The sequence below is a fragment of the Eublepharis macularius genome, chromosome 2, assembly GCF_028583425.1.
Source record: "Eublepharis macularius isolate TG4126 chromosome 2, MPM_Emac_v1.0, whole genome shotgun sequence".
Classification (NCBI taxonomy): domain Eukaryota; kingdom Metazoa; phylum Chordata; class Lepidosauria; order Squamata; family Eublepharidae; genus Eublepharis; species Eublepharis macularius.
In genome coordinates this window covers 148,102,594-148,157,307 of record NC_072791.1, presented here as the reverse complement: position 1 = coordinate 148,157,307, position 54,714 = coordinate 148,102,594, and the positions used below count along the sequence as shown (strand labels likewise).

The 54,714-nt window shown below is 40.1% G+C and overlaps 1 protein-coding gene and 1 pseudogene across 1 annotated transcript; both read left to right on the top strand.

The window, feature by feature from the left end:
• The first annotated feature begins 26,569 nt into the window (after window positions 1-26,569).
• LOC129323488 (olfactory receptor 10V1-like) lies at window positions 26,570-27,502 on the top strand (annotated as a pseudogene).
• Window positions 27,503-30,737: 3,235 nt separating this feature from the next.
• On the top strand, window positions 30,738-48,573 carry LOC129323487 (olfactory receptor 10V1-like). The gene is made up of 2 exons (XM_054970026.1): window positions 30,738-31,150; window positions 47,610-48,573. The coding sequence occupies exons 1-2, from the start codon at window positions 30,738-30,740 to the stop codon at window positions 48,571-48,573; spliced, it is 1,377 nt and encodes a 458-aa protein (XP_054826001.1).
• Window positions 48,574-54,714: the final 6,141 nt, after the last annotated feature.

Below are 54,714 nucleotides of genomic sequence, written 5' to 3'. Positions count from 1 at the left end.
AATTAGCCATTTTCTCCAGGTGAACTGATTTCTGTGGCCTGGAGACCAGTTGTAATTCCGGGAGATCTCCAGCCACTACCTGGAGGCTCAAAATGAAAAGCATTCAATGAGCACACAATGAAGCCACAGAAACAGAAATATATCAAAAGTGTGAATGTAATAAATATCACAATTGGTGTGTACTAATTAAACGTCAAATTGTATATACATAAACTACAACCATGCCAATAAATACAAGTCCAATGAACACCAAGGTGCTCACAGGCACCAAAAGGGGTAATACCAATATAAGGGTGCACGCAGGCACTTCCTCACAAGTAATCCAATCTCAAAAGTCTGCCTCAGTGAAAATGCTCATAATGGTTTTCATTGAGGCAGACTTTTGAGATTGGTTTGGTTGCAACATTGTATACAAGAAATATGTTCCTGTTGAAGAAGTGAAGTAATCACGAAACGGGGTGAGATCTTATATGCTGGCAAATCCCGTAGGCTGACTGCACGTCGGACATCTGATTTCCATCATCCTCTGCATTCTTCATACTGCACTTACTTTTGGACGTTATAGCTGCTTCTGGTTTTGGGTGGTTCCCTCCAACCACCCTTACTGTCTCTTATTTATGTGAGTGCCTGTGTGCACCCTGCTACTGTTTTTGTCATTGTATTTTTTTGCTTTACTTGTGAGGAAGTGCCTGCGTGCACCCTTATACTGGTATTACCCCTTTTGGTGCCTGTGAGCACCTTGGTGTTCATTGGACTTGTATTTATTGGCATGGTTGTAGTTTATGTATATACAATTTGATGTTTAATTAGTACACACCAATTGTGATATTTATTATATTCACACTTTTGATATATTTCTGTTTCTGTGGCTTCATTGTGTGCTCATTGTATGCTTTTCATTTTGAGGCTTCGGTTTTCTTTTTTCCTTCCGCTTGTGTTTGCACCGGGGCTGCCCCTCCTTTGTTTCCACTACCTGGAGGCTGGCAACCCTAACTTGCTCCCAAACGAATGTGGATAGAACAGCATTTTTAGATCAAGGAATCATAGCTGAGAAGGAGTATGTTATTTGTGGCAAAGGATCAACATTATCACTTCACCTAAAAAACCTTCTATATGACATTCTGTCAATGGTTATCTTGTCCAAAGCAGCAGAAACTAATAAAACAACCTTTGAATATCAAATCCTTCTTGACTCATTGGTCATATTATTAGCATACTTTCATCCCATCAAAACCTCATATATTGCCTGGCAACCTATGGGTGTGTTGGAGAAAAGTAGGGTAAAAGTAATTTAAACAAAAAAAAATTATTTCAACCAGAAATATAATGAACATGACTGAAAGATGACAAGCATTCCCTCTATTTCGAGTGTGGATTGTTAAATGGTAGTTTGTAAGGAAAGGAGCTGCTTTGAACTCCTTTGAATGAGAAACTGAACATGATGGATAATGAATGAATAAATGTTTTGCTTTTTAAAAAGGAATCTACGTGTAGTTGTTGAAACTCATGGAAATTCCATCCAAATCTCTATGTACATGGAATTTTAAAAAAATATTAAAATTATTTTTGAATTGTTAAAATGTATATTTTAAAAAAACAGAGGACAGGAAAATGTGAGAAGGATTTTGACCAATTACCATTGCTGAGTTTGTCATTACTTCAAGGCTCCAGTTTGAAAAGACAATTAACGGATTATGAAGAAATCAAGCAAGAAAAAGCAGTAGCTCACCTGAGTGTTCCTGAAGGGTTGTAAAGCAAAAGTGGACTGCAAGTGCTGTTGCTCTCCTGGTCTTCAAGCAGAAAGGAAAAAAGAAATCATGATGAAGAAATAAAGGAGGCAAAGCTCACAATTAGCTTCCTATATTGGGTGGTGATAATGGGACACTGCACTTTAGCAAGAATACCGAATTTCCTGTTTCCCGAATGCCTTGGTATATAACTCGCCTAGTAATCCCTTAGGGAAGTGACAGAAGATCATTTTCTTTCCTCCTCTGAAATCTAGGAGGCTTGTACTGAGGTGCATATGTTATAGGAAAAAGAATTATCTTGGGCTATAGTGAAGAATGGAGAGGGAGGCCCCTTGAAGTACTGGGTGATAAAAAGTAAAGTCCAAAAAATACAAACTCAGTCCACAAATATATTTCTTGTTTCCTAGCCTAAAAAAATAGCAAATTGCATGCTTACAATCAGCGGGAAAAGAAAGAGGCTCAGGGGTGCTAATCAGAAACTGCAATTCCTAATTAGAATCTTCAGGCTAATTGCCATCTTAGAAGGGAGAAAGAACATAATTCTTGTCAGAAAGTTGAAGGCAGTGTACAATCTGTGTGTACAAATATTGTGGTGTGTACATGTCCAGAGGCTTGCTTCCCTCCCAAATATTTTCTATCAAATTGGTACAATAACCTTTGCTTCCCTTGCCAAACTGAAATAAGTGGGAAGTCTACCTGATGCTACATATGTATACTATCATTGTGAAAACAAGCCTCATACCATTAAAAGCATCTTTGAACTCCTCTAACAATTTTAAATTTTATATAGATGCTTCGCTAATGAGTTAAGGACCATAGACTTCACCACTATGTTGCCTTACATACTACCTGTTGTCTTAAATATGTGCTCCTATGAGCTACTTGGGCTTCATGTGGTCTAATGTCAGCCCTAGAATTGCTTATGTTCTGTTTCAGCATTTCTTCAGCTCTGTATTGGATTCTTACTAATGCTATGTCTTTGCAAAATTGTGTTTATTTACCCTATGGCATTGTTTATGGAAATGTCCTTGAAATTGACTGTACTAATCTCACACTGTGTAATCCGCCTTGAGTCTCAGTGAGATAGGCAGACTATAAATGACATAAATAAAAACAAATAAAAATATGCACATCTGGATGTAATTGATGCAAGACAGAATGTGGAAGAAAGCCATCTAAAAATCAAGTTCATATTTCTATTTCTCACAAGGATGCAGGAACTTCTAGATTATTATTCCCAAAAACTACAGTTACCAATGCTATACTCAAAACAGCATCACCTGTTTCAGTTCTAGTGTTGTGAGAATCTGTTTGAATACTTTTTCAATGCACAAATGTTTTATGGCTGTGAAGAAGAGGCAGCAGAATTAGGACTGGCAACTTTGGCCTGGGACATTCCTGGAGAGTTGGGGACAGTGCCAGTGGAGGGGGGAATTGGAGGGGGGAATTTCACTTAGAATCTATGGTATACCCTAGAACAGGAGTCCCCAGTGTGGTGCCCGTGGGCACCATTGTGTTACCAACACCTTTCCTGGTGCCTGCCAAGTGTTTTTAGAAAGTGGGTGGAGTAGGCTTCACAGTTGCCTACCAGTGGCAGGCAGTCTTCTGGGGGTTTGCTCACAACCAGCAGGCAATCTAGGAAACTGTGCAACAGGCGCGCTCCCAATGGGGCCCATTTTGGCCCCAAATGGGCTGAATTTGCCCCAACAAAGCACAGGAGTATGCCTATGCTCAGCATGATGATGTCACTTCCCAGAAGTGACATCATCACACAAGTGCTAGGAGTGCGCACACACTTCATGCACATGCAAGGAAAGGACTCCCAGGAGGTGTGAGATAAGTGCTAGGTGTCCCCCCACCCTGCTGCTGGAAGAGTATAGGGACCTGGTTGTCATTTTGTACATGCGCATATACAGGGTTCACAAGTCCCTATACCCCCCAGTGGGAGGCAAGGGACCCAGAACTTACCTGTTGGTTCTTCCTCATGCATGCATGTTATGTATGCGCACTCCTGCAGATGCACGGTGATGTCATTTCAGGAAGTGATGTCATTGTGCCCTGCTGGGAGCACACCTTGTGCATGCTTACCTGGGTTGCCTGCCACTGGCAGATGATTGCCAGGGGATTTGCTACCTCCCGCCAATTGCCAGTGATCGGCAGCAACCGGACAAATCCCCACTGGTGGGCAACTGGTAAGCCTATGTGTATAGGAAGCTGCCTTATACTGAATCATACCATTGATCCATCAAGGTCAGTATTGTCTATTCAGACTGGCAGCAGCTCTCCAGGGTCTCAGGTAGAGGTCTTTCATATCACCTAATACCAGATCCTTTTAGCCAGTGTGGTGTAGTGGTTAGAGTGCTGGACTAGGATCTGGGAGACTCAAGTTCAATTCCACACTCCGCTGTGGAAGCTTGCTGGATGACCTTGGGCCAATCATACCTCTCAGCCTCACCTCCCTCACAGGGTTGTTGTGAGGATAAAATAGAAGAGAGGAGTACAGGATTGCCAGGGGTTCTGGGGGCCTAAGCGTGCAGGGGGCTGGGGAGCAGGGGACAGCTGAGTATTTACCTCCTGTGCTTGCACGTGCATGCTCCCATTCTCCCCCTTCCCAGGGGAATCCCAGTGCACACTAAAACAGAACTGAGTGAAAACTACCCCTTGGGAGGCAGTTTTCACTTTCAGAGCCCACACATCATGATTCTGCATAGGAAAATAAGCTTGATGGAGGAGGGATAGCGTCCCTCTCATTTTCCAACAGGATGAAGGAAGGAGTTGCAGTGCGTGTATGCAGAAAGTGAAAAGGGGCAGTGCATACCTGTGCTTTTGCCCACCCCCATGCCTTCCCCCTGTCGGTCAGGTGAGCGGGACCAGGGGTGGCAGGTGAGAGCAAGGGAATGATGGAAACTGCTTTGGGTTCCTGTTGGGGAGAGAAAGCAGGATGTAAATAAAGTCAATATATAAATATATAAAGTAAATAAATAAAGATTCTAACATCAATTAAACCACCATATAAGCAATGATCACAAAGTTTAAAATCTCAGAAATAACAAAAGAAAAAAATATGTGCCAGATAGTAACTGAGCCCACAATGAAAGGCCATCTGATCAATCAGGTCTTACTATATCCTTGGAAGGACAGGAAAAGTAATATAAATGTGGATTATTTAGGGAGAAAGCCAAAGCAGGTCTACTCTGAAGTAATCCTCATATTATTCATTAGGCATTACTGCCAGCAAAATGCCCTTAGGAACTTCATGTTTTACAGCTGTATGTGGCTTGGATAAGGCCTTATATTAATTTACTTGGTGATCCGCTCTTTTGTAAAATAAAAAGGATTAGGCACTGGATTATTTATTGTGTGTCTGAAAAGGACAATATTAATAATAAAAATGAACGACAGGGACAGCTATAGCAATGGAACTTAATTCTCACTGCTGGGCTCCTGTAGCAAATTGGTAGCTGCAAAACCTGTTATTTGTATATAAGGCTGGTGTGTCGTGGTGTTCAAGCTACAACATATGTCGACAAAGATAAACTGAATCACCATCTTGGCAAATGACCAGCCTCAGGAGGGGGTGTTTTTCTATTTTTTGGCTGATGTTGTGAGTAATTTCTCAAGACAGGAGAAAATGGCTTCTGCTCTAGGGACTGTGTCACGATTTGATCCATGGCAACAAACTTGGGAGAAATACTATGAAATTATCACATGTGCTTTCACTGCAAATGATGTCTCAATCACGAATTCAATTTGTCATGTTTTTTGTGGATTGGGTTCACTGTATTCTGAGTTATATTTGCTTGATGACTTTAAGATCAGTTCACAGGTTGATAGGTAGCTCTTTAAAAGATTTTGAATTGTGGGGTGGGGTACTCCCCAGCCGTCGCTTCTGACTTGGTGAATGTAGCTTAAGGTTTACTAAGATACTATCAAAGAATGTACAGGTATGTTTGGATATTTGTAATTGAAAATATTTATTCCTTGCATTGTCCTAGGATTTACACTGCCATAGGAGTTTAAATGTTATGATATTTATTAACAGTATTTCACTGGAATCATTATTGCCCCAGAAGAGGTTGTAGGACGAAACAACAGGCTACAGACACTGGCCCTGATTGTTGGGCGAGGGATGCCCTTCCAGGCGTCCGGAGTGTCTTCTTTATCATCTGAAAAAGAATAGAAAAGTATCATTAACAAATAAGCAACTTTGGATACTTACCTGGGAGACTTACCGTCGGATGTTCTCCAGTTGGACTTTTACTATTTACCCTCAGAATAAGGTCCTGTGTTAATAGAATGTATAGCAGTGGGGAGAGAGTGCACTGCTTGTACATCGGTTATTTACTGTTTGTATAATTGATACATGATATGGATTTGTTTGTACACTGATTATGACCATTTTTGTGGGAGTTTGAATTTTTTGATGAGTTACATTGAAACACGTATTTATTAAGTTGTTTTGATTGTGGAAATTGATTTCTTTCTAGCATTTTTGCCAGAATTGTGTTTATGTAAATCCCTCTAGTTCCCTTCACACGTAGAGTTCTACTTGTGTGTATAGTTGTTATTGGTGAAGGTGCCTCTTATATATTTTGAGCACTAGGAATTATACAGCCATCTGTTAGTCCATGAGCATCACCAATGGTACTAGTGCCTAAGCCAGATCACACCATTCACTTCGGTATAGACCATAGGAAGTTGAATGTGATCACAAAGCCTATCCGATGCCTAGAATGGATACATTATTGGAAACCTTAGGAGCAGCTAAGATTATATCTATCATAGATTGATGTAAAGGGTTTTGGCAATTAGGAATGGCGAAAGGGTCTCAGTGGAAAACAGCCTTCATAACACCTGATGGGTTATATGAGTTTAATGTTTGCCTTTTGGGTTGAAGAATTCTCTAGCTTCATTCCAAAGACTAATTGTATGTGTTATGTACCATCAAGTTGCTTTCGACCTATGGCGACCCTATCAATGAAAGACCTCCAAAACTTCCTATCATTAACAAAACATCCTATCATTAACAAAGACTAATTAATTCACTGTTAAACAAAGACTAATTAATTCACTGTTAAACAGAATTAATGAGTTTGCAGTAGCATACATTGATGATATTGCTATTTTTAGCCAGGCCCTGGAAGAATATTTAAAACATTTGGAAGTAGTGCTTAATAGAATGAAAGAGGCAGGGTTTACCATTAAGGCCAACAAATGCCAGTTTGGGTTGCCAGAAATTACTTATTTGGGTCACAGAGTGGGGAATGGAAAAATACCACCATTGTGGGATAAAGTGGAAGCTATCCAGAACTAAGATATTCCTCAGACAAAGAAACAAGTTTTCTCAGAATGATGAACTATTATAGAAAGTTTATTTCTAATTTTGGGAGGATAGCAATACCCTTACATGAGCTGACCAAGAAACAGAACCCAGACACAACAGTTTGTAATGAAAAATGCCATGAACCATTTACCACTCTGTAACAAGCTCTCACATCAAAGCCTATATTAAGAGCACCAAAATACAGAAAAAAGGTTTTACATCGCCACAGACTGTTTAGAACTAGTAGGTGCAGTGTTATTACAGGAAGAAGGTAATATCAAACATCCAGTAGCTTATTTAAGCAGGAAATTGACAGACAGAGAGAGGAACTATTCCTCAGTGTAGAAAGAATGTCTAGGAATAGTGTGGGCTTTAAACAAGTTGAGAAGTTACATATGGGAACAAGAATTCTTTCTATTAACAGACAATCATTCTTCAACTTGGCTTCAATCAATGAAAAATACCAATACCCAGTTAATAGAATTCTTTCTATTAACAGTTAATAGAATTCTTTCTATTAACAGACAGTCATTCTTCAACTTGGCTTCAATCAATGAAAAATACCAATACCCAGTTACAAACGTGGTCTTGGTACATTCAGGAATTTAATATCAACATCCAATACACCAAAGGCAAAGATAACATAGTAGTAGATGCCTTATCTAGATGTGAAACCAGGCTGGAACAGAATACTGATAGAGGAATGTCCAGTAGAAGCAAACAACAACTTAGCAGAAAAGGCCAAAGCCAAGATGACCTCAGCCCAGCAGTGGAACATCCCAGAGAGGAAAATGACACCCCAGCAGAGGAGAAATGCAAGTTAAAGAAACCAAAGATCTTCAAGTAAAAACTACAGAAGAGTGAGAAATGGACTTAACAGAAACTGCAGAGACTATAAAATATTCACTAAGCCTGAGGAAGCTGCACACAACTTTCTGGAAAAGAGATGTGTTCCGCATAAGGACAAGGAGAGATTTGTAATGATTTTAAATGTGCGTTTCTTTAAATGATTGGTGTGATACAGAAGAAGAATGGGGGTGAAAGACAGGGATCAGTGAATGAGGTGACTGGTTGATGACTGAGAGTATGGGTGGAGTTGAGAAGTGTGACTGGAATGGAATCTGATAGGACAGTGGCAGTGCTCTAGGGGCGGAGTGAACTGCAGTTTTTTTAGTTACTGAGTGGAGAGAAAAAGATGCATTCTGGTTTAGACAGGCAAGCTGTGTGCAGCCTGAGAGTGTCTGTGTATTTCTGAGAGAAAACATTGAGTCTGGGCAAAGCAGGCAACCTGTGTGAAAGCCTGAACTATGTGTGTCTGAGAGATAACACTTTTTCTGGGCAAAGCAGGCAATGTGTGTGGAAGCCTGAACTGTGTGTGTTTGTGAGACAACATTCATTCTGTCTAAAGCAGGCAAACTGTGCGCCTGAGAAAGTCTATGTATATCTGAGTGAGAGATGAATATATCTAAATCAGGCAAGCTGTGTGGAAAGGCTTGAATGAATCTTTCTGTGTGGAGTTTATTCTCATAAAGAAGACCTGTGTGGAAAATTACTTTGTGTGACTGAACCTATGTAAAGAAACTTTAAGAACAGATAACTATCTTTGAAACCACCAAGCTTAAGTAATTGTGTGAAATCAATACTGTAATGTGGGCGGAGTGAATGCAGTTTAGACTGAGAGTGGAGAGCAAAAGTTTCAGTCAGAAGAAAGCAGGCTAGCTGTGTGCTGCCTGAGTATGTTGAAGTATTTATGAGAGAAATATAACCTGTATGGAACCTGAACTGATCATGTTTGTGAAAGAACACTGTGCTGCCTGAGTAACTTTAAGCACATCTGTGAGAAATATTGAGTTAGAGAAAGAGGCTAACTGTGTGTGAAGCCTTAGAAGAGATCTGTGTGACTGAGTTTAAATGAAGTAACTTTAAGAATCGAGAACTACTTTTATGAAACTGATACGCTTCTTGAAAAAATAAAAGTTTATTTGTTTTTATTATATCCCAGAGTAGCTGTCATTGCTATATCCCATTCCTATCCTCAGGGCCATATAGAACTACAAAGGAGCCTGACGCTTAGGCACGTTACAAAAGAGAAAACTTAAATAAAATATCTTGAAATATAATATTCCTGGTGGCAGCAAACTACCCAGAGGGTGTTAAGAGAAAGATAAAAGGCAAAATCTACCCAAGAGAAGTAAAGGGTCATAATAAATACGCTTCATGTAATAATAAATGTTTATTTTGTTTTTTTCACCCCAGAGTGTATGTGAGTTCTATCTATCCTATTCCTATCCTCAGAGCCACATAGTCCCACGAAGGAAACTGATGCTTGGGCATGTTATTCAGGCCAAATTTAAATTAACTAGTTTGGAATATAATTCCTGGTGGCAGCATTATCTACCCAGGGGGGGAAGAAGAGGGTTAAAGGAAAAGTTTAACCACATGACAGAAAGTGAGCCGTAACAAGATGTTAAGGGATTGGTTAGTCTATGGAGTAAATGAAAAAATCCAGAGGCAAATACTGTTTGAATCCACCAGGACCTTTGATGTTGGCCCTAGCTATGGAATCTGTGACTAAAAATGTACAGGACTTGCAGGGACCACCCCTATACCAGGAAGAGAGGAATCCCATGCCAGGGATGCCTGAATGTGTTTTGAAAGATATCAAAGAACCAGAAAAGAGAAAGAAAGGTCGGTACAGTTGTTGTCATTGTACTAGACTCCATGCCTCCACAGCTTGTAGATTTAAAAATGCAAAATGTTACAATTGTGGTCTCATTGGCCATATTAGAAGAGTCTGAAGAGCTATGACCCAGAGTAATGTGAAACATCAGTACCATAACACTATTACATTCAAAGCCCTCATATCTGTTTTTTTTTTAATTTGGAGGTCTGCACTGTGTAAAACCTTCCTTTTTTTGTTTTAAAAAGTTTTCTTCTCTCTTTCAGCAGAGAATACACGGTGTGTGTGTGTGTGTGTGTCATGTGTGCACACACCCATGCCATTGATGTATTCCCTGAACTGATATATTGATCTGATCTACTTTATGATTATATGCCATGCTCACTTTGTGTTTTGTACGGTAGTCACATGTTATGCCATTCCTGGCTTGCCTGAAAGTGAAAGTACTAATGCTGATTTCACAAAGAAAGTAACCAGCCTGTTATGTGGCGCTGGCCTTGAAGCTGGAACCAACAATGTAACTGTTTTCCCAAGGGAGAGAGAAAGACTTTGTTTCTTTGTAATCTTCTGCCATTTCTACCCAGACAAAGCCATTGTGTTCTCATGGAACTTTTTAGGATTTTCGCGCCTAAATGCTAACTGCTCAAGAGGAGGGGGGAATAATGCTCCTTATATCAATACTGTATATGCTTGTATACTCATTCCTGCCAACCTATCCTATCTATGGATGTACCCATGAATTTAATGGGTCTCTGAATAAAGACCTTTTCAACCAATGCACTGGAGTGCTTGCTGTGAGGGGACTGGGGGTCTATCTGCCATGGACTGCCATCCCTAGAACTGACATTGTGTGTGAGGGAGGAATGGTCTCCAGCCGCATCTTGCTGGACTTTAGAAATGCTAGTGGCTGGGAGATGACACCTAGCAAGGAACAGAGATTTGGGTGCTGAAAAATGCTAAATGGTATCTTCCTAGAGATTTCAGGAATGGCTTCATTAACCCATAGGGGGATGGGAAAAAAAAGATAATAAAATCCCTTGGTATGGAAGGTTGATTCCATCTAGGCAGAGGGAGCTCTCACACCTGGGCTCTTGCTGAAAGTGGCCATTATCGGAACAAAGACTCTAAGGTAATGGATAGGGGTGTGCAATTCGGTATTCTGATTAGGTTAAAAATACCGAATCAGGGCCATTTCTGTTTTTTTCAGTATTACCAAAACTTTTTCTGAATACCGAAAAATTTTGGTAATACTGAAACAGAGATTGCCAAAACGATTCGGCCACTGTTTTCAATGAGAAAACCTTCTCCCAGCTTTCCGGGAGTCTGGGGGGGGGCATTTTCTGTCCGAATCACACCAAACTTGGTGCAGACCTTCTCCTAACTCTCCTTGAACTACCCCCCAAGTTTCAGAAATATTGGATTTTGGGGGGCCATGTTATGCCCCCCCAAATAAGGTGCCCCCATCCTCCTACACTCTCCATGGTTCTCTATGGGGAAAAACAAGTCATCTTTCTAGGTGGCTTGGGGTGGCATTTTGCAAGCAAAATGCAACTAACTTTCAGGGGACCTTCTCCCACCTGTCCTCCCACCCTCCACCAAGTTTCAGGCAGATTCCACTTTGGGGGGCCATTTTATGGCCTCCCAAAGAAGGTGCCCCATCCACCTCCACTCCATTATTTCCTATGGGGGAAATAAGACAGGCTTGTCTGGCTAGGGGTGGCATTTTGCATGCAAAATGCCCCCAACCTTCAGGGGCCCATCTCCTACTTGTCCTCCCACCCTCCACCAAGGCCCAAGCTGATCCCACTATGGGGGGCCATTTTATGCCCCGCCAAAGGTGGTTCTCCTGCCACACCACTTTGTCTTTCTACTGTGGGGAAGACTTCCACACCGCAGAAACACATGGGATTGGGGCTGCCAATGGCCACAGCCACAGTCCACCTGCACCCAAACTGCCAAATACCACACACCCTCCCCAAAACCTAACCTCCCCTGTCTTGTGGCCAGCCACTTTCTATTGATTTCTGTTATGGGAAAATCTCCCACAGCAGGAACCCACAGAATGTGGCATCTATGGCCACAGAAACAGCCCCCCTTTTAAATTCACCCCCCACAGCCCCACACTGAACCAACGACATCTTCCCCAACATTCCCACACCATCCACAACCCCTGGAGCAGGCTGGCCAGCTGTCCCCCATTGTTCCCTGTGATGGGAACTTTTAAACTCTCTTTCCCAGGGCAATTATGGACAGCCCAAGGGTGCCACAATGGTGGGCACACTCCTGAGTGTGAGCTTGTCCCTGTGAAAGAGCACCTGAACCACAGACACCCTCCCCCAAATTCCCCCACCACCTACAGAGATGGCTGGCCAGCCAGCCCCATTGTTCCCTATGATGGGAACCAACTGCACAACAAACAAACAAAGAATAAAACAAACACACTGAATAAAGTTTTTCTCACTTTCAAAGTACAAGTAGGCAAAGCATTGCGACACATTACACCAGCAGTCCCCCACACAGAAAAATAACACAACTCACTTAACATCAGAGAATCACAAAAACACAATTCCTGTCAAAAACACTTTATTTCTTTAACAGCTATAGGTTACACAGCAAGAGGGCACACCAAAGGGCATCCCAGCATTCCCCTACACAAAAATAACAACTCACTTCACATTAAAGAATCACAAAAACACAATTCCTGTCAAAAACACTTTATTTCTTGAACAGCTTTACGTTACACAGCAGGGGGGCACACCAAAGGGCATGCCAGCAGTATCTTACAAAAAAAATAACACAACTCACTTCACATCAGAGAATCACCCAAACACAATTGCTGTCAAAAACGGTGATGTGAGTTGTGTTATTTTGTGTAGTAGACTGCTTTCATGCCCTGTTGTGCCCTCCTACTGTGTAACCTAAGGCAGTTAAAGAAATAAAGTGTTTTTGACAGCAATTGTGTTTTGACTGAAACTTAGTCAATGAGCCAGTTTGGTTTAGTGGTTAAGGGACTCTAATCTGGAGAGCTGGGTTTGATTCCCCACTCCTCCATGAAGCCAGCTGGGTGACCTTGGGTCAGTCACAGTTCTCTGGAGCTCTCTCAGCCCCACCCACCTCACAGGGTGATTGTTGTGGGGAAATAATAACACTTTGTAAACCGCTCTGAGTGGGCATTAAGTTGTCCTGAACGGCGGTATATAAATCGAATGTTATTGTTGTTGTTGTTGTTGTTGTTATTGGAATCGTGGAGTGGAGGTGGATAGGGGCGCCTTGTTTGGGAGGCCATAAAATGTCCCCCCAAAGTGGAATCTGCCTGAAACTTGGTGGAGGGTGGGAGGACAGGGGCGAGCAAGTCCCCTGAAAGTTGGTTGCATTTTGCTTGCAAAATGTCACCCCAAGCCACCTAGAAAGATGACTTGTTTTTCCCCATAGAGAACCATGGAGAGTGTAGGAGGATGGGGTCACCTTGTTTGGGGGGGCATAACATGGCCTCCCAAAGTCCAATCTTTCTGAAACTTGGGGGGTAGTTCAAGGAGAGTTAGAAGAAGGGCTCCACCAAGTTTGGTGTGATATGGACAGAAAATGCCCCCCCCCAGACTCCTGGAAAGCCGGGAGAAGGTTTTCTCATGGAAAACAATGGCCGAATCAAGCCGAAACGCGAATACCGAATCGGCTTGCTGTTTCGGTATTCCCTGAATACTGAAACGGTTTCCTGATTCGTTTAAAACCGAATCAGGTTTAACGAAACAGGCAGGCCTTGCACACCCCTAGTAATGGGAAGCCTGTAGAACACTGTAACTTTTAAGTTAAAGAGCCTGCCTTAGAATAAGAGCCCCTAGGGGCATGTACAGAGTGAGGGACAGAGGAACTGTGTTTTTATACCTTTTTTGGAATCCCTTGCTCAGTCTGTTGCTGTGCTGAGTGTATACGTATTCACATTTTCTTTTTATATTGAATTTTTTATATTTATATTGGTGTTTCTCTTGCATTGTGTAATTTGCCTTAGATCTCAGTGAGAAAGGTAGATTATAAATACATAATTTTAATAAATTCTTTCTAATTGCTGGTAGCTTTTTTGCATACCATCTAGACTTCCACCGTTCTAACATGTTATTTAAATCGGTTCCAAGAGAAGAGGGGTGGTATATTGGCACATTCCAGTGGTATGCAAGTGCAGTAAGCAGTAGGAGCATATATCTAAAAAATTTTCATTGTGTTTTCATATCTTGGGCTATTAGGTGAAATATTTATTGTGATTGGGTCGTTTTCCAGTGGGCATTAGCGTGATTGGAGTTGAAATTTGTTACTTTTTTCATTCTCATGATTTTGTGGCCTTCTTTTCAATGCGGAAGGGGAAGAGGACCAATTGGAGGCTCTTGGGCAGCTGTTTTTGCACTCAGCAGTACCAAAGTCACACAGACTACAGTCTTCTCTTTGTACTATGTTTGGGAGATCAGAACAGAAAAACAAGATGCCTGCTTGCACTCCATGTTACTGCCCTAGAGCTGTGTTGATTGGTTGGCACATCTCTGTACTCATTGATCCAATTGGAAGGGAGAAATGCAGCCAGTGGCCCAGGAAATATGAACAGGAAAAGGTTTGCCTTGCTGTGGTGATTGGCCGGCACTAAGGATCCCATTCCCCAAGTGGAGCCAGGGTATCCCTCCACTCCTAGCCTGTTCACCCCACCACCAGTCACCTGGCCGGTGGGGGGGGGGGGAAGGCACAGGCCCAGGCACACACTTGCTGTAATTAGAGAGGCAATTGACTCTGCTGGAGCTCAGATAGCCGCAGGCAAAAGTGTAGCATGGCAGACAATAGAGGAAAGATGGCTGACCCCTGGGGAGCACAGCAGGGGCTCTATGTTGACAGACTCAGTGACGAGAATTACCAGATATGGTCTGAAAGGATCAAAGCTCGGCTCATGGAGCTGGAAGTGTGGGATGCAATGGAAAATCCCAAACCTACGGGGGATGCTCAGAAGGAAGCCGCTTGGGTACAGAACAACAATAAAGCCAGGAGTATTATTATTAATGCTTTAAGTGATAAACAGTTGTTAAGAGTCATTCATATGCAAACTTCTGGTGATATGTGGCAGGAGCTTTCGAAAATGCATATCAAAGGATCATTTAAAACAAAAGTGTTGCTTATTAAACAATTATACAGAATTCAGATGCAGCCTGATAAGGACTTAAGAGAGCATATTCATCATTTTATGGAATTCTCACAAAAATTGAGAGGTCTTGGAAAGCCATTACAAGATGATTTGTCAATAATTTTGCAGACTAGCCTTCCTCAATCATATGCAAATGTTGTGCATGCTTTAGAAATGCAGGAAAACTTAAGCCTGAATCATGTGTTTGCAAAATTGGAGAAGGAAAGACTTAGTAAACAGTTTAATAAGGATCAGTCCAATGAACATGCCCTGAAAGTTAGCTCAAGAAATGATTTCCGCTGCAGCTTCTGTGGGAAACAGGGTCACGTTAAAAGAAATTGCAGGGTGTTTGAATCACAAAGGACCAGCGTTTTTCAGCCACGAGGGAGAGAGACAAAGGAATTTAGGAATGCAGATAAAGTCAATGGCTCACCTAATACTAATAGCTGACTTAATGACAGCAGATCAAACAAGAACTGTTTAATTGTTGCCTCAAAGGATGAAAGTGTATTTCAATGGACCATCGATTCTGGATCCAGGAATCACTTATACAAAGATAAAGAGTTATTTGATGAATTGAATCCACATTATGAGAGGCTCTTTGTAGCGGACGGTCAGAGAAGAGGCCATGTAACTGTGTATTGTGCGCTACCCAGTGGCCAAGTTAGAGAAGTGCAGATTGTTAACTGCCTGTATGTACCTCAGTTGAAAAGCAATCTTTTATCCATCCCAGCAATGGCTCAGAAGGGGATAGATACTGTGTTCAAAGGAGAGAAATGTTTTATTAGCAATGAAAATGAATTGATTGCACAAGGCACATTAAAGGATGAACTGTATATGCTTGATTGCTTTGAAAGGGGAGTGAATCTAGTTAAAGGATGCAACCATAAGAACTGTTCTAAGCTTTTACATAAATGCCTTGCACATGCCAACATGGATTATATATATCAACTTGAAAGGCAGAATCTGACTAATGATTTGCAAATGAGAAAATGTCCTGATACAGAGAAATGTGTTTGCTGTATTCAAGCCAAAGGCACCCGACCTTCTTTCACCAAGCAGAGTGAGAAGCAAACCACAAGAGCTGACTCACAGTGATGTCTGTGGACCAATGGGTACAGCAACACCCAGTGGAAGTAAGTACATTCTGACATTTACTGATGATTTTTCAAGATTTACTGTAACTTATCTGCTCAGAGAGAAGAGCCAAGTACTGGAAAAATTCAAGCTGTACCTAGCACTGGTGCAGAACAGATTCCGGAGAAAACCAATGGCTATCCGCACAGACAATGGAGGCGAGTACATGGAGAAGGAGATGACAAGGTTCCCAGCAGCTGAAGGAATAGAGCATCACCTGACTGTGCCCTGCATGCCCGAACTCAATGGGATAGCGGAGAGAAAGAATCGCTCTCTCACAGAAATGTGCAGAAGTATGCTCCAAGAAGCAGAGCTACCTCAAAAATATTGGGGAGAAGTTGTCAACCCTGCTACCTATCTGCAGAACATGCTACCTACAAAGGGTGCAAGCAGCACACCATTTGAACTGTGGTACAACCGCAAGCCCAGTGTAAGGCACCTAAGAGTGTTTGGATCCAAGGCCTACACTTACATTCCAAAAGAAAAGAGATCCAAGATGGCTCTCATAACAGAAGAAGGCATATTTGTTGGATATGCACAGGGATGCAAAGGATACTGAATCCTCAACCCAGAGACAGACATGGTGAAGATTCACAACGTGGTATATATTGACGAAAGAGAGAAGGCAAGCAAGCCAAACACCACAGGATCTACACCAAGAGAAGCTGATGCAGCACAGCAGCCAGAGATGGTGCAACTGTGTGACCTGACTGAGACACATAAGACATCAGCAGAGCCCGCAGAAAGAGAAGGGGAAGCAGAGCCAAGTGTCAGACGCTCAGCCAGAACAAACAAAGGAGTTCCAGCAGGGAAATTTTCCTACCTGGCAAAAACAGAAGCTGTACCAGAACCTTCTAGCTGGGAAGACATAGAAGGAATGCCAGCAAGAGAAGCAGAGAAATGGAGAAAAGCTGCAAAAGAAGAAATTGACTCCCACCTGGAAAGAGGACGGTAGGATGCAAATGGATCTTCAAAACCAAACTACTCTTGCTTTGTACTTCTGTACTTCTCCATCTGCATCGCTGCAAAGGGATATTCCCAGAAGTATGGAGAAGACTATGATGAAACCTTTGCACCAGTAGTGAAACACACTTCAGTAAGAACACTACTGACCTGACATAGCAGCAGCAGTTGGAATACTGTGCAGGAAAAGTGCATCACCAAGTGTGAATGACTGGAATACAGCCAAAAGACTGGCAAGATACCTAAGAGGCACTGCACAACTGAAACTCAAGTTACCAGCAAGCGACAATCCCAGACTAGTGGGATTCATGGATGCTGACTGGGCAGAAGACACTACAGACAGAAAGTCTACCAGTGGACGAGTGTTCTACGGTGGAGGAACAATCAGCTGGACAAGCAGAAAACAAGACGTAGCAGCATCAACTACAGAAGCTGAATACATATCAGCAATAGAAGCATGCCAAGAACTCAAGTGGATTCTACAACTGTTAGAAGACTTCGGGATAGATGAACCCAAACCTATACAACTCTTTGAAGATAATCAATCATGCATAAAAATTGCAAAGACTGAAAGAATTGGATCAAGAACCAAACATATTGATATAAAAAGTCACATTGTGAGGAACATGCAAGAAGAGCTTGTTGAGCTACAGTATTGTCCTACAGAAGAAATGATTGCAGACGTTCTCACCGAGCCACTTACCAAAGAGAAGTTTCAACGTCTACGTGAAAGGCTGAACTTTGTGGACTTTGTACACTAGACATTGAGAAGGGGTGTTGGAAATTGCTATGTCTGGTTTACTGCAGCAGCAAGAAGGGAAGGAGAGCCTTCTCTGCAGGGGGCAGCAAGGATCACTTAGTTAAGTCAGTGAGAGCAACATCTCTTTTGTTTCCTGGGGGTCATTTCCTTGTCTTGTCTCCTATTGGGCTAAACAGGGCAATATCCTGCTTCTTCTCTCTCCTGCTTTATCACTCTTCTACAAGATGTAGTCAGATAGCAAGGACTCTATCTCTCTTCTTCACTCTCAAGTATATACTTCTTAAATAAACGTTTTAGCCTCTTTAATCAGCACAGCGTAACTTCTCTGCTTTATTTGAACTCTGCCAACAGAAACACGGGGGCACATGAGAAACCGATTAAGTAAGTCAGCCCTGAATATGTCACACGAGAATGGCATTCTCCTGGCACACCCAACGACACGACCTTGACCCCCAGTTTGAGCCCTGGGGAACCTGGCAACTGTAGCTAGCACAGCTCTGCTGATTTTCCAGACTGGAAGGAATAAAGGTGGTTGGTTGCCCAGAAAAAAACATAATAGAAAAACAAGTTGCCTTCCATGTACACTTCCTGGGTTTTGGTTTGTTTTTTTTAAGAAGTTTTTATTGGATGAGGCAATATACAATAATTGATTAATACATTAAACTTATCCTAATTAACGCTTCAACTTAGATATATACCCCACCCTCCTCCCCTCCCCCTTTTCTTTGTTGACTTCCAACAACACTCGAACCCCCCGTTTATTCATAGATATTATTATTACACTGTATTGCTATTACTCTTACCCTGGTAAAGATCTTAATATATTTTTCTTTCGTTAAAGTCTTTTTGTATAAAATTTAAAATCCCTCCAAAGACCACAATTGTCCTTTAACATCGCATTTCTTTTCTAAATATTTCTTAAGCTTCTTCCAATCTTCCAAAAAAGTATCTGGATCTTGCTCATTCAAATTTCTCATTATTTTATCCATTTCGGCCATGTACAACAGTTTCCTTGTCCATTCTTCAACATTCGGTATTTCTTCTTTTTTCCAATATTGAGCATATAAAATTCTTGCTGCTACTAACATATAATATAACAATGTCTTATCATTTCTATTGACCTCTTCTAAGTGTAAAGATAATAATAGCATTTCAGGATTTTTAGCAACATTGTATTGTAATGAGCCTGCTTGCAGGGAGAGCGGAATATAAATATGATAAAATAAAATAAATAATAAAATAATATCAAAGACATTTCAGCACATATTTTAGACCAGAAGTCTCTAGCCTTTTGGCAAGTCCACCCAGGGCCGGGGCACCCATGGAGGCCAGGTAGGCAGTGGCCTCAGGGCGCGGGGTGGTGGAGGGGGCGCTGGAGGAGGCGCGGGGGCAGGAGCGCGTGCCACGGAGCTGCAGCCTCCCAGACCTCCCGCCCCGTGTTGCCGCCGCCGCCAGCACATGCCCCCGGCCAGGCTCAGCAGCCGTGGGCAGGCGTCTGTGGCGGTGCAGGGCAACCAAGCGGGAGAGCTCAGAGGCCACCTGCACGCCGTCCCAGCCGCCTGCTACAGTGATCAGGCTGGCGCACGTGTGCACCCGTCATGACGTCACACGCGACGTCATCACACAGGCCGGTGCAAGTGTGTGCGTGCGCACACAGGGGCGCCCGGCTCGCTGGCTGCTGCGGGCGCCGAAAACCCTGGCGCCGCCGCTGAGTCCACCACATATGAAATAGAGAACGTTCATGATCCTTACATTTCCAACATTTGTTTGATAACTGTTTGTTAGCTATGGCTAATTTTTTCGGTGTTAAGTACCATCTATACATCATTTTATATCCATTCTCTTTAATACTGGTACAAGTTGATATTTTTAAGGTATTTTTCCATAATTGTTCCCATGCTTCCATGGCTATTTCCTTGTTACAATTTATAGCCCACTTTACCATTTGAACCTTAACTGTTTCATCTGTGAACCACTTCAATAACAACTTATACATTCTGGATATTACCTTCCTGGGTTTTGGTGATTGGCTGGGACAGTTTTGTGCTTTGTTATCACATTGGAAGGAATAAATGTGGTTGGTTGCCTGGGGAAAAAATTAGGGAGGAAATGAAATGAGAAGCACTTGTAATCTGCTTTGATGATGTGACACTTGAAAGCACTCAAAATAAAAAAAAAATAACAAAATGTTTGGAGGAGGAGTTTCCATGACTACCAGGAGACCTGGACGAGTGTTTCTGCTCCAGAGAATCTCAAGAAAGCCTCGAAAACAGTTTTCCACCCTGATTTTTGCAAATTGGGATTTTCATTCCGCAAACTTGTAATTTTGTCTAGAGCCCTCCTGAGGTGTAAAAGTTTAAGGTAATGTAGGAAGTGTAATAAAGATCCAAGGCAGGTTAAACAAAAACACTACACCTGGCCATTGAAGAAAGGATATAGGTGCGTTGTAGGCTTACCATTTGCCTGCTTATGGAGGGCAAACCCCTAATGGTTCTTCCTTTTGCCTGCTGCTGCTCCAAGAAAAATAAAGAAAAAAGGCTCTGCCCATGTCATTTGCCCATCACTTCCAAGTACAACCCAGAAGTAACAATGGGTAACTTTAGGAATATCCAGAAACTCTTTGGTAAAACTATTGAGTTTTACCATAGAGTTGCAGTGATTCCTAAAGCTACCCATTGTCACTTCTGGGTTGTTCCCAGAAGTGACATAGTGATGTCGGTGACATTGCTGATATCACTTGCACCCCCACATCCGCATCCCCTGCCAGGCTTGGCAACCCTAGTTCAAAAGAAGAGATATCTTGCCTTTCCTTTTTTGCCTTGCTTTATCCACTTTTTATAATGTAACCATCCTAGTTAAATGCAAGAGCCCATTTCTTTTCTCGTAGGATTATCACTTCAATCCATACATTTACATACAAAGACTCAAGATCTAAAAACTGCTTTTGGGAAGGCACATATGGAGTTGCCTATACATGTAACCAAGGGCTCATTTGGAGGCGGAACGTACCAGAACAGCGTTCCGGTAGATCTGAAAAGAGGTCACGTGGGTTTTGGCCCCACCCACATGATTCCTTTTCCTCCAAGTGCTAGCCAAGTGGGGCTGGGCTCCAAAGGAACATAAGCTGTTTGGATTCATTCTGCTCTGCTACTTTACTTTCATTTGTGACTTGGGAGAGAGGGGGTGGGGGAGAGAGAAAATGAGTGAATGAGTGCAAGCCGAGCGGGACTGGGCTCTAAAGGAACGTAAGCTGCTTGGAATTCATGCTGCTTTATTTTCATTTGTGACTTGTGAGAGAGAGAGAGTGAGTGAGTGTGTGGGTGCAAACAGGGCTGGCTCTTCAGAGGAGAGTAAGCTGCTTTGAGTTCATTCTGCTTTAAGGAAATACCTGGAGATTTTTGCAGAAAGGGGCCTGAGGGGTGGATGTTGCCTTCTGACACACTTCTGGTGATGTCAGGGTGTGTGGCATATGCTAATGAGTTATGCTAATAAGTTCCTGCAGTTCTTTTTCTAGGAAATGACCCCTGAATGTAACCTCAGGTCTGCAGTTAAAAACCTGTTAAGGTAAGATTTGAATCCAGTTCTTCTAGGTACAAACTATCTTCTCAACACATTGGGCTGTACTGTTTTGTTTTGTTTATAGAGATTGAACTGAGTTGGAAAGTGATTAAGACCTTGAGAGGCTTTGTGTATATTTAAACTTTAGTAACTTAAAACTCAGTTCACTATGGGCATTCCTGGTTGGGCATGTGCCTTGAGAACTGGAATCTAAATTTATGAGTGTCTTGGCCTAGAGAGATAACTGGCTCCCTGTACAGACCAACTTTTTCTTTAGAGAATCTAGAATTGTTCTTTGATGCATAAGCTTGTAAAGTCCAAAAGCATCATTCATAATCACCAGAGAATTCTGTTAATTTGTGCATGTCTCATCTGAGATCTATTTGTTTTAACAAGTCTCCAAGGTACTTGATCTTGGGATTAACAGTGTTTATAGAAAAAAGAAAACTTTACTCTTCATAACTTTTCTCATAGCCTCATCCTTAAATCCCAAGAGGAATAACATTCATCTGAATTTAAAGAAAATAGTAAAGTTATCCAAATAGGAAAAAAGTCTCAATGTCATTTAGATTACTTACATGAGAGATTACTTGGTCTTCTGGGATCTTTAACAGAGGGACAGCTTTTAAACGAATTTCAAAATTATATTTCACATTAAAGAAAACAGTAGCTGGGGAAGAATTTACTGTCTTCATTTGTCTGGGATGTAAATTCTGATATCTTAGAGCTTGAATGAGCTCATTGCTTTGTTAACTATCTAGGAAGCAGCAGCATGCTAGTCCATACAGTTTGATTGACAGATATCAGACATTCTATATACCTATAAACACTCCCACAACAAAGTTTTTTGCCTGACACATAGAGTTAGCAATGGATTTAGACAAAGCTAGCAAAATACCCCTCAGTGATCAATAATAGATTCAGTAGACTCAGGTATTCTTAGATTTGCAGTAACAGGAATTCCAGGTAATTTAGCTTTTCTTATTTTTGTGCTTTGTTCATATTTTTGATAAGTAAGACCACATTTCTCTTCTACAGAGGGTGTGAATGTGTTTCCCACTTGTGTTTCCTGTTTCAGTGCTTCATATGTTTATGAGTACCAGTACCAGTCTCTCTCCAGGGAGCTTAAAGCATTCGGGGGAAGCAATGCCAATTGGAAAAATGGCACAAGGGAAGAATGGAAAAACCCTTCCCTAACCCTGTGGCCCTGAACTACATCTACCCACCCACCCTGCTCCATGGCTGCTGTTTGAGAACAAACAATACACGGAGAGTTCCAGTCAAAGAAATTTAAAGTAACATGTAGTTTGGCCCTATATTTTAGTACCAGTTGGGGCAAACATGATGAGATACTAGGAGTTCTGTATATGGAACTTCCCTGAGGTTTTTTCCTTTTAAATACCCAGCTTGTGAGGCTCTGATTTGCATCAGCACCATGGGAACTACATATATGGAACTCCTAGACTCTGATCTTGTTTGATTTGTTGGTGAGCACAGAATGACAAATGCATACAAAACTACAATTTTCAGATTATTCCATAGCTTTATCTGAAGTTATTCCAAGGCCAGAACAGAAATATTTATATATGATTAAAACAATCATTGCTATAGAGAAAAATGTCTAGAGAGTACTACGTCATCGCTGGGATTTATTTTCTTGCCCTTTTTCAATACTCCTGACAATTCCCCTTAATGTTGCTCAGTGCATTCTTGACTGATCATGGCCTGCTCTTGGATGTACCTTCAGACATCCAAGAAATTGTGAAGGAAGGCTGCATCAACTGCTCACTCCCCAAGGACTGTGGGAGGTATGAAAAGGCTCCATAGCCAGAAGACATGGAGAATGGACAGCAATTTCCAATGTTTATTTTTAACACAGGTAAGAAGAGAACCTCATCTAAGAGTATATATGCTAAGGAGGCTGTGTGTACTGTTGATCCTCAAGAAAATGTCTCACATATGGAATAAGGGAATGATGTCATAAAAAGAAACATTCCTACCCTCTGAAATTTGGTCAGATCAGACTGTGGTAGCTACTATGCTGCAGACCCAACATAAGGAGATACGGAATCAAGTAAAAAAGACTGGACAAACTCTTTTTCAAAAAAAATAATTGGCAATTTCATGAGCAGAAAGGTGTGTGTCTGCACGCGCACGCTGTTAAGTCGCAGCCAACATGACAACCCTGTAGAGTTTTCAGTGCAAGAGCTATTCAAAGGTAGTTTGCCATTGTCTCTGCAGAGCAAACCTGGGCCGATTCCAGACAGCCCTCCCCATGCCGAAACGTCGTGCATCGTTGTGCGGAAAACGCGAAATATCGCATTTTCTTGCACGAGTTTTGCGCGACGTCACGCGACGTCGCGCAAAACTCGCACGAGAAAACGCGATATTTCGCATTTTCAGCGCGACGATGCGCGACGTTTCGGCATGGGGAGGACCGTCTGGAATCGGCACTGGACTTCCTTGATGGTCTCCCAACCCTGCTTACCTTCTCAGAGCTTAACAAGATCGGGCTACCTGGATTATCCAGATCAGGGTAGAAAGGTGGTACAGACATTTTTTGAAAAACAAACTATTATATCTCAAAAGGGGGGGATAAAATAAAATGGAATACAATATAAGATGTCATGCTTGGATGTCTATCTGTGTTTTAATTTTTCAGCAGTTGAAAACTCAGCATAGGCTCGTCTTTATTTAATGTATTGAAAATATCTCTGTGTCACCTCAAAGGCTCTTAATTACTAGCATTGCAGTTTATACTCATTATACTCATACTCATTACAGTTTATACCCATTATTCAAAGTGAGAGCAAGAGAGTAAAAAAGAAATAGTTATAAAGAGTGAAGGTTTTGGATTCAGATTTCAGGGGCTCTTTAGGGAAAATGTAGCAGACAGAATATAATTTGTCACATGTCCAAAATAAAATGTAAATATGCCACTCTAGAATCTGGAGGCTGCATAAAAAGCACCCTAGCCTCTGAAGCTAAAAATAACAAAATAACAGAATGCTGCAACCAGAGTGTTGACTGGATTTAGGGACCATATCAGTATCACTCAAGTGTTGATCCATCTACACTGACTAAATAGAATAAAAAGTGTTTCCAAACCCTCTCTAAATGGAAATTGTCCCTTCTTATTCTGTCAGCTGTGTGTGCTAATGCTACACTCTTTCGCAGGTGTTCTTATCGATGAGCAGCATACACTCTGTGAAAGTTATCACTGCAGGATTTGAAAGATCAGTGAATTATTTTCCACTAACCACTTTAACCATGAGAACTTCTGTTGATGGCTGTTGATGGCTACAGCTAGAACATTCCGCTGCACTGCCAAATTAGTGAGGGAGCAGCCATGTTCATCTGCTAAATAAAAAAACTCAAGGGGACTCTTGTGGCATCTTAAAGACTTATTGAGGTTTATTGTGGCACAAGCTTTTATGGACTAGAACACATGAAGTATGTCCACAGCTGGCTGATCTATAAGTGCAGCAAAACCAATCAGGAGTCTTGTAGCACTGTAAATACTAAATTTTATCACCCTAATAACTCTTGTAGTTCTTAAAAGCTTTCAAAGTTCCTTCATACATCTCTTCCAATTTTCCTCTTTCCTACCACCATCTTCCTGTCATCAGCCAGAGTTGGCACAATATCATTTTTAACTGCTGTCTCCCCTCTCCCCCATTTCCCTTTAACAATACCATGAACAATAATTTGCTCTCATTCCTTCTCTTTGAATAGTTTCTGTCAATTAGACATCAAGGATTCTCTTCTCCATTGCCCTTATATTCTGCTACCTTGTCATAAGAAATGCAGACTTTGCTTCCCTCAAACATTACGTGAGCTGTTTGTCACAAACCTGGGAATATAAAAATCTGCTACACTAAATTTTGGTGATTTTTTTTAAGGAAGACAGAGATGTCTCTATAAGACAGAGATGTTCCGCCAGGCATATGGTGGAGGCTAGGTTGGGCCCCCACTGGCCACACTAAAGATCTGTCCACCACCCCACATATGAGCCAGGGCTTGAAAAGCAGTATTTTACCATTGCCATCTGAAGAGAAACTGTACTGTATAAAGTTGTTTTAATGTTATTTGTATACTGTTTTATCTGTTTTTAACTGTATTTATGTAATTAGAAATGTTGTACTCCACCCTGAGCCCGCCTGGTGGGGAAGGCGGACTAAAAATCTAATCTAATCTAATCTAATCTAATCTAATCTAATCTAATCTAATCTAATCTAATCTAATCTAATCTAATCTAATCTAATCTAATCTAATCTAATAAATAAATAAATAAATAAATTATTATTATTTCTCTGAGCAAATTTTAGTTGTTTCCAAAGGTGGAAAGCTTGAAACTTTTCAGATATTTCAAGAACCTTCTTCAGTTATCAAAACAAAAATAGAATAAAATAGAATGTATTACTAGTACTACATGTTTAGGGCCGTTTCCACACTACTAACCTTCAATTGGAACGCTGTGAAGAAAACCCGGAAGATAGCGTTTTCTCGCGCGAGTTTTGCACAATGTTGCACAAAACTTGCGCAAGAAAACGCTATCTTCCGCGTTTTTTCTGCAACGTTCTGTGGCATTCTGATTGAAGGCGAGTAGTGTGGAAACGGCCTAGGTTTGGCTAGTGATCTTGTGAGATTTTCTAAGGCAAGGATAATGCATGAGACTCTGTTTAGGTAATTTACACACCTGCTTCATCTAATAATATGGAGAGTTAAGACCTGCTTCACCCAACTGTTTTTTAATAATTTATGAGAACAGCTATACAATTAACTGTTCTCTGGCAAACAGAAAAGTTCAGCCACTAATGTTCAGCTTCAATACTGTGTAAATTTAAACTGCTTAAGGCTTACTGAAATTCAATAGAACAGTGCAGGATTGCAGCCTAGGAAAACAGGCCACAGTGTTTGTTCATCATTCTTCCATCGCTGGTTCCTTTAGAGTCAGTAGATCTTACCTAATGCTGGGAAAAATTGGTTACAATTGATCAAACTATCTGTTTTATTATAATCACAATAATTATTTAGATTACTAATGCACATATAACGAATCTACTGAATGATATATTTTACATTTCACATCATCTGCATTGTAAAATTTCACAAACACTGGCAATTTTTTTCCTTCTCTGGTTCATTGCAATACAAGGTGTTAGGAGAGTTTAACTTCCTACCTATTTCTCTAATGTGTCCTATCTTTTTATTCTGCAGCAGGCATCATCATATCCCTGTTTACATGGAGACGGAAAACCAAACTGGCATAACACAGTTCCACTTCCATCCCTTCACATCCCTCCCTGAGATGAGGTTGCTGGTTTTCTGGGCTTTTCTGATTTTGTATCTGCTCAGCATCTTTGGAAATGCTGCTATTGTGATCATTGTTTATATTTCACAGTCTCTTCATACCCCAATGTACTTTTTCTTGACTAACCTGGCAGTTTTGGAGATTGCTTATTCCTGTACCATTGCCCCACTAACTCTGGCTAACCTTGCAAGAAAAGTCTCCATATCCTTGGCTGGGTGTGGTACGCAGATGTTCTTCTTTACCTTTCTGGGAGGTGCTGACTGTGTCCTGCTGGCTATCATGGCCTATGACCGTTATGTGGCAATTTGTCACCCATTAAGCTACACTCTCATAATGAGCTGAAGAGTATGTGTGAATCTTGTAGCTGGAGCATTGACTATGAGTTTCATGTTTGGTTTTCAGCTGTCTATCCTGATCTTAACCCTGCCCTTTTGTAGGGATAATGAAATTAACAATTTTTTCTGTGATTTTCCTGCTGTCATGAAGTTAGCATGTGGTGATACACATGTTCACCAAGTTACTCTTTTCATTACTGGTGTCATTGTCCTTACAGTCCCTTTCCTTCTAATCTGCCTATCATATGTCTTCATAGTGACAGCCATCTTGCGCATCCACTCAGTTGCCAGCCAGAAACGAGCCTTTTCCACTTGTTCTTCACACATAATGGTCGTCCTATTACAGTATGGCTGTGGCAGTTTAATATACTTACGTCCCAGTTCTAGCTACTCACCGGAAGAAGGTCGAATGGTGTCTGTGGTCTACACTTTTATCACTCCTGTACTGAATCCACTGATCTATAGCATGAGGAACAAGGAGTTAAAAGATGCATTGAGCAGAGCCTTGAGAAGAAAAGTGCTGTCCTAGAGAAAATGACAAGAATTAGACCAATGATCAGGAAGTATCACACCAGCTATAGTAACAACCTGGTGAGATTAGGTCATGGATGGGTGCATAGGCTGTCTGAAAGTCCTAACTAGAATGCAATGCTCTTTGCCTGCAACAAGTTGAAGGAAATGAAACAAGTCCCTGGCTGCAAGCAAGCAATAGAAGGAAGACATTTGAGCATATTCTTGATGGACAGAATTTGTGTGTATATCTAGCTCCAGGAACCAATATTCCTATCAAAAGTCAGTTTCCTGAGTATGTTATGAGGCACACAGAGAAAAGTGGTTCAAGAAAGTAGTGAAATAATGTTTTATGAGTAAAAAACAGGCAATGGATGCCTACAAATCAGACTGGATGGACATGGTTGGATAAGCTTGGTAGAGACCTAATAAAATTAATATCTGTATTAAATAATGTTGATGGAAATGGTTGAGTGATGGAGATAAATGTGTGCATACATGCATGTGTGTGTGGGCACAAGCGCGCGCGCACACACACACACAGAGTTTGGAATAACCTTTGGAAAAGCCTTTCATTGCAAAATGTAGAGAATTTAAAACTAATGCAAAGGAGATAATTGATGCTGTTGATAATTGTTTTGATATAGAAAACAGCATATAATTATTACGGAAAATTCCCTGCAATTTTTGGAAAGTGAAATGCAAATGAATTTTTGCAATTTACATTCGTAAGTAAGAATATGTTATAGAAAAAGTGCATTTTTCTAAATTATTTAAATGCTACTGTGATAATTTTGCAGATAGTTTTGTTGTTTGACTTCTGAAGTGTTTTTGTGAAGTGTGATTTTTATGTTAAAACTATTGATTTTAACAGGTTTGTTGCCTTATTTTATTTATTTACTTCATTTGTATCCTGCCTTTCTCCCCAACGGGGACCCCAAGCAACTTACATCATTCTCCTCTTCATTTTCTTTCTTTCTTTCTTTCTTTCTTTCTTTCTTTCTTTCTTTCTTTCTTTCTTTCTTTCTTTCTTTCTTTCTTTCTTTCTTTCTTTCTTTCTTTCTTTCTTTCTTTCTTACAATTTTAAAGATTTTATTTAAAAAGATGAGACGTGAAAATAAGAAGTGCTAATAAAAGATTATACAGATATTAGATTGGAAATTGTGTTGAGACTCCTACAATCCTGTATAATCCATACATGTAGAATAGTTTTGAGAGTTAAACAAGCAATACATTTAAACTTATGTTGACTTAATAAACAAAAAAAATATTCTAAATTTATTATACCTAAGCATAGATACATCATAATTCTCCTTCCTTCTCCTTCCCTCCTTCCCTATTCTTGGTTAGTTTTAGTTATGCAAACTTCTATGTCAGTTAATTTCTAACTAAGTAATCAAAAAGGTCCTTCCCTTTCCCCCAAAATTCAGCTATCGGTCTATTATGTAAATAGGCAGTCAATTTAGCCATTGATGCATATTCATAAATCTTATGTCTTCACTCTAACACCTCAGGGAAGATACCTGTTTTCCATTTTGCTGCAAATAATGCTCTTGCTGCCGTCACCATGTAACAGAAAAGATCTCCCTGTTCTTTTCTAACATTAGTTGGCAGGATATTTAAGAGCATACTTTTCGGATTTAATTCAAATCTAAGTTTAAGAATCTTTTACATCTCTTCATGTATCTTTATTCAATATCTTCATGTTTCCACCACATATGATAAAATGTTGTATTCATACTCTTACATTTCCAACAATGTCCACTGTAACCCTTACTGATTCTCACAATGTCTTTGGGAGTAGCATACCATCTAAAAAACATTTTATACCAATTCTCTCTCAATAACTGGCAGTCTGTAAATTTTATGTCCTTAGTCCATAAATTTTCTCATAGGTCCATTGAGATAGTTTCTTTGAAGTTTTGCATCCATTTTATCATACAAGTTTTTACTTGCTCCATTTCTGCATGGTACCTTATTTGGCTGTACTGAATATTAAATTGTACCATCAAGCAGCAGCATTAATTTGGATTACAGATTGGATTACAAATCCAAGGAGTAGAAGAATCAAATTGGAGACAGTAGATACCAAAGAAGGCATTCATAATTATTTATGGACAAAAAAATCATGGGAATCCATTCAGAGACAGGATGGGACCCGTATTATAAGAGATGGACTGCTTAAAATATGGTTCCAATGTAGAAGCAGACTGAGTAGGTAGTATGATTAACCCCAAATCACCCAATAAGCTTCCACAGTAGAGTGGGATTTAAACTTGGCTTTCCTGGGGTAGTTGCTCCTGAAGAGTAGCAAGCAACAAGGCACCGGTGACCTGGACCACCAAAGCCCCATGCAAAGCCAGATGAGAGGAGAGAGTGTTCAACCAGCCCATGCCCCACATGAAGCAAGGAAGATGACACCTGGCCAGTGGGCAGGGGGCAGGCAGACCTCCTTTTCTTCCCTCCATCCTGTGGGGTGGCGGTGGTAGGGCCCTTTTCTATGGCCATTTTTCACTCTCAGTCTGCCCCTGTCCCCTCCCTTGCCTTTTACTGATAGAAAGCAACGCTGGAAGGCTGTCTGTCAGCACTGTATAATTTCCTACTACTGGCCACTGAGGGCATTCATTTCTTAAAGCAACATGCACTGCTTCTATTATTTGTGAGGGTTAACACCCCCCACACACCCCGAATGTAGTTTTTAAAAAAGTTTTCTGATTATTCTGCAAACCGGGGGTGTTTTTCAGGTTAATAGAAAGATTTGTCTTGGGGAGTCCACGCATGCACTAGTTACGAGAAGACGTGCCTCTGACCTGCTCCACCAAGTTAAAGATTTATGGCCCTAAAGGGATATTAAAAGGTAATAAGTCACTCGGGAGAGTTAAAAGGGTGCCTCTGATAAAGAGGAGACAAGAAAGAAAGCTGGAATGCTAAAGGGAAAGGAAAAATAACTTAGAGAAAACAGCTGCGGGACGTGCGATCAGAGTTTCCTGCTGTAAGCTAATTATAGCTAAATACAGATTAAGCAACCAAATCATGGCTCGAAATATTCGAGAACTGTCGGAACAGTTAACTAAATTTGAAGACGTGACAGAAGACCTAGAAACTTTGAAAAAAGACGCTAAATGGATAGCACAGGAGATGGGCACAGTGAAAGAGATGGCTGAAGAGGCAAGGAAAAAAGCTGACATTAATGACAGAAGAATTAATGAGCTGGCAAAGAACTTGGCAAGACAGTCAGACCAAGACAGAGAAACATGATTATATCTGGTATCAGTGAAGAGATAACGCCGAGGCAATTAGAAGAGGTACTTTGTCAGTGGTTCAAAGAAAATGGCATCCAGGTGGAGCGGGAGGAGATTGAAAGAGCACACAGGCTGTTTAGGAAACAAAGAGGAGGAGAACCCAGACAGGTGATAATTGCGTTTGCAAGAGAAAAATTAAAAGAGGAAGTCTTTCAAGTTCTTAGGAGGGTTAAGGATTTGAAGTTCGAAGGAAATAAAGCCTTTGTGAGCCACGACTTCAGTCAGGATACACTGCAGGAAAAAAGGTTGCTGAAGCCTTTTGCACAAAGACTTTATAAAGAAGGAATTGACTTTACTTGGGGTTACCCAGTAACTCTAATTGTGTTCCGAGACGGCAAGAGATACAGAGCAGGAATCCAACAGAGGTGATTAAAATGCTTAACGAGCTGGGACTGGACGTCAGCAATCTGGGAAAGGAAGATATGAACCAGGAGAGTAACATAGACGCTGAAGATGGATTATTAAGGTCAAACAGCTCTAAGTGGTCAAGAGCTAACTCCCGAGACGAAAGAAGTTAAAGGGAAGGAAATACCCTATTTGGGCCAAAAAGCTAATTATGTTATAGAAGAAGGAGGTGGGGGAGGAGGGAGGATGCGGGATCTCCAGAGTGTGGAGAGAAGGGGTGGGGAACCTCAGAAGTATTTCTCTTTTACAAGGGAGGGGGGGTTGGGGAAATAACGGAGTAATGGTCAAGAAACTTCGGCTACGGGGGCGGGGGATGAAGTCATCCCAAGATTATGGCTAGACCAATTAAAATACTTTCATTGAATGTGAATGGCTTATCCTCAAACCTTAAGCGATATAGGTTAGGCAAGATGGCAAAAGAAGAAGCTATTAACCTAATGTGTATCCAGGAAACACACAAAGCTAAAAGGGACTCTAAATTACTTCTTAATAATCCAGGGTGCATAACCCTTGCTGGGTCTAGAGGGACAAATAAAGCAAGGGGGGTGGCAATATTAGCTACTAAAAATTTGAATGTAGAGGTAATAGATAAGTTAGAAGATAAAGAGGGTAGATATGTATTGGTTAGAGGTAAAATAGATAAATCATATTTTACAATCCTAAACCTATATGCACCCAATAGAGGCCAAAAGGGTTTTTTGAATAAAGTAATTAAAAAGGCAAAAAATTTTGCTCAAGAAGATTTAATAGTGACAGGAGATTTTAACATGGATATTATAAGATATGGGAAAAGTACCGTAGATAAATGGGGATTAAAGGAAGTATATGATGTATGTGGTCAAAAACCCACTCCTACTTTTTTTTCAAATAGGCATAGAACCTATTCTTGTATAGACTTTGTCCTAGCTAAGGAATCAAGAACACTTTCTGTTGAAGCGGTCCGGACTTATCCAATTTGGATTTCGGACCATGCTCCAATGGATTTGAAGATAGATTGGAGAATGAGACCTTGGAGATATAATAATTTAGTAATGGCAAAAAAAGAGGATAAGGATTACATAGAAAAACAGATAAAATTATATTTTAAGGAAAACCGAAATACAGTAGCTACCAACACCCTATGGGATGCAGCGAAACCAGTAATAAGAGGTTATTGTATAAGGAAAGAAATAGATGTTAAAAGGGAGTGGTACCAAAACAGACAAAGGAAGATTCAAGAATTGAAAACACTTCAACAACAACAAATGAGGAGGTATAACCCACAGGTGCAGATCCAAATTAAAGAACTACAAAAGGAATTAGATAAGCTTGATGCCATAACATTATGGAAAAAGGAAATATTAATTAAAAATGAATATTGGAGAAGTAACATAAAATCAGCTCAAAGATTAGTCAAATATTTAAGGGATAAAAAAGAGAAGCAATGTGTGAAGAATATAAGAGAAGGATCTAACATACTGAGGGACCTGAAAGAAATTAGGGAGGCCTTTGCAAGATTTTATCAAAATTTATATGCAGGAAATAGAATGGCAAAGTTTGAGGAAAAAATACAGTCTACAGTTACACAGGAAGATAGACTAAAGTTAGAAAAGGATATAACAGTACAGGAAATAGTTGAGGTAATTAAAGAACTAAAAAAGGGGAAGTCTCCGGGGCATGACGGTTTTACTGCAGAGTTTTATAAGGAAATGGTAGGAGTATTAGCACCTGAACTCCAGATACTATTTAATGCTATAATGAAGGGGGAACAAGCCCCAAACTCATGGAGAAAGGTGGAAATAGTGGTGATCCCTAAGCCTCAAAAAGGTCCAGAAGTAACCACCTCATATAGGCCAATTAGCCTATTGAATCAGGACTACAAGATTTTTGTTAAAATTCTAGCAAATAGGTTAAAAGAGATGATATCAAAAATAGTGAAGGGAGATCAATATGGGTTTATTAAGGGAAGGAATATAGGCCATCCAATTAGGAACATTCTTAATATAATAGAACATGGCCAGAGAAAAAAGTTTGGCCTTCTTAAACTAGATGTGTATAAGGCCTATGATACACTCTCACATGAATATATTTGGAAGATTATGGACGAATACGGGATAGGTGAAAACTTTAAGCATGTTATACAAGAAGTATATAAAGGAGGGAAGGCAGTAGTAAGAGTGAATGGGGAGCTTTCGAGGGAGTTTAGTATACAGAGAGGAGTAATGCAGGGATGCCCCCTCTCCCCATATCTCTTTATAATGGGTATGGAGATACTAGCGGATAGAATAAGAAATAATGGTAGAATAGATGGATATCGCATTGGAAAGGAGGAGTTAAAGATTAATCTGTTCGCCGATGACATAATGGTAACAATGACAAATCCTAAAGAGGGAATTAGAGAAATAAGAACTATATTGGAAGATTTTGAAGCATACTCAGGACTGAAGGTGAATATGGACAAGTCTGAAATTATGTATTTCAATGTTGATAAGTCAGAGAGGAGAGAAATAGCAAGGATGACAGGAATGGGACTAGGCGCAAAGAAAATAAAATATTTAGGGATCGAGATTTGGAAAGACTTGAGTAGAACAGGAGAAGGGAATCTCAAAAAAGCTTGGAAGAAGATCAGTAAGGACATGATAAGATGGGCCAATAAGAATCTGAGTATCTCAAATAAAATTAGAGTGGTTAAGACGTTTTTAATCTCGAAAATGATGTACCTACTTCAAATGCTCCCAGTAGAGTTGAATACAAAACAGCTAGCAAAATGGAATGGGGCAATTAGAGAGTGGATTTTTGGAAATAAAAAATCTAGAGTTCAACATAAGTTCATATATAACTCGCAGAATGTAATGGGGTGGGGTATACCTAACATAATAAACTATTATGAAGCCTTCAATATTAAATCACTTATAGATATAAAACAGGACGTAGACCAGAAGTGGGTTAGACTCGAAAATGAGTTAAACCAGGGAGCAGGGAGGTTTGGTATGTTTACAAGAGAGGTGAATAAGGAATATGTCAAGGCAAGGGGGCCTAGGAAAACAGCACTGAAGGTTTGGAAGAAGTGGCAACCAATTTGGTTAAGTAAACTTTCTGATTGGGCGCCAATAGAAAGTATATATGAGGAAGCTAACGACCCGCACTGGTGGGAAGTACTTAAAGAAAAAGGCTTTACCAGGGTAAGGGACATGTATGACGAAGAACGTCAACTTAAACCCTTACAAACGATGATAGAAATTATAGGAAAACAATACTGGTTGAAACTGATGAGATTATATAGTGTAATACGAAAGCAACAGCAAACGGGGGAAAGGGGTTTGGAGGAAAATGTAGATGTATTGTATAAAGAGAAGAGGAAGACAAGTAAAGGGCTAGCTGGTAAGATATGTAAAATAATGACCACCAACGAGGACTCAATAATTAAAAGTCTCCAGGAGAAATGGCATAGAGAAGGGTTGACCTCAGAAATAACCTTAAAAAAATTAATGGCAGGGGTGAAAAAGATTAAACTGGATAAATTTAGAGAAATGGAGTTGAAATGCTTTACGAAATGGTATAGGACACCAGCTCAACTAGCCAATATGTTACAGGGGATGAGTTCGAATTGTTGGCATTGTAATCAGGCTAAAGGCTGGTATTCACATATGTGGTGGCAATGTGATAGAGTGCAGATGTTTTGGAAGAAAGTATTAGATAGGATAAAAGATAAGATGGGGTATCAATACCAATAGATATCAACCTAGTGACATTGGGTATCCTAAAGACTGAGAAAATAGAAAGTAAATATCAGGAGGTTCTCAAGGCTATGATACTAGCTGGGAAAGCCGTGATAGTATTGGGATGGAAAAATGAGAGCAAATGGACTATGGAGAATTGGAATAGTTATCTTTTTGAATTTATACAATCAGACATTGTGGCTTTACTTACCGAAGAGAAGACCTGGGAGGAAAAGAAGAGTTTGATTACAAAGAAATGGTCACCTTATTTTGACTGGATTATGGAGGAAGAAGCCAAGAAGGATATTAATTGGAAGCTTTGGACCTTGTGCCCGTGGCTGAGGCAACGACAGAAGAAGATTAGGGGAGGGAAGGGAGGGAGGGGAGGGTAAGGGAAAGGAAACCTGTATAACATTACTGGGGAATTTATCTTGTAAAAATTGTTGGTTAAAATAAAAGGAACAGGTAAAAAAAAAAATAGAAAGATCTGTCTTGTCTGTTCATGCTTCCAGACTCCGGATTTAAGTATCCACAGATTTGGTCATGTTGAGAATTAGATACAATATGATGTGATATGATATACATCAATAGATTAAGAAAGAACAATATATAGACAAGAATAAAACCCTCTGGAATTCAATACTGAATGGTGTTATTTCTCTTATTTCTATTCTATTAGGATTTTCTTCACAAAACCGTTTTTGTTTGTAACACTGATCCTTGCAGTAACCCAAAGGTACAGAATGATGATTTGTATTATTCTAAAAGCCAAATTCTCACTATACATGACATTTGGATATAGTTAAAAATGATAAGATAGACATGTTTAAGATGTCTTCACTCACACAAGACTCCAGTTTTTCAATATGGAAAGGAAGCTCTCTGAACATGTTGTAATTCCATAGCTGGCAACAAAGAGGCATATTTGCTTTTTGAGGCACACCTTGTTGAATCATGTGCTAAAACTGTGAATAGTTTTATTATAAAAAGCACACCTGCTATTTTTTAGAAAGGCCTTGACATGAAGACCAAAACGTTATTTTGTTTCTTGGCCAATATTCTAATTTAGCTTTCTTTACTTTACAGATATTTTGTTAGTTCTTGTACTCTCTGGTTGGCATGTAGCGAGGCATGCAAGGCTGTAGAGACCAGGGAGGGGATAAAGGGCTATCTCTGCCCTGCTGCAGCTGCTGTGAGGAATGAGAGAATGTAAACACTCTGCTTGTATTAGCTGGCAGGGCTGCAGAGACTTGGGGGAGAGAATAAAGATTTGTCTTTGCCTGCTCTGCAATAGACAGTTTGCCTGTTTTATGGACTGAAGGGAGGGATATTGGTAGAGACAGTAAAACACACAGCTCTCAAACCAGATGAGATGTGAGAGAGTTCTCTGTGGCGTTCTTTCAATACTAGTCTACATGCCTGGGACAAGGCTGGGAGAGAATGGACTGTCATAGGCTATAAAGGTCCCATCAAAGGTAACAAGTCCTTTGTCCACCTGTTTCTGTGGCTCAGTGGTTAATGAATTGCTCTCTGATGTGGGAGATTTGGTCTCTATTTCTGCTGCCCCTTCCCTTCCCAGCTAAAGTTATAGCTAGCAGGAAACTCAAAAGAAGACTTTGCCTTGTGGAATGGAACCTACTTCTGTTTATCATTGCAGCCCTCTTCCTCACTGAGGTGCAACTGACCTTACTGCTGCAGTGCCCATTTTTCCTTATCTATATGACCTTGCAAGAATTCTTGTTCCTACCACAGAGACATCAGTATGAATGGTGTTGTGTACTGTTTTATGAACCTTGGCTGTGGGATTACAATAGCAGGTCTCAAACCCTTGTCCCAGGAACCCTCTCGTCTATATTTTCTACATGGGACCCTACTGAACATTGGGCTATGCGATAAATGAGGCACCATGAACTGTTCTTGGTTAGCTGCTCATGTGTGTTGTTTGAGGTGGGCTTCATAAAGTCATATCAACATATCTATCATTACATTTATAGGTCTGTTTCATGTATGGGCAATATGGGCCATAGTCCATAAGTGACAGTATGAATGGTAGGCAGTTACATGGTTGTTAGGGCGTGGCTCTTATTTCAGCTGCCATTACTGTGCTTATGAATGGAGGGCAGAGCATCTGATAAAGTGATGGCCAATAAGGAAGGAACAAAAATTAGCCTCATTCATCCCAAAACTATCTCCAGGCACAGGTTCCCTGGGATCTGCTGAAAGTGTGAGAAAGAACTGAATGTCACCTGCATATTGGTGGCAATTCAGCCCAAATCTCCAGATGACCTTTCCCAGCAGCTTTATATAGGTTGAAAAGCATGGGGGACAAGATAGGACTTTTTGGGACACCACAGGTCAGAGGCCAAGGGGCAGAGTAGGAGTTCCTTAGTACTGTACTTGGAAATCTTCAAGGTAGTACCGAAACCACCACAGAACAGTGACTCCCAGTCCTAACCCTGAAAGGCAGTCCAGAAGGATACCATGATTGATGGTATCAAAAGCCACCAAGAGATAAATTAACAGTGTTACATTCCCCCTGTCCATCTCCCATTGCAGGTTATCCTACAGTGTGATCAAGGCTGTTTGAGGGGCTGTGGCTCAGTGGTAGAGCATCTGCTTAGTTTGCAGAAGGCCCAAGGTTCAATCCCCAACATCTCCAGTTAAAAGGAATAAGTAGTAGAGAATGTGAAATACCATATCCTTAGAGCTTGGACAGCCACTGCGATTCTGAATAAATACTGATGCTTTTAACGAGATAGAATGCTACAAGGCTGTATGCCATCTTTGGGGCATTTTACCTTTATTTTACTGTTTTATCTGAGGGGTGTTTTGGTTCTTTGTTTAATTTAGCCTACTTGTTAGCCTTTACTTCTCTCCCTCCTCTTTTGTTTTATAAACTCAAGACTAAAATCTCCTTTCCCAGCCTGGATTGGGTGGGATTGGAATGGCGTGAAAGCTGAGTAGATGAAAGGGCTTTGAGGGAATAAAAAGTAGAGGGAATTTTGATTGACAGGCTGACACTGAGAGATCTCTGTCTTTTGGTGCTACACCTCTGAAGATGCCAGCCACAGCTGCTGGCGAAACGTCAGGAACTACAATGCCAAGACCACGGCAATACAGCCCGGAAAACCCACAACAACCATCGGTCTCCGGCCGTGAAAGCCTTCGACAATACAGCTTATTATTTATTATTTTTAGTTAATTTACGCTGTTGGGGTGGGTTTTTCCTCTGTGTTTTGTTTGTGTTTAATTTGAAACAGTTGAGATTTTGTTTTCTTTTAAATTGTTTAATTATTGTAGACTATTATTATTTGTAATGCCAATAAAGGTTGTTGTTGTTGTTGTTAAATTGTTTAACTATTGTTTTAAATTATTTTATATAGTAGTTCATTTGAGTGATTTTAATGATTTTTAATTACTACTTGGTGAAAGTTAGTTGAGGGCTCCATTCTGGGCTTGATTCTTTGTTGTTTTATGTTGGAGTTGATTTATTGACTGATTTTGCTGTTTTTAGTAATTGAGTAACAACATAATAAAATAGATTTTTTGGGGATATACTAAAAGTATGGGATATGCAAAGGAAACAACTTCTCCCTGAAATCTCTTGGTACTCTGCATTCACAATGCAAGATTGTTTCCCACCAGGGAAGATACAACAAATAAATAAATTTTGGAAGAAAGTCAAATTAACAAGATTAATAGACATAACATCAAAAGAGAGAATCTCAACAAAAATAGAACTTGAAAAAAGACTGCTTAACATAACCCTTGGTTTACTTATTTTCATATCAATTACATGGCATCACAGATTCATCTTATGGACATTCTCAAAAAAACAAAGACAGATTTGGAAAAAATTCTAGATCAAGACGGATACAAACAGAAAGGTCTGGTTTCAAAGGTTTATTCTATTCTGCTGTCGACAGGTGTGGAAAAAAACACACATATATCAAACAAAATGGGGACAGGATTGGGGCCTAATAATCACTCCAGACCAATGGAAAGAAATCTGGAAGTCAAAATTATTCAACTCCTCAGTAATAACTTCAAAATTACAAACTTTTAAAATTGTAACTCATTGGCATCACACTCCCAAAAAATTGGCTAAAATAACAAATATTCCCCACTGTGTTGGAGGGACTGTGTGGAACAGGCACATATATTCATTGCTGGTGGTCCTGCAAAAAAAATCAAATTTTTGGAAAGAAGTGGCAGAAGTCGTCTATACAATAATTTTTTTTTTTGTAAAGATTTTTATTGGATTAGAAACATATCGTATCATATCATTCACACTCACATTCCTTTAAATTTCCAATTCTAACCCCCTCCCATTCCCCCCCCTTTTGTTGACTTCCAACAGTTTTCCAACCCCTCATCTATTTTCCCTTTACTCATATGAACTTTACTATATTTATTATAATATACTTTCAAATTCTTCTAAGCTTATCTATCATATTTGTGCTATTTCTAATTCCTTTCAATAATATTCATTCTGATCACCTATACTCTATTTTACTCTTTCTACTCTCTTCGATATGGGACAAGGAATTTGCCCCACCTTACACATATTTTCTAGTACTTCTATAAACTTTGCATGCATTCATAATAAATCAATCAGTTTGACTTATATTCTATATATGTTGCTCCTTACTTCCTTTTACATATCATATCCAATATAATTATATAATTTATCCATTATAGAGCTATTTAATTAGAGGAATCCATTCATATATTCGTTTAACATAAGTCAATCTGTTATATCCACATTTCACCTACTGATATATATCCATTCACCCTTTTGCAACTATTATTTACGTCAGAAAGATGTTTAGTTTAGTTTTTACATTTCTTGTATTAATAGCACTACTAATACCCTATATAATAATCCAATATGATATTTGCCTAGAATTATTCAGTCAACTCTCCCCCCCTCGGTATAGTCACTTCCCTCTTCCTCCATTGTGTTTCAGTAATTTTCAAACTGCCACAGTTCTCCACCCACCTCCCATTTTTTCACCAGATATTGTTTCAGCTTCTCCCAGTCATTGTTAAACTGCCCTGGGTCAAGGTCTCTCAATTTTCTTGTCATTTTATCCATCTCCGCCATGTACAGCAATTTGTAGATCCAATCCTCAATGGTTGGCACCTCTTGTACTTTCCACTTCTGCGCGTACAAAAGTCTAGCTGCTGCAGTCATATAGAATAACAATGTCCTGTATTGTGCTGGCATATCTTGCATTCCCAAGTTCAGTAGCAGGAGTTCTGGGTTCTTATTCACTTGAAATTGTAAAATCTCACTCATTACTTTTATTATTTCCCCCCAGTACTGCCTAGCTACCTCACAAGTCCACCACATATGATACAAAGAACCCTCATGTTTTCTACATTTCCAACATTTGTTAGACATATTCAAATTCCCTAGCGCTATCTTCTTTGGTGTCAGATACCAACGGTACATCATTTTATAAACATTCTCTTTAATATTAGTGCATGTCGTAATCTTCAACGTACTTTTCCACAAGTATTCCCACACCTCCATTGTTATTTTTTTGTTAAAGTTTATAGCCCACTTCACCATTTGCACTTTAACTACCTCATCCTCAGTATACCATTTTAGCAACACTTTATAGACCTTTGAAATTTCTTTTTTATCTCCTTGTAGAATTACTTTCTCTAATTCTGAATTCTCCATTCTTATTCCTTCCTTCGCACAGTCCGAATAATAAAGATCTCTAATTTGTCTATATTGAAACCAATCATAGTTTGGGGACAGCTCTTGTTGTGTCTTTATACTAACTTTAGAAAATTCTGTTTGAGTTATCTCCTTATACGTTAAACACTGTTGCTTATTATCTATACAATAATTAACTACCCTTTGCAGATACAGCTGCTAATAATTTTTCTAGACTTATGGCTAGATAATAACATTCCTACAATTAGAAGAGATCTCATTAGGCGTATCCTTATAGCTGCAAAAACTACAATCACTTTAAGATGGAATGCCAAAACAACACCAACTATAAATCAGTGGTATGACAAAATATGGGACCAAATTATCATGGAAAAGATCTCGGAAGACATGCAATGCTGTCTTGGAAAAGAAAAAACAATTGGATTCTATGAAAAATGGCAACCATTTATTGAATACATTATGGCACAAAATTTATACCCTACAGATACTATCTATCAGTCAATACTGAATGTATAAATAATAGGATGATTGATAGGCAAAGTTTACCTATACTTAATTGTCAAGTCAAATAATTCTATTTCTACTTCCACTTCCACTTCTTTATTGCAGACAGAAAACTGTATTGAAACGAGGAATAGACCGTCCTGTTAATGACAGTTATAATTCTAGTTCAACATGTGTTTAAAGCATTTGATTTTTGTAATAATAGTAAGAATTTCTTCTTTTTTGTTATGCATCTATATCATTGTTTCTGCTCAATAAAATTTATATAATTAAAAAAAAGAAAAAAAAGAAAAAAAAGAGTAACAACATAGATAACAGAGTTCTATCTGCTTTACTCACCTCCCCCTCTCCCGCTAATTAGAGCAGGAAGTGGTGAATAGCTTTCTGAGGAGAGAAGAAGAAATTGATTTGGCTGTTCTCTGTGTAGTTAGCATTTGCATATATATGTTTGTGTTTCTGTGCTTGAAATTTTTGTGCTGAGTCACATATATGTCCCAGATAATTAGATTCTTTCTTTTAACTATATATTATCGCTTAATACTTCCCTAGTATATTTTGAATTTTATCTCCCCCCCCCTTCTCCTTTTGGTTTTCTGTTGCAAGCACCTTTTAATTTAATGGAACAAAAAAGAACTTGCCCTTTGGGGGAATATAACAAACTCATATTGTAAACGAAACAGGATGGATGATTTTTTAAAAATCCCCAGCTGGCAAATAAAAATCACTTTCAATGTTTAGGTAATATTTCTATGTTTTTGATTCAACCTATGAAGGAGTCTCTTGACCCAGCAGGTGAGATGCCAGGTTCAAAACCAACTAGGCAGGATTTTGATTCTGGCCCCAGTTCAACTATGCCGATACTAAAGATTCTGGCAGATCAAACCTTTCTTATATCTGATACCTTACAGAATATCTTCTCTCAGACACAGGAAATTAGCAACAAACTAGCTCTTCTACAGTGTAAGAATAGTCCAACTGTCCCAATCAGGGCCTTACAAAGTAGAAAAGGCTTTAAGAGGGAAAAATCATTAGTTATCCAGCCAACTCAGATTACCTTGAAAGTCTATCCCTTTGATGGCTATACTCCCCATTGGCATACTCTAGGCCTTGCTAAAGCTAATTTGAGTCAGTTGTTAAATACACCTATAGATGGCATTGATCTGAAATCTGTGGTGTTTCTACTTAGTCCATTAGGATTGGGAAAGTTCTTATTCTATTTTATTCCACGGAAATACCTAGAGCTATCTTGGCTAAGAAAAGAAGGTTCTTTGATCACAGGGTATACATGATTCATGTTTTTAAGCATGAAAGAATTCCCCCACCCCACCCCCCTTAAAGACCACTTGCATTGGACCACCTCAGTTAGATCAGGGTCAAAGAAGTTACCACAGCACATTAAGTCGATGAGAATGAAGGAAAACTTGACTCTTCAGAATTAAGGTGGTACCAATCAGATAAACAGTTCCCGCAAACTCTTCAAAAGTGCAACTTGAAGAAACTAAGCCTTCAATTTTTCATTTCTCAGCTATGCAGTTTGTTAGGGGGCAAGGGAAAATAGGTCATTCAGGCAAGGAGTGCTTCCAGAGAAAGGTGTTTGACCACTTTCTAAAGCCCTGGGGAAAAAAGAAGCCAGCTCCCTTGGATGTTAGTACTCTTCCCTTTTTCACACAAAGATAGTATCCTGGTCCTGACTCTTTTTTTATTCCCCCAATTGCTCCAAATAAAACCTATGAAATTAGCAAGTCAAGTAAGAAGAGCAAATTGGAGGGAAAGCTTGTCTTAGATGGGATCCCTCCTCAGTGGATCAGCACTTCTGAATTGGCAGATGATTTCATTTCATGCCTACAAGTGTTCCCATGTAAATACTCATCCAATTTAGTTAAACCACTGCCCCCTCAACAGTTGATTTACCTCCACACTCACAAATGTCTTCTCTTGTGTCCTAATTTAGTTGACTCACCACCACCCCTAGACAATTGACTATCAAAAAATGATAATGGGGTTCTGAAGGTTCTTTCTTGGAACTTAGTGGGTTGGAAGGGTCACTCATTGGATTTAGTGGTCATAGATAGACTTAAGGGAATTCCAGGTGATCCTTCTGCAGGGAACATGGGACCAGCATCCTTTCTAATTTTTTGGATATAAGGTAATTATGCATCCAACTACTGTAGAGATTAGGGGGGATGCCTCCAGGCCAGGCTGACATGCTTAGAGGCTACTGCCCTTGATGCCAAGGTTTCAGAAATCAACTCTCAATCATCTTTGGCCTTGGCAGTTCTTTTAAATATTATTAGTCTGTTCCTTGTATTTATCTCTATATCCCCTCAATTAGCACAGTACAAGCACTCCATTCCAACTGGGCAGAATTGTACTGCCTACTTGAAGGACTCTTTATGAAATTCCTCAGAGCTAAGTTTTTCTGAGGAGGGGATTTTAACACTAGAATGGGTCCCTCAGATGAATCTGTCTTTGATAAAATCCCAGAGTTACCTACCAACCTTAATTTACCGGGGTGCTTTGAAAGAAGAGCTAGAGACCAAAAGACCAACCAAGAAGGGATTTTGTTATTCTTGGTTTAGTATTGTTAAATGGATGGTTGGGTTGTGATCCTCTTGGAGAGTTAACTTTATTTCTATAAGAGGATGTAGTATCATAGATTATTGTTTTGTTTTGTCAATTTTGCTTCTTTTTCTTTAATCATTGACATTAGAGTTGGTGAATTTTAGGGAGGTGACCACTTGCTCTTAATGGTTAATCTCTAACTATCTGGTCCTCTTTATCTAGTAAAAGATCCAATTGACCATTTGGAATAACAAGGGAAGGGTTTGAGAACCGCTATCTGGTCCCCAACCCTAGGCCACCTTTTGAAAGCAGTCTTGAACTTAAAAGAATGTCAGACTCTCTATACATTGTTTATGAGTATCACTGACCATAGGAAAGCTCTCTTTTCTAGACTGATGGAAATTTTATTTATTTATTTATTTAATACAATTTATATTCCACCTTCCCCACATCAGCACACTCAGGGCGGATTACAACCAGTATAATAATTTAAAATACAGGCCGTTTCCATACTACCTTAAAAAAGCTGCAGGCTCCCGAAACGCTGGCAGCTTCTTCGCGCATTGTTTTCTTTAAAATGGATGCAGGGTGTTTTGTCAGCTCATATTGCACGAAGAAGCCGCCAGCGTTCCAGGAGCCTGCCACTATTTTAAGGCTGTGTGGAAACGGCCACAAATAGCTTTTAAACCATTCTATCCATTTTCTATCCATTTTTGCTTAAGCCATATATTTATAAAGCAGTTAGAAGAAATAGTGGTTTGATGGAGTTTGTAGGGCCTCTAAATGTCAGGTATCTCATAAATTGTGACTTATAGTTTGGTGAAAAATCTCCAGGCTACTAATGGTGCTTATAAGTGAATTGTGAAGAAAAAGAAAGCTGCTGCTAGATCCTGAGATCCAATAAGATCCTGGCAGAAGCTAATCAAAGCTGCCTGGCATAATGAGTCCTCTAGATTCTGGTTGATTGTCTCTTCTTCTTCAAAAACTAGAGGTTGGTTTTTCTCATGTTACGTAGGACCTTTATGCATGCAAGATTTAACTGCCCCTTTTCAATGGTATTGTTAGGTCATCTGCTTGGGATCCCCTTTTCAGATTTGTTATGTCCCCGCCCCCTCCAATTGGTGGACTCTCTTGTACATATTTTTTTGCAGTGACCTTATGTGCTCCAGTTTAGGCTAAAATGGATTGTGCCTTGTTTTGATAAATGGACTATGTTTCCTTTAGCGTCATGAGAAAAAATGGTTCAATTCCTCTTAAAAGATTCTGACTCCAAATACATTAATTTTATTGCTGAATTCCTACAGGCTTCCAAGAAATGTCAAAGGGAGGTGTTTTTTTAGACATGGGTTCTAGCCCTGAAACTAGATTGGAATGGATCCAAACAATCCACAGTAGTTTTTTAAGGAGTGTTTTAGGAGCACCACTGCCAGTTTCCATTTCGATGCAGGGGCAAACAACTCCTCTTTCAGGCAGCCATCTATTGTCTCCCAGAGTCAGTCTGCCAGCCCACCCAGGAGATTCAAGCAACCAGGAGGGGGCAAGGGTCATACATGCATGTGGTAGGTCTCAAATTTCCAAAAATTCTGTTCACATCCTCAGAGCAGACAAGGTGGAAGGTATCCCACACTGCTGGACAAATCGGCCACCTGGAACCATCCATTCCTGTTACTGTTAATGTAGAATCCAAGTTGGAATGAGAGATTTTATCCGCAAAGCGCTTAGCAAAATTCAGCGTGCTGAACAGCAGTCCATCTCCTCCTGTTGGCTGGAGTCCAATAGGCCTCTGACAAACTAGTGAGTTCTACAGGTCTGCACCTAATAAATTCCCCTAAGTTTCTAAAATCATACCTTCTTTTTCCTATTGCTGCATTTTTATGCCAGAGGAAGGTGCACAGGTTGAATACTTATTAAGTGATGGTGATGGCCACAAAGAGCCTATTTAGTGTGCATGAGCACTTGATATTTTTTGATACCTTTATGAGTGGGGCGTTGGGATTATCTCACTCTCTAAGGACTCTGAAAGGTATGTAAAGACTTCAGAGCCAGAGCTCAGAAAAGACTGCTAACATTATTTTTAACAACAGCTAAGAAGGATTATCTCAGTTCTATTTAGGTAAAAAATGTGGCAGATATTTGAATATGGGTCAGAATTTTGATGTTTGTGTTCCAAGAGGTTTGACAATGTATCTGCCATTGCCAGTGAATTTGCTGTAGTTAAGAATTCAGTCCACAAATCTGAAAAAAAATTCAGGATGAATACCTTCATTGGGTTGTTAAGGGCTGGGTAGGATTTAGTATTATATAAGGATGGTGGACAGGAAAAACCCTTTTATGTTTCTGCAGAAACCCTGAAGTGTCTTTCTTTAGACTGAATCTTTGTGTAACAAGAGGCATAAACATACATTTAGTTAATTTTTGCAACCTGATTCAGAATATCTGTAGAATATAAATACATGTTACATAATGTAATAACACATATATTTGTGCAACTGTTTGTATCACTTTCATTGTTTCTAGCTGCAGAAGAAAGATCATGTGTGTGTTATATGCTGTTAAGTTATTTCTGATGTAAGGCAATCCTATATGCCCTCCCAAATGTCCTATCATTAACGGCCTTGCTCAGATCTTGCAAAATGGAGGGTGTGGCTTCCTTTACTGAGTCAAGAAATCCTATTTTAGGTCTTCCTCTTTTCCTACTGCCTTCTGCCTTTCCTAGTGTTATCATCTTTTCTGGTGAGTCTTGTCTTCTCATGATGTAACCAAAGTATGATAGTCTCATTTTAGCTACTAGGGAGAATTCAGGCTCAATTTGATCTAGAACCCACTTATTCAGGGTTTTTTTGGCAGTCCGTGGTATCTGTATAGATAATGCTTTATCAGCCTGAGTTTTCTGGCTCATAATAAGAAACAATAGGCTGTATCCCATCTGTCTCTCCTCCCCTTCAAACTATTAAGTATGTGGTGTTTTTGTGGAAAGTTCTGTCAATTTCCATTTTATTATTTGAACAATGACTTAAATATAACAACAGTAGGCACAATGCAATAAAAGTTAGTCTTAAATCCCATTGAAAACAATGGGACAGAACTTACTTGAAATTACATATTGACAGAATGCTACTGAGTGACAAAACCTTCCTTCATAAATATTGGCAACTCTTCATTGACTGTACACATCAAAATATGGATTAAGTATTAATTTTTATAATTGGTCTGCATTTTATAAGCATAAAAAGAGCATTATAGATTGTGTATGTATGTTCAATGTTTGCATTTCTTAAATGTAATAAAATGAAAAAATAAAGAAAATTATATTATTTCCCAAATTGCTTTGCAATCTTTAACTCAGTCTAATAGACAATAACAACATTAAGGTACTGTGCTAGCATTAATGACTATTTAACATTTATTTCACATCTATGGTGTAAGAGATGCTGTAGAGAATACAGAAGTGACACAGCTTACAAACTGATCCAAACACATTTATGGGGAGGTAAGATCCTAATGGAACTTTCCTTTCAAACAAATCTATTCTCAAAAAGGAGAACTGGACAAAGATGTAAGAAGATAATAGGGCTCAGTAAAGGAATTATTTAGGAAAGAGTTAGAAACATTAAACTGGTAACAGGAAGACTAGGAAAAATGGTGATAGAATGGTCCAGGAAAAACTGGACACAAGAAACCCTTGTAGAATAATTTACTGACATTTATGCATCACCTGCAGAAGTATGAACTGAAATTTCTGGGATATGGTTGTGTTAGGCAATTTCATACCATTAGAAAGAGAAATACAGTCTTAGGAAAGGATATTCATTTTCATTTGCAAATAGGGTGAATTCTGCCATCCAGTGGCAACTTGATTCACTTTATAAATTAGTCTGCCTGGAAGGTACTAAAAGTGGACATCTTGGGAGTAGCACCAGATATCTCTATAATTGTTCTTCATTCTTTCTTATTTCGTGCTAGGTCATACGCCCCAGTTTACATGGCACTGGAGAATGGAAACCAAACTGGAATAACAAAGTTTCACTTCCATCCTTTCTCAACCGTGCCAGAGATGCAGCTGCTGATTTTCTGGACTTTCCTGATTTTGTTCCTGCTCAGCCTCTTTGGGAACTCTGCTGTTGTGTTCATTGTCCATACTGATCGGTCTCTTCATACTCCCATGTATTTCTTCTTAGCTAATTTAGCAGTTTTAGAGATTGCTTACTCTTTTGTCATTGCCCCACTCACTCTCGTCAATCTTGCTTCTGTGAGAAAAGCCTCCATCTCCTTGACTGGATGCGGCACACAGATGTTCTTCTTTATCTTTTTGGGAGGTGCTGACTGTGTTCTGTTGTCAGTTATGGCGTATGACCGATATGTGGCAATCTGTCACCCACTGCGCTACACTGTCATTATGAACTGGACAGTTTGCGGAAGTCTTGTAGCTGGGACATTGACAATGAGTTCCTTGTTTGGCATTCAGCTCTCTGTCTTGATATTACGGCTTCCATTCTGCGGCAACAATGAAATCAATCATTTTTTCTGTGATTTTCCTGCTGTCTTGAAGCTAGCATGTAGTGATACTCATGTTCATCAGGTTACCCTCTTTATTATCAGTGCTGTAATATTAACCATCCCTTTCCTCCTAATCTGCATATCCTATGCCTTCATTGTGACAGCCATCTTCCGCATCCGGTCTGTTGCTGGCCGGAAACGAGCCTTTTCTACCTGCTCTTCCCACTTAATGGTTGTCTTTTTACAATACAGTTGTGGCAGTTTAATATACTTACGCCCCAGTTCTAGCTACACACCAGAGGAAGGTCGAGTGGTTTCTGTGGTCTATACTTTTATCACTCCTGTATTAAACCCCTTGATCTATAGCATGAGGAACAAAGAGTTAAAAAATGCACTAAGAAAAACGTTGAAGAAAAAAGTGTTGCCTTAATAACAGCCTTGGACATACTGATTAGTGTTGCAGCATGGTGGGAATGGATAATACAAGTCAAGCATGAATCAGTTTTTGTCTGATTTTGACTTATTCACATATCACCCATCATTTCAATATATGAAGATGTGTCATACTATCAGACCTTTGGTCCAACTAGGTCAGTGCTGTCTACCCTGAGTGCAGCAGCTCTTTAGGGTCTCAGGTAGGGAAAGGTATCTTCCAACACCTCCTATATGAGGTCCTTTAACTGGAGAAACCAGGAGTTGAATTTTGATCTTTCTGCATACAAGGTAATGTGCTGTTCCAGTGAGTCACAGGCCTTCTATGGCTTGATGGCTCACAGCTGAATGCGAGAATTGCATTTGTTGAAAAAGTGAATTTGAGATGACATGAAAGCTCTACCTGTAGTATTTGATCTGATCTGCAGTGACTAATTCACACAACAGCCATCTTCCGCATCTGCTCTGTTGCCACCTGGAAACGAGCCTTTTCTACCTGCTTTTCCCACTTAATGGTTGTCTTTTTACAATACAGTTGTGGCAGTTTAATATACTTAAGCCCCAGTTCTGGAGAAACTTCATGCTGCAGTCATCAAGTGAGGAAAGCACACAGATGCCTTTGCTTATTAGCAGGCATTGGATCACCTCTTCTCTCTTGCTTGTCATCACTTACGGAACTGAAATGGAAATATTGATAAGGCAATGGACCTAATGCCTGAAGTGTTTTCTTGATGGACATGCCTGAAGATGATGTGGTTTCTTGATGGACATGAGCAACTATGCATACATCCATTAAATGGCATATAATCTATGTTGAAATCAGAAGAGTTTAAGAGCATATATTGTCCTTTTGGTTTTAATAAGAACTAAAGCTAGTCCATATTGATTCTGCTATCTCGTAAACTCAGGTTACATGTTTTTACAGAATTATATGAAAACTTTACATCTCTACTTTTTAAAAAATCAAAATGCTATATATCAACGGAGGGATATGAATTAGTACGCTTTATCCTATGAACAAACTACCTTTGGAGATATTATGGGGCCTTGGAAAGACAATAATGGCCCCAAATATCCTCACTATGAAGAGATGGCTGCTGAGAGAAATGAAGGGGCAGTATACCAGTCAGAGATCCACCTTGCCATTTGTTTCTTCTCACAAACTCTGGTCAAATCCACATTCACCCATTACCCACATGTTTCTCGGATATCTTCCATTTGCCTCCAATCCGCGATTTTTTCCTCTTCGTTCACATTCCTGCTTCCAATCCGTCTTTCTCGCGCGTCCCTCCGGTCACACGGCCGCTCGAAAACCGCTTTTTTGGGCGGGACCTTTTTACCCCGCCCATTTTTTTATTTTTTTGAGCGCACTTTTCCATTATTTCGATCTTGCCTTATAAAGAAACATCATTGAAGATAATGGTGCCTCTCTTTCCCCCACTGACAGCACTGATGGCTCTCTCCTGTTTCTTTTTTGGAAATTTGGAAGCATGTGGGAAGCTTTCGTGGGCATTTCCTATGCAGGACAGTTCAGTGCCTGAATTTTACTGAAGTTTCACTTCCTTGGAGTGTCATTATTTCGATATTTCGTAATTTCGATATTACAGTAATATAAAATAAAAAAAATAAAAAACAGTTAAAAAGGAAGTTTCGCGAGTCCGTTCTGAGGATGGATTCACCCCAAAATGATTTTTCAAACTACCAGATTTGATTCAGAAACAGCATAATCAATAAATCCAATGCTATGAAGTCAAAAACAGTCTTTTGCAGACTACGGAGCACTTGCAAGTTGAATCAGCCAATAGGAACTCTCGGAACGGCCGGAGAGACAGGGAGGGGGGTGGTTTTTAAAAAAACCACGTAAATTGCGCATTGGCCCGTTCACGGCTACCGTGAAACTCCCATTGAAAACCTGTGACCACATATTCGGGAGAAATGCGAATGAAATGCGTCTGTTTAATGAGGTAATGTGACCAGCACTCGGGATTGCGTGGGGAATGCAGGGAACATGCGACTTAGAATGAGTAATGTGGATTCGACCCCTGTCTTAGCAACTACATCAAGCTCGTCTGGGATAAAAACATATTGCTTTATTTTGTGATGAAGAGTCTCCAGGATTCTTCAGGGAAAGATACAATGGATTTAAACCTGCTTTAAATGTATTGTGTACCAGAAGCCTGTTCTCATCACCAGGAATAGGGAAAGCTGGAACATGGAAGTTACAGAGTGAGTTTCTTATGAACTAGATCAAGGAAAAACTCTAATCTTTCTGCTTTTAATGCATGTAAGAACACAACAGCATGCTTAGGGCCAGGACAGCAGGATAGTAAGCTTGTCAGGTCCCCATTTTATTCTCTGGAGGAACAAATATGAATATATGTTCGTCAGGTTCTTGGTTGTAGAGAATTCACTCCAGTCCATTACTAAAAGACATGGTGTTTAACAGGGGAAGCTTTGCAAACTATTGCTTCTATCCAGAAGGAGAATTTGCCACTCCCCTCCCTCAGAAGACTTTTGTACAAAAAGCTCTAAAATAACTAAAAAAGAATGTCCAAAGAATCCTGACAATGTCATTTTCTTACTTTTCTGGTGGCCTCACAAGCAGACAGAGGGTATTCCAGCAATAGTGTATTCTGGCGTACTGCAGTCACAGAACAGCCTGACCCCAGAGTCAGGAACTCTCGGAACGGCCGGAGAGACAGGAAGGGGGGTGGTTTTTTTAAAAACCGCGTAAATTGCGCATTGGCCCGTTCATGGCTACCGTGAAACTCCCGTTGAAAACCTGTGACCACATATTCGGGAGAAATGCGAATGAAATGCGTCTGTTTAATGAGGTAATGTGACTGGCACTCGGGATTGCGTGGGGAATGCGGGGAACATGCGACTTAGAATGAGTAATGTGGATTTGCCCCCTATCTACATAATTTTAGAGAAACAGAGCCACGGCATCTGAAATATTCTATACATTTTTCAGAGCACTATTGGAAATCTCCCTGCCCTTCCCAAGTAACATTGATTTCTGGGCCAGATGAATAGCATGAAGTTCACCTACACCTGGAATTCTACAGTCCAACATTACAGCTCAATAATATCAATAACATTCAATTTATATACCTCGTTTCAGAACAACTTAATGCCACACTTAGAGAGGTATATAAAGTGTGTTATTATTATCCTCATGACAATCACACTGGCCAAATCCATACTTACGGGCATAGTACAAAACAGTCGGAATGATAGCGTCTTCCTGGCGTGTTTTATGACATCATCGCGCCACGATGCCGCTCTCATGGCGTGATGACATCAGAAAAAGCACCAGGAAGACACGATCATTCCGACTGTTTAGCGCTATGCTGGTAAGTGTGGATTCAGCCCCTGTGAGGTAGGTGGGGCTGAGAGAGCTCTGACTGACCCAAGGTCACCCAGCTGGCTGCAAGTGGAGGAGTGAGGAATCAAAACCAGCTCCCCAGATTAGAGTCCTGCCGCTCTTAACCACTACACCAAACTGTGCTCAATAGCACAGATTGCGGAGTCTGAAGGCTAGATGAGCAGAAGCCTTTTCATGTAGTCCAGAAACTAACTAGACATACATTTTTTCAGACTTAGTTCCCTATCTGCATTAGGGTTGCCAGGTACTTGGCACTCACCTTTTTGTTTTTCCTGGCATGTTCTTCTCGTGTGTGCAAAGCACACTCCTACACCAGTGCGATGACGTCACTTCTGGAAAGTGAAATAATTGTGCAAGGCAGGGGAGCACGCATACTTCGCAGCGGGCTGATTTGGGCCCCAAATCAGCCCACTGTGAACCATGGGAGCACTCTCAGGACAGTGCAATGATGTCTGGCATCATTGTGCTGGCCCCAGGAATGCACCCAGGAGGCCCATTCCCCACCTCCCCCTCTGCTGGCCAGGTAAGCGGTGGCGGGTGGCAAAAGGTGGGAGCAGGGGATCTCCCACCCCCACTGGGAGAATGGGATCTCTAACCTGGATTAAGACCATAGCAGGCTTAACAAGCTGAAACAGTCTGGAAGAGCCACTATTTGTCCTATCAGTACATGTGGCATGAAGCTGGAGGGGATATTTTTCTCTTGCCCTCCCTGTATTGTATGTAAAAATTCTTTTGGGGCTGAAAGAATTGGGGGAATGTGAACTACACAGCACACATCCCCAACCCTAATTCAATCCCATATTCTAAGCCTAATTAATACCCCTGAAAGGACTATTTTAGCTTTAGAATAATTAGAACCCTTAAAACTGTACAGTATCCTGGAATGACTGGTAGGTAGCAACTGAAGTTAGGGGATATGTGCCTCATGGTGTGCATCCCCCACTTCTAGGATATTGAAAGCTTTTAAAAGCTTGAGCAGGTAAATTTTTTCTCTTCCTTGTTTTTCTTCTCCCCTTCACTGATGTTCCAGCTGTCCCCAACATTCTGTGGAAGCTAGAAGTCAATGACCATGCTCAGTGTTTATTTGGCCATTTTGTGATCCACCCCTCCCCCTTTCTCCTGTTTTGTTTACAAATGTTTTATGCATAGCCACATATGCAGAAAGCTGAGCCTTGCCAGGGGGTCACCCTGTTTTGCTGCTCTACTTATAACATGGGATTATTAAATTCACTATTTGAAGGACTGATTGTTATGCTATTACTTCATCCCTCCCAGAAGAGGACAACAGTTTTGCAAGATGATCTTACTGCTAAAATGATCAGCAGTGAAACAGTTAGCATCCAAGACAGTAAAATGACATCTTTACTAAGAAGTTACACAAAGTATTTGTCAGCCAGCAACGGAATGTTGAGCTTCAGGATTCCAAGGTTGTTCCTTTGCTCTGGGAGGGGAGTGCCATCTGGTATTATGGTTCTCTTTTTAAATACAATCTTTTAGGCCTTTCAGAGGTTCTTTATGGGTTTCTTGAAGACTGGCCAGATGTTCCCACATGGCTGAAAATAAAAGCTAAGAATGTGAAACATACATTGGAAAATATTTGCTCACTGAACTCTGAACACCATGTACTTGTCTTCAAAGAGATAACTCTTTAGAAGTAGAGTAATTTAAGGAACATATGACATAATTTTAAAGAACATAATTTAAAGAACAGAAAAGAAAGGAAAGAATATTATTTTAAATAATCAGTGGTTAAATAATTGAACCTTTGGGCCAGTCACTCTCAGTCTCATCTCTGTCTCAGTCTCATAAGATTGTAGTGAAGTTAAAGCATATGGAGTTGGAGATGAACTATTCACAATGAGCTGTTTGGAGGATATGGAATAAACATGTACTCAAGATGGCCAATTACTGACCTGTGGATAGGGGCCCCAAAGCAAATTTTCCTGGCCCCTCATCATTTGTGGTAAATAGATTAATCACTTATTAGAAAAAGTTTTCACTTTGTAATAAGAATTCTACACTTTGATATTACATTTTTCTTTGAAATTCCTAAGGACCTATGTAATGTTCCAACTGTACCAGAGTCAGTGAGTCCATTACCAAGAAACTTGCATGATTGCTAGATATAAGATTGCCAATCCTGGGTTGTAAAATTCCTGCAGCTTTGGGGGTGGATACTGGGGAGGGGGGAGTTTGGGGAGGGGAGGGGAGGGAGTTCTGCAGGGATGAGATGCCACAGAGTCCACAATTCAAAGCTGCCATTTTCTCCAGAGCTACAATCTGGTGACAGCTCTGGGAGAACTCCAGGCCCCACCTGAAGGTTGGCAACTCTAGCTAGATAGCTCCAGCTTCATTTATTCTCCTTCAGACATTCTGAGGACCAAACTAGACAATACAGCTTCTCCGGGGATACCCTCACCATTTTACTGCTGGAATTCCCTCATTTTACAAATGTTGTGGGGGTCCTGACTGATCCCATTCGGTACCACAGCGTGGGGAGAAGAAGGGTTCCCGGCTCCAGTTGGGAGCAGAATCACAGCAGAACAACCTGTGTGTGTGTTCATTTGAATGTATGAAAATTATACTTCAGGGCCCCAGAACACTATCTGGAGGACAGAGTGGCCTCTTGTAACACAAAAACTGGCAATCCCCATTGCTGCCAATACCATTGTTGGAAGATGTAACGGAATTTGACAAAATGCCTCACAGCCTCAAATAAGATGATTAAGAGAAATCATATTCTGATTCTAG

Bases quoted from the DNA above. Each gene is read 5' to 3' on its own strand.
- LOC129323487 (XM_054970026.1), top strand. From the start codon at position 30,738: ATGATTATATCTGGTATCAGTGAAGAGATAACGCCGAGGCAATTAGAA. The intron at 31,151-47,609 runs GTGATTAAAATG...ATTTCGTGCTAG, and splicing joins AGAGCAGGAATCCAACAGAG to GTCATACGCCCCAGTTTACA.